The sequence below is a fragment of the Manis pentadactyla genome, chromosome X (genome assembly GCF_030020395.1).
Source record: "Manis pentadactyla isolate mManPen7 chromosome X, mManPen7.hap1, whole genome shotgun sequence".
Taxonomy (NCBI): Eukaryota; Metazoa; Chordata; class Mammalia; order Pholidota; family Manidae; genus Manis; species Manis pentadactyla.
Genome location: NC_080038.1, coordinates 64073056 through 64139114, shown reverse-complemented (window position 1 = coordinate 64139114; position 66059 = coordinate 64073056). Strand labels below are relative to the sequence as shown.

The 66059-nt window shown below is 43.6% G+C and overlaps 3 protein-coding genes across 4 annotated transcripts; 2 read left to right on the top strand and 1 right to left on the bottom strand.

The window, feature by feature from the left end:
- Positions 1 to 18192: 18192 nt before the first annotated feature.
- Positions 18193 to 21170, top strand: LOC118915319 (myotubularin-related protein 2-like). The gene is given in 3 exon segments (XM_057495437.1): positions 18193 to 18466; positions 18538 to 19966; positions 19968 to 21170. Coding segments are annotated over 3 exon segments (1932 nt in total). The 5' UTR covers positions 18193 to 18386; the 3' UTR covers positions 20391 to 21170.
- A 21079-nt stretch (positions 21171 to 42249) lies between these two features.
- CXCR3 (C-X-C motif chemokine receptor 3) lies at positions 42250 to 44448 on the top strand. 2 transcript variants are annotated; one of them, XM_036890985.2, is made up of 2 exons: positions 42250 to 42310; positions 43290 to 44448. In XM_036890985.2, the coding sequence occupies exons 1-2, from the start codon at positions 42299 to 42301 to the stop codon at positions 44382 to 44384; spliced, it is 1107 nt and encodes a 368-aa protein (XP_036746880.2). In that variant the 5' UTR covers positions 42250 to 42298; the 3' UTR covers positions 44385 to 44448. The 2 variants fall into 2 exon arrangements, with proteins under 2 accessions (XP_036746880.2, XP_057351419.1); XM_057495436.1 differs by lacking the exon at positions 42250 to 42310 and adding an exon at positions 42399 to 42507.
- Positions 44449 to 47684: 3236 nt separating this feature from the next.
- On the bottom strand, positions 47685 to 65535 carry GCNA (germ cell nuclear acidic peptidase). Its single transcript, XM_036890978.2, is given in 8 exon segments — positions 47685 to 47847; positions 48139 to 48245; positions 51026 to 51141; positions 52215 to 52350; positions 53532 to 53676; positions 56529 to 56601; positions 57598 to 57972; positions 65523 to 65535. Coding segments are annotated over 8 exon segments (1128 nt in total).
- Positions 65536 to 66059: the final 524 nt, after the last annotated feature.

Below are 66059 nucleotides of genomic sequence, written 5' to 3'. Positions count from 1 at the left end.
TCTGGTAGTGATCCCCTAACAGTATGAGTTCATAAAGACTCATAGACATTGTATGTAAATTACATCTCAATAATGCCACATCTTTAACATCTTTAAAAAAAGATGTAAAAAAGTCTGTCACAAGTGGATATTGATGCTATTAAGTGTTTTTCTCTGAATATGAGGATCATAATTTTCTCCTGTAATCAGTTAATGTGGAATATTATATTACCTTACCTTATTTTCTGAAGTTAACTCAGGGTTGTATTCCTGGGATGAATCAAATTTAGTCATGGCACATTATGTTTTTTCCTTCTTATATCCTATAAGATTCAGTTTGCTAAAATTCTGTTTCTGACCCTTGCTTCTATGTCAAGAGCATGTGACTGACCCACAATTTCCGTTTCCCAAACTGTCCTTGACAGGATATAGTGTCAAGTTATTCCATCCTCACAAAATGAGTAGGAGAGTGTCCCTCCTTTTCTGTTTTTCCTCAAAGTTCATGTCAAGTTAAAAATATTTTTGCCTAGGATGCTTGTCAGTATTCAGTAGAGAAGCCTGGGATTTTTTGTGAAAAGCGTTCTGAGTACTGATGTATTTCCTTGTGGGTATGGAACACCTCATGTTGGTTGTTCCTTCTTCAATCATTTATTGGAATTTTTTTTTTTTTACAGATGAGTTACCTTTCTCAAGTTTTCAAAGTGATTGGAGAAAAATGGTCCATAAAACCCTCTTTTCCCCCCAATTTTTTACTTATAAATGCTTGTGCCATGGATAGTTGCAAGGATCACCCACTTATCCTTCACCTGGATTTGCCCATTATTAACATTTTGCACATTTGCCATATTCTCTCCTTCTGCTTTTTAAAATTGTTTTGTTGAATCATTTGAGTTACTTGAAGACATTACAGATATATTTTGGCATGTATCTCTTAAGAAAAGAGATAGTCTGCTACAAAATCTTAATGCAATCATCACACTGAGAAAATTTAACTGTGGGAGCAAGGAAAAGATGGCAGAGTAAGAAGGCAAGGTGAAAATGTCCTCCCACATGCACACCAAGGACAGAGTTTTAAAGGCAGCTAGAGAGAAAAAGGTCACCTACAAAGGAAAACCCATCAGGCTATCATCAAATTCCTCAACAGAAATCTTACAGGCCAGAAGAGAATGGCATGATATATTTAATGCAATGAAACACAAGGGCCTTGAACCAAGTATACTGTATTCAGCACAATTATCATTTAAATGCGAAGGAGGGATTAAACAATTCCCAGACAAGCAAAAGTTGAGGGAATCTGCCTACCACAAACCATCTCTACAGGATACTTTAAAGGGACTGCTCTGGATGGGAGCACTCCTCAGGCTAAATAGATATCACCAGAGAAAATAAAATCACAGCAAAGAAAGCAGACCAACCAAATACTAACTAAAGGCAAAAAATAAAATAAACTACTAACAAAAGCAGTCAAAGAAAACACAAAAGAGTACAAAATAATACACCTAACATATAAAGAATGGAGGAGGAGGAACAAGAAGGTAGAGAAATAAAGAATCATCAGACTCTGTTTATAATAGCCTAATAAGCGAGTGACATTAGATAGTTAGATAGTAAAGAAGCTACCCTTGAACCTCTGGTAACCATGAATGTAAAGCCTGCAATGGTAATAAGTACATATCTTTCAATAATCACCCTAAATGTAAATGCACTGAATGCACCAATCAAAAGACACAGAGTAAGAGAATGGATAAAAAAGCAAGATCTGTCTATATGCTGCTGACAATAGACTCACCTCAAACCCAAAGACATACACAGACTAAAAGTCAAGGGGTGGAAAAAGATATTTCATGCAAGCAATAGGGAGAAAAAAGCAGGTGTTGCAGTACTAGTGTCAGACAAAATAGACATCAGAACAAGAAAGGAACAAGAGATAAAGAAGGCCTGGATAGCTAAATACTTTTCTCTTAGAACTGGCGTCTCTGCATCCCACAGAAGTTGGGGCTTTGTACTGTTGTTGTCATTTGACTCCATATATTGCTTGATCTCTGTTTTAATTTGGTCATTGGTCCACTGATTATTTAGGAGCATGTTGTTAAGCCTCTGTGTTGTGAGCCTTTTTGTTTTCTTTGTACAATTTATTTCTACATACATAATGATATTGGGTCATTACATAATGATAAAAGGGTCAGTCCAACAAGAGGATATAACCATTATAAATATATATGCACCCAATATAGGAGCACCAACATATGTGAAACAAATACTAAGAGAATTAAAGGAAGAGATAGAATGCAATGCATTCATTTTAGGAGACTTCAACACACCACTCACTCCAAAGGACAGATCCACCAGAAAGAAAATAATTAAGGAAATAGAGACACTGAACAACACAATAGAACAAATGGATCTAAGAGGAATCTCCAGAATTCCACACCCAAAGGCAGCATAATGTACGTTCTTCTCATGGAAATGTGCAGATGGAACATTTTCCAAAATAGACCATATACCAGGCCACAAAAAGAGCCTCACTAAATTAAAAAAGACAGAAATTTTACCAACCAACTTCTCAGACCACAGTGGTATAAAACTAGAAATAAACTGTACAATGACAACAAAAAGGCTCACAACACAGAGGCTTAACAACATGCTCCTAAATAATCAATGGACCAATGACCAAATTAAAACAGAGATCAAGCAATATATGGAGTCAAATGACAACAACAGTACAAAGCCCCAACTTCTGTGGGATGCAGATGCCAGTTCTAAGAGGAAAGTATATAGCTATCCAGGCCTTTTTAAAGAAGGAAGAAAAATCCCAAATGAATAGTCTAATGTCACAATTATTGAAACTGGAAAAAGAAGAACAAATGAGGCCCAAAGTCAGCAGAAGGAGGGACACAAAAAAGATCAGAGAAGAAATAAATAAAATTGAGAAGAATAAAACAATATAAAAAATCAATGATACCAATAGCTGGTTCTTTGAGAAAATAAACAAAATAGATAAACCCCTAACCAGGCTTATCAAGCAAAAAAAAGAGAGTCTACTCACATAAACAGAATCAGAAATGAGAAAGGAAAAATCACGACAGAAATCACAGAAATACAAAGACTTATTAGAGAATGTTATGAAAAATTATATGCTAACAAACTGGGAAACCTAGAAGAAATGGACAACTTTCTAGAAAAATACAACCTTCAAAGACTGACCCAGGAAGAAACAGAAAATCTAAACAGACCAATTACCAGCAACGAAATTGAAGCGGTAATCAAAAAACTACCCAAGAGCAAATTTCCCAGGCCAGATGGATTTACCAAGGAATTTTATCAGACATATAGAGAAGACATTCTCCTTAAAGTTTTCGGAAAAATAGAAGAGGAGGGAATACTTCCAAACTCATTCTATGAAGCCAACATCACCCTAATACCAAAACCAGGCAAAGACCCCACCAAAAAAGAAAACTACAGACCAATATCCCTGATGAAAGTAGATACAAAAATGCTCAACAAAATATTAGCAAAGTGAATTCAAAAATACATCAAGAGGATCATACACCATTACCAAGTGGGATTCATCCCAGGCATGCAAGGATGGTACAACAGTAAAAAATCCATCAACATCATCCACCACATCAACAAAAAGAAGAACAAAAACCACATGATCATCTCCATAGATGCTGAAAAAGCATTCAACAAAATTCAACATCCATTCATGATAAAAACTCTCAACAAAATGGGCATAGAGGGCAAGTACCTCAACATAATAAAGGCCATATATGACAAACCCACAGCCAACATCATACTTAACAGTGAGAAGCTGAAAGCTTTTCCTATAAAATCGGGAAAAAGACAGGGATGCCCACTCTCCCCTCTGTTATCCAACATAGTACTGGAGGACCTAGCCACGGCAGTCAGACAAAACAAAGAAATACAAAGCATCCAGATTGGTAAAGAAGAAGTCAAACTGTCTCTGTTTGCAGATGACATGATATTGTACAGAAAAAACCCTAAAAACTCCACTCCAAAACTACCAGAACAAATATCAGAATTCAGCAAAGTTTCCGCATACAAAATTAATACACAGAAATCTATTGCTTTCCTATACACTAATGATGAACTAGCAAAAAGAGAGATCAGGAAAACAATTCTGTTTGCAATTGCATCAAAAAGAATAAAATACCTAGGAATAAAGCTAAACAAGGAAGTGAAAGACCTATACCCTGAAAACTACAAGACACTCTTAAGAGAAATTAAAGAGGTCACTAACAAATGGAAACACATCCCATGCTCTGGGCTAGGAAGAATTAATATTGTCAAAATGGCCATCCTGCTTAAAGCAATCTACAAATTCAATGCAATCCCTATCAAAATAACAACAGCATTATTCAATGAACTGGAACAAATAGTTCTAAAATTCATATGGAACCACCAAAGATCCCGAATAGCCAAAGCAATCCTGAGAAGGAAGAATAAAATAGGGGGGATCTCGCTTCCCAACTTCAAGCTCTACTACAAAGCCACAGTAATCAAGACAATTGGTACTGGCACAAGAAAAGAGCCACAGACCAGTGGAACAGGATAGAGAGTCCAGATATTATCCCAAGCATATATGGTCAATTAATATACGATAAAGGAGCCATGGACATACAATGGGGAAATGACAGCCTCTTCAACAGCTGGTGTTTTCAAAACTGAACAGCTACATTTAAGAGAATGAAACTAGATCAATGTCTAATCCCACACACAAAAGTAAATTCGAAATGGGTCAAAGACCTGAATGTAAGTCATGAAACTATAAAACTGTTAGAAAAAAGCATAGGCAAAAATCTCTTGGACATAAACATGAGTGATCTCTTCATGAACATTTCTCCCCGGGCAAGGGAAACAAAAGCAAAAATGAACAAGTGGGATTATATCAAGCTGAAAAGCTTCTGTACAGCAAAGGACACCATCAATAGAACAAAAAGGCATCCTACAGTATGGGAGAATATATTCATAAATGACAGATCCAATAAAGGCTTGACATCCAAAATATATAAATAGCTCACACACCTCAACAAACAAAAAGCAAATAATCCAATTACAAAATGGGCAGAGGATCTGAACAGACAGTTCTCCAAAAAAGAAATTCAGATGGCCAACAGACACATGAAAAGATGCTCCACATTGCTAGTCATCAGAAAAATGCAAATTAAAACTGCAATGAGATATCACCTCACACCAGTAAGGATGGCCACCATCCAAAAGACAAGCGACAATGAATGTTGGCGAGGATGTGGAGAAAGGGTAACCCCCTTACACTGCTGGTGGGAATGTAAATTAGTTCAACCATTGTGGAAAGCAGTATGGAGGTTCCTCAAAAAACTAAAAGTAGAAATACCATTTCATCCAGGAATTCCACTTCTAGGAATTTACCCTACAAATGCAGCAGCCCAGTTTCAAAAAGACATATGCACCCCTATGTTTATCACAGCAGTATTTACAATAGGCAAGAAATGGAAGCAACCTAAGTATCCATCAGTAGATGAATGGATAAAGATGTAGGACAGATACACAATGGAATATCATTCAGCCATAAGAAGAAAACAAATCCTACCATTTGCAACAACATGGATGGAGCTAGAGGGTATTATGCTCAATGAAATAAGCCAGGTGGAGAAAGACAAGTATCAAATGATTTCACTCATATGTGGAGTATAAGAACAAAGAAAAAACTGAAGAAACCAAACAGCAGCAGACTTACAGAACCCAAGAACGGACTAACAGTTACCAAATGGAAAGGGACTAGGGAGGATGGGTGGGAAGGGAGCAATAAGGTGGGGGGGGGTAATGGGGGGCATTACAATTAGCAATGTATAATGTGTGATGGGGCACGGGGAGGGCTGTGCAACACAGAGAAGACAAGTAGAGATTCTACAAGATCTTACTATGCTGATGGACAGTGACTATAATGGGGTTTGGGGGGGGGCTTGGTTATGGGGGGAGTGTAGTAAACATAATGTTCCTCATGTAATTATAGATTAATGATACCAAAATAAAGAAAAAAAACAGCAGTAGACTCATAGACACTGAGAAAGTGATTAGTGGTTACCAAAGGGGAGGGGATGGGACAGATGTGGGGAAGGAGGATAAAGGGGCACAATAATTCACAATCACAATATGTTTGTCACTGAGATCGAAGTACAGCATAGAAAATATAGTTAATGATTCTGTAACATTTTTCTACATTGATAGATAGTAACCACACTATAGGGGATGAGGATTTAATAACATGGGTAGCGGTTGCTCCACTGTGTTGTACATTTGAAACCAATGTAAGATTATATATCAAAGATACCTTATTAAAAAAAGAACACACATAGGCTGAAAATGAAAGAATGGAAACAGATATTCCATGCAAATGGAACCAAGAGAGCACTATTCTAATATCAGATGAAATGGACTTTAAGTCAAAAACCATAAAAATAGACCAAAGACATTATATAATGCTAAAAGAGTCAATTCACCAAGAAGATACAACAATTATAAATATTTATGTACCAAATTTTGTACCTCTTAAATATAAGAAACAAACTCAGACATAACTGAAGGGAGAAATAAACTGCAACACAATAATAGTAGGAGACTTCGATATCTCACTTCCAATAATGGATCAAACAACCAACATAGTTCAACAAGAAAATAGAGGACCTGGCAATGTCATAGACCTACTGGTTTATATTGGTCTATAAACATATGTTGTTAAGTATAATAACATATTCAGAACCCTCCACCCAGCAACATCAGAATATATATTCTTGTATGTAAATAGAAGAGTCTCCAGGATAGACCACATGTCAGGCCACAAAACAAGTCTTAACAAATTCAAGAAAATTGAAATCACACAAAATATCTTTTCTGATCAGAGTGGAGTGAAGCCAGAAAATACAAGAAAAACTGGAAAATCTACAACCAATGGGTCAAAGGAGAAGTCACAAGGGAAATTAGAAAATACCTTAAGACAAAAGAAAATGAAAACATAACATACCAAAACTTATGAGATATAGTAAAAGCAATGCTAAGAGTTTATAATTGTAAATGTGTACATTTTAAAAAGAGAAAGATCTCAAATTGACAATGTAACTTTACACCTCAAGGAAATAGAAAAAGAAGAACAAAGTAAACCCAAAGCTACCAAAAATAAATAAATAATGAAGATTAAAGTAAAGATAGAAGAAATATAGAATAGAAAAAACAACAGAAAAAATCAAAACTAAGATTTGGTTTTTTAAAAGATTAACAAAATTGATAAATGCTTAGCTAGATTAACTAAGAAAAAAGAGAAAAGCCTCAAGTAGCTAAAGTCAGAAACAAAAGAGGGAATGTTACAACCAGTGCCACAGATATAAAAAAGATTATAAGAGAATACTATGAACAACTGTATGCCAAGAAATTGGATAACCTAAAAGAAATGGATAAATTCCTAGAAACACACAACCTAACAAGACTGAAACAAGAAGAAATAGAAAGGCTGACAGAGCAATAAAAATATAAAATTGATCAGTAATCAAAAACCTCCCCCCCAAAAAAATACAAGGAACAGATAACCCCACTAAAGAATTCTACCAAACATTTAAAGAAGAATTACTTCCAATCTTTCTCAAACTCTTCCAAAAAATTGAAATGAAGAGAGTACTTTCATAGTATGAGGCCAGCATTACCCTGATACCAAAGCCAGACAAAGACGCCATAAGAAAACCACAAGCTAGTTTCCCAGATGAATATAGATGCAAAAATCCTCCAAAACACTAGCAAAACAAATTCAATAGCACATTAAAAAGATTATATACCATGGCCAAGTGGGATTTATCCATTGGATGCAAGGATGGCTTAACACAAAAATCAATCAATGTGATAACAAATTGACAGAATGAAAGATAAAAATCACATGATCACCTCCGTAGAGGCACAAAAAACACTTGAAAAAAACACCCTTTCATGAAAAAACACTCAACAAGCTAGGAATAGAAGGAAATTACCTCAATACAATGAAGGCCATAAATGAAAAGCCAACAGCTAAAATAATACTCAATGGTAAAAACTGAAAGCTTTTCTTCTAAGATAATGAATAAAGCAAAGATGCCCACTCTTACCACTTCTATTCAACACAGTATTTGAAATCCTAGCCAGGGCAGTTAGGCAAGGAAAATAAATAAATGTCATCCAAATCTGAAAGAAGTAAAATTATCTCTGTTTTCAGATGGCATGCATGATCTTATATGTAGAAAACCTAAAGATTACACACACACACACACACACACACACACACACACACACACACACACATACTGTTAGAACTAACAAACCAATTCAGCAAAACTGTTTTGGTCACAAATCAACAAACAAATATCAGTTGTGCAAAAAAAAATCAGTTGCACTTCACAGAGAATAAAAGTAGTGATTCTACAGCATCTTACTATGCTGATGGACAGTGACTGTAATGGGGTGTGTGGGGGGGGACTTGATAATATGGGCAAATGTAGTAATCACAATGTTGCTCATGTGAAACCTTCATAAGATTGTATATCAATGATGCCTTAATAAAATATGTATATGTATGTATATATATATATATATATATATATATATATATATATATATATATATATATACAAATATATATACAAAGAAAGAAAGCCTGGGAGGAACTCTTTTCCGTAATTTACTTATAAAAAACAGTTGCATTTCTATATGCTAATGATGAACAATCTGAAAAGGAAATTAAGAGAACAGTTCCATTTTCAATAGCATCAAAAATAATAAAATACTTAGGAATAAACTTGTAAGTTGAAAGACTTGTACACTGAAAACTAAAAAACATTGCTAAAAGAAATTAAAGAAGATGCAAATAAATGGAAAGGCTTCTGTGTACATGGGTTAGAGGATTTAATATTGTTAAGAGGTCCATACTACCCATGATGGTTCATTTTATGTGTCAACTTGAATGGGACATGGGGTGCCTAGATATTTGGCCAAACATTATCTGTGTGTTTCTGTGAGGGTATTTTTTTTATGAGATTAACATTTTAATCAGTCAACTGAGTAAAGTAGGCTGCCCTCCCTAATGTGGGTGGGCCTCATTCAATCAGGTGAAGGCCTGAATAGAAAAATAAGGCTGAACTTTCCTTGAATAAGAGAAAATTCTTCCTGAATAAAAGCATTTAGACTGGGATATAAACTTCTTTTTTACAGTGTGGTACAGTAATCAAAACTGTGTGCCAAACAGACCAATGGAATAGAATAGAGAGCTCAGAAATAAACCCTCACCTATGGTTAAATGATCTTCAACAAGGGCACTAAGACCATTGAATGAGGGAAGGATAGTATTTTCAACAGTGTTGGAAAAATTAGATATCCACATGCAAAATAATTACATTGGACCCTTACTTTATACTGAATACAAAAAAATTAAAAAAGAATTAAAGTTATTCAACACAGTACTGTAGGTCCTAGCCACGGAAAGCATACAACACAAAGAAATAAAAGGCATCCAGACTGGTAAGGAAGAACTATCACTGTTTTCAGATGACATGATATTGTACATAAAAATCCTTAAAGAATCCACCTCAGAAAGATGGTGGTGTAAGAGGTGTGATAGGCCTCCACCCAAAACCACATATAATATGAAAATATAATTAATATAACTAATCCTGAAAGAGCAACAGGAAAGAAGGCTGCATGAAACCGCATACACCTGGAGAAAAGAACAGACCTCATGGAACAGGGTAACATACCAAAGCTGTGATCCAGCAGGACCCAAGCCCTTCCCACACCCCAACTCACCAGAAGGAGGAAGAGAAATGGAGTAGAGAGGGAATAGAGACCTGGGATTGCTGAACATCTAGCCCTGGAGATCAGCTACGGGAGCACGAACCTACATTGCATGGTGTTCTGGTGATTAGTGGGGTTGGAAAAAAAAGACAGGCAGAATACTTGGAGAGGCTGAGATTCCAGCTGCTTGTGGAAAACAGGGATCCACATTTGGCTGCTCTGGGACAAAAGAAAGGCAGGCAGTCTGAGAGACTTCTTAACATCGAGAGGGCTGCTAAGGTGGCAAGGACTGCACGGAGCTTGCTGCTCAGGAGAAAGGACAGGTAGACAAAATTGTCCAGGATCACTCTGCCCAGCAGGTTGGGAACTTTAAGGAGCTTCAGGTGCTCCATCCCCCTGGCTGGCAATGAAGCTCCAAGGACCGCCACAATGATACGCAGCCTGCTGTGCTTCCGTCCCAGCCAGCCTGCACCTGGCTCACAAACTGATAGCCCCTGCCCTGGTGTCAGGCCAGCCAGAGGGAAGCCCCACCTGCAGCAGCTACAAACGCAAAGAATAGAGGTTTATACCTGTGTGTTTGGCCTACTGCTTCTGGCAGCAGAGACAGGCATAGCAGCCAGAAAGCAAGAAACAGCTCTTTCCTCCCCCCAGGCACCAGCACCACTCCCCTGGGACCCCCAACATCACTGCAGGGGCTGAGTAGCTCCAGAGAGTAGAGCTTCTGGGCACTAGAGGGTGCCACATACAAATATGAAATGTCAAAGGAACCTGGTTCAAATAATAATCCCACAAACACCAGAAAAAGGGTCAAGTGAAACTGAACTCATCAGTCTTCCTGAAAGAGATTTCAAAATAAAAATCATAAACATGGTCATGGAGGTTCAGAAAAATATTCAAGAATTCAGGGACAAATTTAGGATGGAGATCCAATCATTATGGAATACAATGGAGGGTTTTTAAAGCAGATTAGATATGGTGGAGACGACAAATGAAATAGAAATTAGAGAAGACGAATACAAAGAAGCTGAGGCACAAAGAGAAAAAAGGATCTCTGAGAATGAAAGAATATTGAGAGAACTGTGTGACCAATCCAAACAGAACAATATTCACATTATAGGGGTACCAGAAGAAGAAGAAGAGATAACAAGGGATAGAAAGTGTCTTTGAGGAGGTAATTGCTGAAAATCCCCCAATCTGGGGAAGGAGATAGTCTGTCAGCCATGGAGGTGCACAGATCTCCCAACACAAGGAACCCAAGGAAGACAACACCAAGACATATAATAATCAAAATGGCAAAGATCAAGGATAAGGGCAGACTACTGAAAGCAGCCTGAGAGAAAAAAAAGATCACATACAAAGGAAAGCCCATCAAGCTATCATCAGACTTCTCAGCAGAAACCTTACAGGTGAGAAGGGAGTGGCATGATATATTTAATGCAATGAAACAGAAGGGCCCTGAATCAGGAATACTTTACCCAGCAAGGTTATCATTTAAATATGAAGGAGGACAAGGGTTTAACAGGTGGACAAAATCATCCTGGCACACTCAGCCCAGCAGGCTGGGAACTTTAAGGAACTACAGGCACTCTAACCCCCTGGGTGGCAATGCAGCTCCAAAGGTCCTTATGGTGATAGGCAGCCTGCTGTTCATTCCCACCCTGTTGGCACTGCAAGGAAACTGACGGACCTGCCATTGCTGCAGAGCAGCCGTGGAGCAACCCCACCCACAGCAACCACACAGCTTAGCAAAGATGCTTCCCACTGCACGTGGCTAACTGGCCCAGACCCAGAGGCTGCCCCCTGTACATGGTGGACTGGCACAGACAGCGGACACTGGTGCAGAGTCTGGGAGGCACAAAGGGGCTTTGTTCTCATGGCAAACACACGCTGCTCACCTGCAACCCCCGCCAGTGCCCTAGGCCATCCTGAGGGTCACCCCATCTACACCACAACAGGGGATTAACCCAGAGGCTGCCCCCTGTGAGCGGTTGACCGACACAGACAGAGGAGACCTGCACACAGTCCAGGAAGCACGAAAGGGCTCCGTTCTCATGGAAGAACTCACACCGCTCATCTGTGACCCCTGCCAATGTGCTAGGCCATCCTGAGGGCCTCCCCACCCATGGCAGCTCATAGGATTAACCCAGAGGCTACTCCCTGTATGTGGTTGCCCAGCACAGGCAGCGGAGACTGGCAGAGTGTATGGGAAGTATGAAGGGGCTCTGTTCTCACAGCAGAACACAAGTGGCTTGCTGTGACCTCCACCAGTGCTCTAGGCCATCCCAAGAACCACCCTGCACACAGCATCTCAGGGAATTAACCCAGAGGCTGCTCCCTGTGTGGGTTCACTGAGACAGACAGAGGAGATGGGCGAGGTGACCAGAAAGCAGGAAGGGACTTGATTCTCCCATATGACACATGTGCCATTCACCAGTGACCACTCCATTCACCATGAAAAGGCAGAAGAACCTTGTTCAGTCCAAAATCCCTCAAACACCAGAGACAGGGCCTGGTGAGACTGAAATCACCAATCTTCCTGAAAAAGAATTCAAAATAAAAGTCATAAGCATGCTGATGGAGCTACAGAGAAATGTTCAAGAACTAAGAAATGAATTCCTGACAGAGATAACAGAAATGAAGCAAACAGCGGAAGGATTTAAGAGCAGACTGGATGAGGTGGAAGAGAGTGTTAATGGAGTAGAATTCAGAGAACAGAAATACAGAGAAGCTGAGGCACAGAGAGAGATAAAAGGAATGAAAGAATATTAAGAGAACTGTGTGACCAATCCAAATGGAACAATATTTGCATTATAGGGGTACCAGAAAAAGAAAAGAGAAAAAAAGAAATAGAAAGTGTCTTTGAAGAAATAATTGCTGAAGACTTCTCCAATCTGGGGAAAGAAATAGTCTCTCAGACCATGGAAGTTCACACATCTCCCAACACAAGGGACCCAAAGAGGATAAAACCAAGACATACGATAAATAAAATGGCAAAGATCAAAGACAAGTACAGAATATTAAAAGCAGCCAGAAAAAGAAAAAATATCACCTATCAGGCAATCATCAGACTTCTCAACAGAAACCTTACAGGCCAGAAGGGAATGGCATGATATATTCAATGCAATGAAACAGAAGGGCCTTGAACCAAGAGTACTGTATCCAGCACGATTGTCATTTAAATTTGAAGAAGGGATTAAACAATTTCCAGACAAGCATTTTTTGAGGGAATTTACCTCCCACAAACCATCTCTACAGTGTATTTTAAAGGGACTGCTTTAAACGGAAGTACTCCTAAGGCTAAAAAGATATCACCAGAGAAGAAAAAACCACAGCAAAAAAAGTACACCAATGTAATACTAACTAAATGCAAAATAAAATCAGCTATCCACAAAATCAGTCAAGGGAAACACAAAGAGTACAGAATAAAACACCTAACATATAAAGAGAGGAGGAGGAAGAATTAGAAGGGAGAGAAATAAAGAATCATCAGACTGTGTTTATAATAGCATAATAAGTGAGTTAAGTTACATGTTGAATAGTAAAGAAACTACCCTTGAACCTTTGGTAACCAAGAATCCAAAGCTTGAAATGACAATGAGTACACATCCATCGATAATCACCTTAAATGTAAATTGACGGAATGCACCAATCAAAAGACACAGAGTAATAGAATGGATAAAAAAGCAAGACCCATCCATTATGATTAGCAGACATAATGTAGAGGATGGGGGCACGGGAAGGGCTGTACAACACAGAGAAGACAAGTAGTGATTCTACAGCATCTTACTGTACTGATGGACAGTGACTGTAATAGGGTATGTGGGGGGAACCTGATGATGGGGGGAGTCTAGTAACCATAATGTCACTCATGTAATTGTAGATTAATGATAACAAAATAAAAAAATACAATAAATTATAAAAAGAAGGACCCATGTATATGCTGCCTACAAAAGACTCGCTTCAAACCCAAAGACATACACAGCCTAAAACTGAAGGGATGGAAAAAGATATTTCATGCAAACAATAGGGAGAAAAATGCAGGTATTACACTACTTGTATCAGACAAAATAGACTTCAAAACAAAGAAAGTAACAAGAGATAAAGAAGGACACTACATAATGACAAAGGGAGCACTCCAACAAGAGAATATAATCATTATAAATATATATACACCCAATACAGGAGCACTGACATATGTGAAAAAAATACTAACAGAATTAAAGGAGGAAATAGAATGCAATGCATTCATTTTAGGAGACTTCAACACACCACTCACTCCAAAGGACAGATCCACCAGACAGAAAATAAGTAAGGACACAGAGGCACTGAACAACACATTAGAACAGATGGACCTAACAGACATATACAGAACATTACACCCAAAAGCAACAAGATACACATTCTTCTCAAGTGCACATGGAACATTTTCCAGAATAGACCACATACTAGGCCACAAAAAGAGCCCCAGTAAATTAAAAAAGATTGAAATTCTACCAACCAACTTTTCATATCACGAAGTTATAAAACTAGAAATAAATTGTACAAAGAAAACAAAAAGGCTCACAAACACATAGAGGCTTAACAACATGCTCTTAAATAATCAATGGATCAATGACAAAATTAAAATAGAGATCAAGCAATATATGGAGACAAATGAAAACAACAGCACAATGCCCCAACTTCTGTGGGACGCAGTGAAGCTATTTCTAAGAGGAAAGTACAGCAATCCAGGCCTATTTAAAGAAGGAAGAACAATCCCAAATGAATAGTCTAATGTCACAATTATTGAAACTGGAAAAAGAAGAACAAATGAGGCCCAAAGTCAGCAGAGGGGGGGACATAATAAAGATCACAGAAGAAATAAATAAAATTAAGAAGAATAAAACAATAGAAAGAATCAGTGAAAGCAAGAGCTGGTTCTTTGAGAAAATAAACAAAATAGATAAACCCCTAGCCAGACTTATTAAGAGGAGAATAGCATCTACACACATAAACAGATCAGAAATGAGAAAGGAAAAATCACAACAGTCACCACAGAAATACAAAAAACTATTAGAGAATGCTATGAAAAAGTATATGCTCACCTGATCATCTACATGTGCTCTCTTACAACACTAAACTATGTTTTCTACCTTTATCTTGTATCTACCTACCACTTCAGCATTTTATTAAAAATAATAATAATAAAGAGAGAAATGTGGTATCCACATATAAATCAAGTATAAAAACCAAATGAGTATTCATATTTGAACTGACTGTTTATAGTTCATAATGCATGAGCAAAACCGAAAGTTTCTGTGATGACTGCCCTTGTACTGTTCACTATGTAACTTATTCATTATGTAAGAATTTGTTCTACATGTAAAAACTTGTTTGTTATGCCTCAGAAGATTGGAGACTGACAAAAATTAGGCTTGGGGTGGAATAATGATTGTGCATTGAGCATTGACTCCCCTATACAGAATTTTATTGTCGTTAACAACCATTTGATCAATAAATATGAGAGATGCCCTCACAAAAAAAAAAAAAAAAAAAAAAAAAGGACAGACTTCCAATGGTAAAATAAATAAGTAACCGGGATGTAATGTATAGCATAAGGAATATAGTCAAGATATTGTAACAGCCTGGTAGGGTGATAGCTGGAACCTAGAATTATGTATATAAATGTTCTACCACTGTGTTGTACACTTGAAACTCATGTAATGTAATACTGTGTGTCAACTACCCTTCAATAAAAAATAATTATTAAAAAAAAAAAAAGTATATGCTAACAAACTGGATAACCCAGAAGAAATGGACAACTTTCTAGAAAAATACAACCCTCCAGGGCTGACCCAGAAAGAAAGAAAATCTGAAGAGAACAATTATCAACAATGAAATAGAATTGGTAATCAAAAAACTACCTAAGAACAAAACACCTGGACCAGATGGCTTCACTGCTGAATTTTATCAAGCATTTAGTAAAGACCTAACACCTACCCTCCTTAAAGTTCTCCAAAAAGTGGAATAGGAGGGAATACTTCCAAACTCATTCTATGAGGCCAGCATCACTCTAATACCAAAACCAGACAAAGAAACCATAAAAAAAGAAAACTATGGACAAATATCCCTGATGAACATAGATGCAAAAATACTCAACAAAATATTAGCAAACCAAATTCAAAAATACATCAAAAAGAATCATCCATCATGATCAAATAAGATTTAGTCCAGGGATGCATGGGCGGTACAATACTCAAAAATCCATCAACATCATCCACCACATCAACAAAAAGAAGGACAAAAACCACATGATCATCTCCATAGATGCTGAAAAAGCATTCGACAAAATTCAACATCTATTCATGATAAAAACCCTCAACAAAATGGGTACCGAGGGCAAGTACCTCAACATAATAAAGACCATATAAGACAAACTCACAGCCAACATCATAAGTAACAGCAAGAAGCTAAAAGCCTTTTCTTTAAGTTCAGGACAAGACAAGGATTCAACATACTTCTGGAGGTCCTAGTCACAGCAATCAGACAACACAAAGAAACAAAAGGCATCCAGATTAGTAAAGAAGTTAAACTGTCACTGTTTGCAGACAACATGATGTTATACATAAAAATCCCTATAGAGGATTAAAGATGGCAGCATGAGAGGTTAGACAGAGGCTTCCTCCTAAAACCACATACAATACGAAAATATAATTAATACAACTAAACCTGAAAGAGCAACAGGAATGAGGAATGCACCAGACTGCATACACCTGGAGAAAAGAGCAGACCTCACAGAACAGGCAGGTTGGGAACTTTCACGATATCCAGGTGCTCCATCCCCCTGACTGGCTACACAGCTCCAAGGACCCCCTCCGTGATAGGCAGCCTACTGTGCCTTTCTCCTGGACAGCCCCACCTGGCTTGCAAACCAGCAAAGCCTACCCTGGTGTTAGGCCAACCAGAGGGAAGATCTGTCTACAGCAACTACAAATGCAAAGCATAGAGGCTTATACCTGTTTGCTCGGCCCACTGGTTCAGGCAGTGGAGACAGGCATAGAAGCTGGGAAGGAGGAAACAACCCTTTCCTCCCCCCAGGCACCAATACCAGTCCCCTGCAACCCCAGACATTGCTTTAAGGGCTGAGCAGCTCCAGAGAGTAGAGCTTCTGGACACTAGAGGGTGCCATATACAAATGTGAAATGCCAAAGGAACCTGGCTCAAAGTAAAGTTATTAATACAACTCCTGAGAAAGATTTAAATGACATCAACCACATGAATCTTCCTGAAAGGGAGTTCAAAATAAAAATCATTAACATGCTCATGGAGGTACAGAAAGATATTAAAGAACTCAGGAATGAATTCTGGTCAGAGATCCAAACATTGAAGATCACAATGGAGGGTATTAAAAGCAGATTAGATATGGTGGAGGAGACGATAAATGAAATAGAAACTAGAGAACAGGAATAGAAAGCTGAGGCACAGAGAGAAAAAAGGATCTCTAAGAATGAAAGAATATTGAGAGAACTGTGTGACCAATCCAAATGGAACAATATTCACATTATAGGGATACCAGAAGAAGAAGAGAGAGAGAAAGGGGAAAAAATGTCTTTGAGGAGGTAGTTGCTGAAAACTTCCCGAATCTGGGGTAGGAGATAGTCTCTCAGGCCATGGAGATCCACAGATCTCCCAACACAAGGGACCCAAGGAAGACAACACCAAGACACATAGTAATTAAAATGGGAAAGATCAAGGATAAGGACAGACTGTTAAAAGCAGCCAGAGACAGAAATAAGATCACATACAAAGGAAAGCCCATGAAACTATCATCAGACTTCTCAGCAGAAACCTTACAGGTCAGAAGGGAGTCGCATGATGTATTTAATGCAATGAAGCAGAAGGGTCTCGAACCAAGAATACTCTATCAGGCAAGATTATTATTTAAATTTGAAGGAGGGATTAAACAATTTCCAGATAAGCAAAAGCTGAGAGAATTTACCTCCCACAAACCATGTCTACAGTGTATTTTGGAGGAACTGCTATAGATGGAAGTGTTCCTAATGTTTAATCATTGTCAGCAGAGGTAATAAAACCACAGTAAAGAAAGTAGAACAGCTAATTACTAAGCACATGCAAAATTAAATTAACTATCCCCAAAGTTAATCAAGGAATAGACAAAGAGTACAGAATATGAAACCTAATATATAAAGAATGGAGGAGGAAGAAAAAGGAGAAAAAAAACCTTTAGAGTGTTTGTAATAGCATATTAAGTGAGTTAATGTAGACTCATAGATAGTAAAGAAGTTAACCTTGAACCTTTGGTAACCACAAATCTAAAGCCTGCAATGGCAATAAGCACATACCTATCGATAATCACCTAAAATGTAAATGGACTGAATGCACCAATCAAAAGACAGAGAGTCGGGAGGGGCGCCCGGGGTCCTCCCGCCCCGCGGCAGCCCGGGCACGGTGCAGGCTGGGGGGACATGGCCGCTTCTGGTCGCCCTGCCAGGCCGGCGCGGGCTTGACCGGGGTCTCTGCCTGCGCGCTCCGCCCTCTGCTCCTCCCGCTCGGCTGCCGCGGAGGTCGCTTCAGCCTTTCCCCGCCGCCGCCCGCGCCGCACCATGGAGAAGAGCTCGAGCTGCGAGAGCCTGGGCTCCCTGCCGGCGGTGGCGTGGCCGCCCAGCGTGGACTCCCTGTCCAGTTAATGTGTTAAGAGCCATTGACATTTGAAGATCATCAGAAGTGAAGATAAAACATCTCAAAAATTATAATTGCTTCTACTTCTCATTCAGAGAATTCAGTGCATACAAAATCAGCATCTGTTGTATCATCAGACTCTATTTCAACTTCTGCAGACAACTTTTCTCCTGATCTGAGGGTCCTGAGGGAGTCTAGCAAATTAGCAGAAATGGAAGAACCACCCTTGCTTCCAGGAGAAAATATTAAAGACATGGCTAAAGATGTAACTTATATATGTCCATTCACTGGTGCTGTACGAGGAACTCTGACTGTCACAAATTACAGGTTATATTTCAAAAGCATGGAACGGGATCCCCCATTTGTTTTAGATGCTTCTCTTGGTGTGATAAGCAGAGTAGAAAAAATTGGTGGTGCTTCTAGTCGAGGTGAAAATTCTTATGGGTTAGAAACTGTGTGCAAGGATATTAGGAATTTACGGTTTGCTCATAAACCTGAGGGGCGAACAAGAAAATCCATATTTGAGAATTTAATGAAATATGCATTTCCAATCTCTAATAATCTGCCTCTTTTTGCTTTTGAATACAAAGAAGTATTCCCTGAAAATGGATGGAAGCTATATGACCCTCTTTTAGAGTATAGAAGGCAGGGAATTCCAAATGAAAGCTGGAGAATGACAAAGATAAATGACCAATATGAGCTTTGTGATACATACTCTGCCCTCTTGGTTGTGCCAGCAAATATCCCTGATGAAGAGTTAAAAAGAGTGGCGTCATTCAGGTCAAAGGGGCGTATCCCCGTTTTATCATGGATTCATCCTGAAAGTCAAGCCACAATCACTAGATGTAGCCAGCCCATGGTAGGTGTGAGCAGGAAGCGAAGCAAAGAAGATGAAAAATACCTTCAAGCCATCATGGACTCCAATGCCCAGTCTCATAAAATTTTTATATTTGATGCCCGGCCAAGTGTTAATGCTGTTGCCAATAAAGCAAAGGGTGGAGGTTATGAAAGTGAAGATGCCTATCAAAATGCAGAGCTAGTTTTTCTAGATATCCACAATATTCATGTTATGAGGGAATCATTACAGAAACTTAAGGAGATTGTGTACCCCAACATCGAGGAGACTCACTGGCTGTCTAACTTGGAATCTACTCACTGGCTAGAACATATTAAGCGTATTCTTGCAGGGGCTCTGAGAATTGCTGACAGAGTCGAGTCAGGGAAGACATCTGTGGTCGTCCACTGTAGCGATGGGTGGGATCACACAGCTCAACTCAGTTCCCTCGCCATGCTTATGTTGGATGGATACTATCGAACTATCCAGGGATTTGAAGTCCTTGTGGAAAAAGAATGGCTAAGCTTTGGACATCTATTTCAGCTTAGAGTGGGCCATGGAGATAAGAACCATGCAGATGCAGACAGATCACCCATTTTTCTTCAGTTCATTGACTGTGTCTGGCAAATGACAAGACAGTTTCCTACAGCATTTGAGTTCAATGAATATTTTTCTCATTACCATTTTGGACCACCTGTACAGCTGTTTATTTGGAACATTCCTCTGTAACAGCAAACAGCAGAGAGGAAAAGAGAGTCTTCCTAGAAGGACTGTGTCTCTGTGGTCTTACATAAACAGCCAGCTGGAAGACTTCACAAATCCTCTCTACAGGAGCTATTCCAATCATGTGCTTTATCCAGTAGCCAGCATGCGCCACCTAGAACTCTGGGTGGGATATTATGTGAGGTGGAATCCACGGATGAAACCACAGGAGCCCATTCACAACAGATACAAAGAACTTCTTGCTAAAAGAGCAGAGCTTCAGAAAAAAGTAGAGGAACTACAGAGAGAGATTTCCAACCGTTCAACCTCATCCTCGGAGAGAGCCAGTTCTCCCGCACAGTGTGTCGCTCCTGCCCAAATTGTTGTATGAAAGGGATATGAGGTGGGGGCCTTCCTTGCCATGAACTCCGTTACAAAGGCAGCTTGAGGAGGGGAAAGTCTTCTGAATTTAGAACTGAACCAATCTATGAAAGAAATTCAATGCTTATATTTATTTTAAATCTCTCTACGATGGGTTTAAAACTGCAGCAGTACAGGTGGTTTAAGTGAAATAACCCCCTGTGTCATCTTACAAGTCACCCAAGGAAGATACTTCAATCCTCGATCCACAGTGGGAAAAGGTTTCTGATTTTAAAAGGAAAATCTGTTAGAAATTTTGGTGCCTGGTAAAATCAAAATGTAAACCACTTCAGAACTATACCTCTTGAAGGAAGAGAGCTCACTGCACAGTGAGGAGCCTCAGTTTTCATTCCAGTACTAAATTTCCATGGCATTATGCATACTGGGCTTTTATGTCATGATAGATCAAATCTTCTGCTAGTCCTTTCCCATTCAGGGGTTTTTCTTTCCTGTAGTAATGTACTTTGAGCACCTTTCAAAACCCAGTCTTCATATATGATAAGGCAAAAAGTCTTGAGGAAATTACAGTGTCGTGGTTGAAAACTATTGCTGTCATTATTTATACACTAAGCTGCACTTGGTAACTATTCCAAAATGATGCCTTATAGATGTGCTTGTTGGGGGGAGGATAGAAAGTGGTAGCCATCCAGATTTCAAAGAATTCCAAATCCTTTTCCATTTGCACAATTACTAGAGACATCATGAAACATTTTAAAAACATTATCTACCCTACTTTGTGTATGTGCCTAAATACGGAAGTTAATTGATAAGTACTGATGTACTATTTAAGAAGTTTACTAGGATTGACTTTCTGAAGTATGTATAAATAGCTTATGGTGGAAGTACTATGTTCAATTTTACATATTTTATTACTTCCCTTAGCAAATTCTGTAATTCCACTGAATGAATAAATCTACAAAAGAACTTAAAAAAAAAAAAGACAGAGAGTCACTGAATGGATAAAAAAACAAGACCCATCTATATGCTGCCTACAAGAGACTCACTTTAAACCCAAAGAAATACACAGAATAAAAGTGAAGGAATGGAAAAAGATACTTCATGCAACTAATAGGGAGAAAAAAGCAGGAGTTGCAGTACTTGTATCAGACAAAACAGACTTCAAAACAAAGAAAGTAACAAGAGACAAAGAAGGACATTACATAATGAATGATAACAGGGTCAATCCAACAAGAAGATATAAGCGTTATAAATATCTATGCACCCAACACAGGAGCACTTACCTATGTGAAACAAATACTAACAGAATTAAAAGGGAAAATAGAATGCAATGCATTCATTCTAGGAGACTTCAACATGCTACTCACTCTGAAGAACAGATCAACCAGACAGAAAATAAGTAAGGAGACAGAGGCACTGAACAGCACATTAGAACAGATGGACCTAACAGACATCTACAGAACTCTACACTGAAAAGCAGCAGAATACAGATTCTTCTCAAGTGCACATGGAACATTTTCAAGAATAGATCATATACTAGGCCATAAAAAGAACCTCCAGAAATTCAAAAAGATTGAAATTGTACCAACCAGCTTCTCAGACCACAAAGGTATGAAACTACAAATAAATTAGGCAAAGAAAATGAAAAATCTCACAAACACAGAGAGGCTTCACAACATGCTCCTAAATAACCAATGGATCAATGACCAAATAAAAACAGAGATCAAGCAATATATGGAGACAAATGACAACAATAATTCAACACTGCAAAATCTGTGGGACGCAGCAAAGGCCATGCTAAGAAGGACGTATATTGCAATATAGGCCTACCTCAGGAAAGAAGAACAATCCCATATGAGCAGTCTAAACTCACAATTAATGAAACTAGAAAAAGAAGAGCAAATGAGGTCCAAAGTCAGTAGAAGAAGGGGCATAATAAAGATTAGAGCAGAAATAAATAAAATAGAGAAGAATGAAACAGTAGAAAGAATCAATGAAAGCAAGATCTGGTTCTTTGAGAAAACAAACAAAATAGATAAATCCCTAGCCAGATTTATCAAGAAAAAAAGAGAGTCTACTCATATAAACAGAATCAGAAATGAGAAAGGAAAAATCATGACAGACACCACAGAAATACAAATAATTATTAGAGAATGTTATGAAAAATAATATGCTAACAAACTGGATAACCTTGAAGAAATGGACAACTTTCTAGAAAAATACAACCTTCCAAGGCTGACCCAGAAAGAAAGAAAATCTGAACAGACCAATTACCAGCAACAAAATTGAATTGGTAAGCAAAAACCTACCTAAGAAAGAAAATGCCTGGACCAGATGGCTTCACTGCTGAATTTTATCAAACACTTAGTAAAGACCTAATACCCATCCTCCTTAAGGTTTTCCAAAGAGTAGAAGATGAGGGAATACTTCCAAACTCATTCTATGAGACCCACATCACTCTAATACTGAAACCAGGCAAGGACACCAAAAAAAAGAAAATTACAGACCAATATCCCTGATAAACATAGATGCAAAAATACTCAACAAAATATTAGCAAACCGAATTCAAACATACATCAGAAAGATCATCCATCATGATCAAGTAGGATTTATTCCAGGGATGCAAGGATGGTACAACATTCAAAAATCCATCAACATCATCCACCACATCAACAAAAAGGACAAAAAACATATGATCATCTCCATAGATGCTGAAAAAGCATATGACAAAATTCAACACCCATTCATGATAAAAACCCTTAACAAAATGGATGTAGAGGGCAAGTACTTCAACATAATAAAGGCCATATATGACAAACCCACAGCCAACATCATACTTAACAGCGAGAAGCTGAAAGCTTTTCCTCTAAGATTGGGAACAAGACAAAGATGCCCACTCTCCCCACTTCTATTCAACATAGTTTTGGAGGTCCTAGCCATGGCAATCAGACAACACAAAGTAATAAAAGGCATCCAGATTGGCAAGGAAGAAGTTAAACTGTCACTCTTTGCAGATGACATGATATTGTACATAAAAACCCTACAGAATCCACTCCAAAACTACTAGAACTAATATCTGAATTCAGCAAAGTTGCAGGATACAAAATTAATACACAGAAATCTGTGGCATTCCTATATACTAACAATGAACTAACAGAAAGAGAAATCAGGAAAACAATTCCATTCACAGTTGCATCAAAAAGAATAAAATACCTAGGAATAAACCTAACCAAGGAAGTGAAAGACCTATACCCTGAAAACTACAAGACACTCCTAAGACAAATTAAAGAGGACACTAACAACTGTAAATTAGCTCAACCATTGTGGAAAGCAATATGGAGGTTCTTCAAAAACTAAAAAAAATATACCATTTGACCCAGGAATCCCACTCCTTAGAATTTACCCAAAGAATACAACTTCTCAGATTCAAAAAGACATATGCACCCCTCTGTTTATCGCAGCACTATTTACAATAGCCAAGAAATGGGTGCAAGCTAAGTGTCCATCAGTAGATGAATGGATTAAGAAGATGTGGTACATATACACAATGGAATACTATTCAGCCATAAGAAAGTAACAAACCCTACCATTTGCAACAACATGGATGGAGCTAGAGGGTACTATGCTTGGTGAAATAAGCCATGTAGAGAAAGACAAGTACCAAATGATTTCACTCATCTCTGGAGCATAAGAACAAAGTAAAAACTGAAGGAACAAAACAACATCAGACTCACAGAGCCCAAGAATGGACTAACAGTTACCAAAGGGAAAGGGACTGGGGAGATTGGTTGGCAAGGGAGGTATAAGGGGATTAAGGGGCATTATGATTAACACACATTAGTAGGTGGCTCACAGGGAAGGCAGTATAGCACAGAGAAGACATGTACTGACTGTATAGCATCTTACTATGCTGATGGACAGTGACTGCAATGGGTTGTGGGGGGGACTTCATAATATGGGTGAATGTAGTAACCACAGTATTGCTCATGTGAAACCTTCATAAGATTGTATATCAATGATACCTTAATAAAAAAATCAATTTATAAAGAAGTGAATTAAGGACCTAAATATAAGATCTATGTTACGTTTTTATTTACCACAGTAAAAAGTGACTTTAAAAAGAACATCCCTGACTACAGTACAGAGCCTGGCTTTGATGGGGGCACAGACTGGAGACTCTTCCTTGGCTATGATAATGGTCCAGGGAAGAGATGCTAAGGCCTTGGGCCCACACAAGTTGAATGGAATGGAGAAAGGGTGAGGTTTTCAAGAAAGGTCAGGAAATAACACTGCCAGTATTTCAGAGAGGGGGGAGAAAGCTAAAACCATAATCAGAAAGTTATCCAGGCCCAAGAGTCATCCAGAGAAAGAGAATGTGGAAATGCAAGGTGGCAGTGAGAGCATGGTGACATAGCTAGCTATTGGGTTCTGGTTTGACAGAGATGACTAAGACCAGATCAAGGTGGGCTGGAAGAATGAGGTTGGTTTGAGGGGCTAGAAGCCAAGCTGAAGACAGAGTGACTTTGGTGGAGGGAAGAGAACTTGAAGAATGAGAGGTCATACTCAGAAAAGAGGATTTCCAAGTTTAAAATCTTGAAAATGAAACCTTTTGGTTGAGTGAAGAAGGCATCCTAGGTGTGATCAACGTGTAGGAGGCCGAGTAAGAGCAGAGATGGAAATTACTGAAATCAAACGGAACAGTTCTATGGTCTCATTCATTCCTCATTACATACCTAGTAGCTCAAAGATGAGGAAACTGGGTAAGCAAGCAGTCTGAAGTCATACAGCTAGGAAATTGCAGAGTTGAGAGCTGAACCCACATCTGTGACTCCAGTATCCAGTTGGCCATGGGTAGAGTTGATCATGGAAGTGATATGGTCCTTTTCTGTCAGTGGGGATGGAATAAAAAGAATGGCATGAAGACAAGAGGTGAATGTCCTGCAAGCAATGGCAGGTGAGGGCAGAATTAAGCATGAAGTCAGTTTGAACAGTGGGAAAGGCAGAAGGAGGCTTTTATCTGTATGAATCAAGTTCCTAAATTAGGGACTTGATTTTTTTTTATCTATTTTCCTGGGCCGCTTTTATCTAAAGTGGTTTTTGGGAGATTATTTAGTGGGTAGCACAGGACAATTCGCAGAATACTCTCACTTCATCTCTCAGTACCTACATGACAGTCTCCAAGGGTAGCTCAGTATTAGTATGCTCATCTTACTGGGCGGAAACAGAAGCTTGATTTGCCCCTGATCACACAGGAAGTGACAGATAAAGGCATGCAGTCTACATATTGTATTCTTTTGTTGAGCTATCTAAGTGAAAGTAGAATTTACTGCTCTCCATCATCCCCCTGGTGTTGAAGAAATCTCTAGCTCTAAGCACCTGCAGCCTGAGGTGACTGAGACCACAAGGAGGAGTCTAGGAGAATGAGAAGCCCCACATGCCTGAAACCATATCCTTGGAGGGAACTACTGAGAAGCTTACAAAATGGCAGAAGAACAGAAATAACAGTCAAAGCTGTACCTTCAAAGAACTCATCAGTGGAGGAGAAAAAATTGTTTCAAAAATCACAATCATCTAATATGTTAATTTCTATTCCATCTTGGTGCACGCTGCACTGTAGGAGCCCAAAGAAGAACCAACTACCACTGTACTGGGTGTTTAAGGCCAGCTTCTGAAAGGAAGGGCTTTCGATGGATAAGGAGTCAACTGAGTCAAGGCAGAGCAGATGGGAAACAGCATGCACAGAAGCACAGAGAGGAGTTCATTGACCCAAGTGGTGAAGGAACTTTGCAGTGTGCTTGGAAAGTAGGGTTGTTGTCAAAGAGCAGGTCCTGGGGCTTTGCATGGCAAGCTCAGAGGATCAGCTTATAGACAGAGGGCAGGGGAGAAGAGCACTGAAGTGGTTTGAGCCTGGAAGTGATGTTATTAGGTTTGTGTTCTGGGCAGTCTTTCCAGAGAGAGGCAAGACTGGGCACAGGAAAATCAGATGGGAGGCTGTCACAGTGGGCCAGGTGAGAATTGAGCCCCAAGAAGGTAAGAAAAAATGAAACCTTTGAAAACACCCTGGTACATATATTTGTGAGCATCTGTCCTGATGAAGTTGCTGAATCATAGAAGATGCACCTGTTTACTAGGTTTTGCCCATGCTTTCCAGGAAGGCTAGCCAACTGCTTTCTATTCTTTCTCAGTCCTCCTATAATGCTATTTCGTATAAACTGCTCCATGAAGGAGATCATATTCTCTGATTGAGGATAAAGAACAGAAGCTTCATGGTAAGCATATGTAGCCATGTGGCTCCCTTCTGCCTTCTCTCCCACTGTGCCCAAGCTTCTCAGCAGATCAAAAGGCATGTTTCTTGCTTGTTATTAGTCCCAGATTATGACTCGAGGTATGCAAGAAATACTGCCTCTCTTCATTTTTTTTCTCTATCATCCTGATTTCGATTCCACTCCCCATCTTGGCACAGTGTCAGGAAATTCTACCTGAGTCATTATTGCAGTACCTGCCTCCCTGCAATCAAAACTAGGTCTTGAAAACTCTCACGATACCAGACACCTGAGGGAGCCCCATCTGGTCATCAATTGTCTGTAATGTAAGTTGCTACTAAGCCATTCATTGTCCCCTATTCATTGCTTCTTCTGTGGGAAGCTAAGGAAATCAGCCAGATGGCTGGGAGCCCTGGTGTTACTGGATAAACAGGGGAGAGGAGGGCCACTCCATTTACCAGTTCCTCAGAGCACCACTAGGAAGCGGAGCCCAGAGGCCCATGGTCCTCTCTCTCTTCCCACTACCAGCCTGAGGTAGTGAAGTACAGAGCTGGCCTCATTTTGGTGGGGTGTGGGAGAAAAGGGGATAATACAAGAAGGAAAAAATATAGCCTTCAGCCTATGACACCTAAAGGGATGAGCTAATTTGCTGCTGGATGGGTTTATTAAAACTGATGTAATATCAGAGTAAAGCAGTATTAGTGCTTATGGTTAAAAACATTTGAAAATGCCAACATCCAATCCATTTTTTTCTTCATAGCAATTGACAGGTTTTAATATTCAAGAAGAATTAAGTCCATCATACACAGTAAAAATATAGGAAATTTCATGCAGACATGAAGCTTCCAATTCAGCCTTTGTCATCTGGCCTAATTTTAAAACACTTAAAAGGGGCTCTAGCCCCATACTATGGTGTTCCTGGGGCATCTCCCAGGTGATGTTGACACTTTTTCTTCTAAGATGGAGACTCTTTCTTTCTAGGCCTGTGTGGTGGGCAGAATAATTCCCCCACCACCAAAGATGTCCACATCCTAATTGTCAGAACATATGAATATGTTATATTACATGTGAAAGGGTAATCAAGGTTTGCAGATGGAATTAAGGTTGCTAATCAGCTGACTTTGAGATGAAGAGATTCTCTTGGGTTATCTGGTGGGCTAATGTGATAACAAGGGTTCTTATAAGTGGATAAGAGAGCCAGAGTGAAAGAACCAAAGATGGCAGCCTGAGAAGGACTTAGCCTGATGTTGTCAGCTTTGAAGATGGAGGAAGAGATCATGAGCCAAGGAATGTGGGCGCTGTGTAGAAGCTGAAAAAGGCAAGGAAACAGATTCTTCCCTATAGAGCCTGCAGGAGTGCAGTCCTGCCAACAGCTTGATTTTAGTCCAGTGGGACCCATTTCCAACTTGTCACGCCTAGAACCATAAGATAAACTTGTGTTGTTTTAAGTTTGTTATGATTTGTTACAGCAGCAATAGGGTGTGAAGATAGCCTGATGGAGGAAAAGAATGCTTTTTTATTTCCTGTCATCGTTTCCAGGGTAACTGTTTCCATCCCAGGACCCAAAGGTAGCACTGGGCATGACAGGTACCATGCTTGCTTCCATGCTTAGGGTGGTGGTGGGTGAGGTTAGAAGAGATGGCCCACCCCTGGCCCTGGCCACATGGGCTCTTAGCAGCTGATGTCCTCCCCTTGTTCTCCCATCAATCTAAAAATCATGTCTTGACTAGAGATGGGTGCTGACAGCTGCTAGATCTACAAGCAGGTCGTCCTCCCAAGCACATGACAGGACTGCACTTCCCATCCCTGTTGATGTTGGAGTGGCTTCCCTTGGCCAGTGAAGCTTTAGGAGATAATGTGCAAGGCATCTCATTCTCATACTATTCCTGCAGTGGCCATGTGAGTGTGTACTATGATAGGGCTGCCATCAGCCTGGGTCTTTGAGTGCCTACAGCAAGCCAAGCCCTCACTAACCTGTCTTGCACATCTAATGTGAGTGAGAAATAAAGTTCTGTTGGTTTAACCCTCAGAGGTTTGGGCAGGCGGGGGAGGGATTCTTTGTTTTTTTTAATCACAGCATAACCTAGGCTAGCCTAACCAACCCAGGTCTTCTCAGGAGCTCTCTCTCTCCTAGTCGACCTCTCTACTCATGTGGCCACAAGAGGTGGACCTGAGCCTTCTTACTTCAGGCACAAACTTGTGCAACATGGGCTATGGCGCCAGCCTTGTGCCCTTTGTCTCACTTGCCTCCACCTGACCTCTGCTTTCTCATGGCCTACTCGGGGATACTGTGTCAGTTAGAATGCTTTGAGCTGCAAGTAAAACAGGTGGGTGACAGGAACTTTTATTATCTCACTTCATAAACCCAGAGTGGCCCCAGGGTTTACTCAGGAACACGACGAGGTCAACAAGCATCCCAGGCTTTTTCTATCCTTTGGGTTTGCTAAGCATGTTGACATTTGTCCTCAGGTTTGTCACATGGATGTAAGATGGCTGCCTCACAGGGCCGTGTCCAAGGACAAGAAGCTGAGCCCAGGGCACTGGGGGGCACTCCTCACATATTTCTCTTTTTAAGACAGGGAACCCTTTCCCTGATGCACTCCAGCTGATTTCCCCTTACATATCATGGTCCAGAACTCAGCTGTATACATGCAAGGGAGGCGGTGCAAGTGAGTACCCACCTCTGTCGTAGGAGAAAGGCTCTTCCAGTGGGAAAGAAGAGGAGGGGCATGGCTATCAGGCAGATGACCAACAGAGCCTGCCACAACCACTGGCTGCCCAAGATCCAGCCTGCTTCTCCACAGGGAATCTTCACCTGCACATGCAGCTCCTCTGGCACCAGCAGGGATACTTGGACTCCCTCTGAGCCATGAGTTTGCAGCTTCTGCTCCTCCCCACACCCTTGACAAGACGACCACCTAGGTTAGGGCACAGCTGAAACAAAAAACGGAGTGTGACTTGGGGCTGAACTAACCACCTGAAGGTTTAATGCCAGTCCTCAGAATTTTTGATCCCTCTAACTGCTTGTTGGAGGGGCTGGCATTCTTTAGAGGCAGGAAAGAAAGACAGCATTACTTTCAGGAGTTTTCCCACACACTTAGATGCAAAGGAATTTTTTAAGTGTTGTGCGACGTCTTGGTGAGCTACTTGCTTTCTACGTGTCTGATAGCAGAAGGGGAATGGAAGAAGTGAGGGCCATGCAGTTTGTAGGAAACTTGTTTCTCAGACCCACCTGGGACAGAAAATTCCAGGCAGGAGCTTTCTGCCTACAGCTCCTCCTGGAGGCTGTAGTGGTGATGCTTATTCAAGAAGAAATGTGCCCTATTGGAGGTCAGGGTGTCAGGAAGCCCTAAGAGGCAGGACACAGACTAGGAAAAGAGAGAGACCCCAACATTTTCCTTTTGGTCAGAAACAGGCGTAAATATCACCCATGCAGAGAAGCCCAGCCATCTGGCCCTTGGGGCTTGTGCAAGATAAAGAGGAGACTTTCTCCATGACAGTCTCAGGAAGAGGGTCCATTCTAAGCTCCCAGGAAGTGTGAATGGCCAGCTCACAGGGTAGCTATAGGGCTGTTGGAAGTAGAAGGGTGGAGAGAAGGGTAACTGTTTCTTAGGAGGCCACATAGCCCAGCCAATAAGTAGGATTTGTGTCAAGCCAGCATTGCCAAACCTCACTTTGCTCTTCTGCAGAATAATAATCCCTGTTCACAGCAGCAGTATTCTCTGTAGCCAAAAGGCAGAAACAACCCAAATGTTCAGAGGACTAATGGATAAGTAAGATGTACTCTATCCATACAAGGGAATAGTATGGATAATCCATTCAGCCTTAAAAAGGAAGGAAATACTGACACATGCTACAACATGGATGAACCTTGAGAACATTAGACTAAGTGCAATCAGCCAGTCACAAAAGGACAAATACAAATACTGTATGATTCCACTTATATGAGGTCCCTAGAGTAGTCAAATGTGTAGAGACAGAAAATAGAATGGTGGTTGCCAGGGGCCCTGGGAGAAAGGGCAATGGGAGTAAGTGTGTAATGGATGCTGAGTTTCAGTGGAGAAAGATGAAAGGGACTCTAGAGATGGATGGTGGTGATGGATGCACAAAATTGTGAATATACTTAATGCCACTGAACTGTATGCTTAAAAATGGCTAAGATGGTAAACTGTTAATTTAGAAAATGCATGCCGGCTACCACACTTTAAAATAATGTGTATTAATTTAATGACTCAGTCTGATTCCATATTGACATATAGTTCTTACTCCACCCCATAACTGTGGGGAGAGAAGGCTGGAAGTCAAACATAAAATATAATAAATAGTGTTTTCTTCCTGATATTTATAATTATACAAAATAATCCAGAACTTTTAATTTTAAAAAAACCAGCTTGGAAGCCATCATCCCATTTTATCCTTTCAATATACCAAAATGATTTGGGATTTTGAGGTTAAATGTGATACTCTATATGTGAAGAATACATTGCCTATCATAAACAGGTATCTATGATCCCTTGTCCCCAAATATGGTTAAAACAGTAAGTTTTACGTAAAGTATATTTTATCACAATTTTTTAAATGAGAAAAAATAGCAATCATGCCTGCCTGGTTTTTCTCCCAGGATAAGCTTAGGGAGGTAGTATCTGGTAAAGCCTTGAATATGACCCTGTAGAGAAAGGAAGCATATTACTTTTTGGAAGTCCCAGCCTCAAAAGGGTTTAGTCCATCTTCTGTGAGGCCTCAAAAAAGCTAGCTCAAACCTCACATGTATATTTAATACTGCTACCGAACCCCAGACTCGTGGGCCCAATACACAGTAAACCAATCTCTGAGTCACCGGGGTTGAAAGTAGAGAAAACTATTATCAGAAGGGCAGCCCACAAGAAGGCCCAGGAGCATTTCCAAATCTGTCTTACTCGGTTGAGCTTAAGAGCAGTTTATATATGATCAACAAAGTAATGAGGGGGTTAGTGTACAGACTGGAGGGGCCTTGAAACATCTCGAAGTTATGTGCTGGTTTCGGCCTCTGGCATCATCTGGAGATCCTGGAGTGTTTCTCCTGGAGTATCTCCTGTTAAAAGTGGACTGTTACATGTTGATCTCACACCTGGTATCAGTTTTGCAACACAGTTTATGAACCAACATAGCCTCATTTACAGTAACCAGCTTCAGGGAAGAGGACAAAGGACATGCTTCCTGTGAGGTCACCATGGAGGCAGAGCCTAGTGAAGATTTAAGCAAATAAAGAAATACATGTCCAGGTTCAACACTTAGGCATGAAGAGCATTCGGCTCATCGTAAAGGCCAGTGTCTCTTCAGAAAATCAGTAGAATGGCAAAAGACCCCCTCTCCGGCCTTGGCACTCGTGGAGGGAATACTGGGCCCATACCAAGGGCTTTCCATTTTCTCTTTTTTTTTTAATTAAATAAAAAAACACCTTCTCTTTTTTTCTGGTGACTCTTGGCAACTCTCTGCTGGGTCCCTGTGTCCCCCAGCCCTGGCCCTGTCATCTCCTCCACGCACTAAGGCTCCAGGGGTGCTTCCTGCTCTCTCTCTGCACCACACACTTGAGGCGCACCCGCCCCTTTCCACAGGTGGCCAGTGTTCCTGGCACTTTCACATTCACTGTCATCTCACTGAGAAGGTCAAGAGGGTTAATTATTGATATCAACGCTATGAACCTTTTACCACTCTTAAAGATAATACTTATTAACAGCTATATTTTGAAATTCTCACTGCCTCAACACTACTATCTAGTGGCTTTCCACTCTTGGCACACATTATAATTACCTGGAGAGCTCTTGAAAACCACCCATACCCAGACACACTCCCCAGCCTCATGAAACAAGCAGCACAGTGCAGTCATTACTCTCCATCAGGCATAATTAGCTCTCCATGTCTTTGTGCATGTGGATCCCAGTCCCTGACACACAGCAAGTATCTGTAGGAGAGCTTGGTCAGCTCCCTCCCATCATGAGGCAGGCCTGACAATTGTAGTGTCCTTTTCAATTTCCCAGAAGTTGTTTCTTCCTGTACTCTATCCCTGTCTCCACCTCTGTTCTTTCTAAAAGCCCATTCTTCTCAAGTCAACGTTTCACACAGTATGCTGTATAGTGATAGTAACAGAGTTTGTGGAAAATAGGTGATTTCATGACTCTGGGTGGCTGATAACAGCTCCCAAAGATCTGTCAAGTTCTGGCCCTAGCCTAATTAAACAAGAAGAACCTGTGAACGTTACGGAATGGAACCTATGAATATTATCTTATTTGGAAATCAAGTCTTTACAGATGTAATTCAGTGAGAGATCTTGACATGAGGATTATCTGGGCAGGCATTAAAAGCCAGTGCAAGCATCCTTATAAGAGTGAGACAGAGGCAGGGGATCAGACAGCAAAGGATACTTTTAGCCAGAGACTTGCCCTGCAGAATTACATCAGCCTATTGCTATGCTTGGAAGGTAGGCATAGGGTACTGAAACTTCTTGCTTCCTTCCCTGGGTCTTCTCACCTCTCCTGTCTGTCCTGCCCTGTCACCCTGGGGCCCTCAGTGTAGAGTCACAGGGTCCACCTAAAGGGACTTTGTACACCTTCGTAGCTCTGAGCTGCACCTCTGGGTCTTGGATGGTGGAGGGACTTGGGCAGAGACCAGCCCCACAGTGGAAACTTGGGGTCTGCTTGCAACAGCATGGGGCCCAGTTTGGCTAGAAGATAGGATGCCCAAGGCAGAGTGGAGAATCAGGCTGGGCAGGAGGCTGGGGCATGAAAGGCCTTAAAGTCCAGGCCAGGACAGCCTCTGTTTTGTGGGCTAGTGTTTGACAAAGCATGTCCTGCAGGCAGCTTGTTTGAGGGGATAGTAATAGCAGTAACAGGAAGAGGTGTTATGTGAGAAAAGAAAGGCTCCTTGTCAGTGAGTTGGAGATCAAAGAGGCTAAATGGATCCCTCATACCCTGGACTTCCCAGACTTGACAGAAGAGCAGCAGGCAAGCCAAAGGGCCCCAGTGGATGCCATCCTCACACTGAAGATGGACAGAGACCCCCTTGGGGCAGGCTGGGCTGTGGACAGGCAGGCAGTGATGTGTGATCCAGCTTTACATCACTTTTTCTCTCCCTCCCCTGCCACCCCTGCTCCTGTTAACACTCTCCCTTCCCAAAACTTGTCTCCCTGCACCCCCTTACCCCCAAACTATCCAACTCTTCCCTTAATCCCACAGCCTCCATCCTCCTCAACCTCCCATCCCATGCCTCTTCATACACAAGTGTTTCTTCACCTACACTATAAGCTACAGTAATTTACAAATACTCTGAGCAGTTATGTGAAAGACCTCTATTCGCTAGCAAATATGCTAAAAATTCATTCGAGTTCCACAGAGGGTTTGTCGTAAGCAATTCCACAAAAAAAAATCTAGAATTTTTAAAATACTGTTTGTTGTTTTTTTCTTTTTGACCCAGACAGGCTCAGCTTTGAGCCTTACCACACTGTTGGTTTCCATAGTAATCACCCCTGGCTCCCGACTCCTATCCTCATCTTCTCTCCTGGCACCCAAACACAGAATGCCTGAGGCTCTCCCTTGCTTTCACTCAGCCCCTGCACTGGCTCAGCCAGTCTGGAACATTGGTTGGGGATTTGCATAATGAGCAGCACACCCCATTACTGGGCCCAGCCAGAGGTCAGCTTCAGGCTCCTCTTAAATTCACATAATGGACTTTTCAAACCCCAGACAGTAGACTAGGGTGGTTAAGAGGGTGGACTTTGAAGCCAGACTGCTTGGTTTGAAATCCAGGCTCTGTTACTTAGCTGTTTAACTGTGGGCAAAGTACTTCACCTATCTGAGGCTATTTCCTCATCTTGAAAAAAGGAATAAAAATAGAACCTATCTCAAAGACTTGTTATGAGGATATGTATGGGTAAAAGTGCTTCAAACAGCAGCTAGCACATGTAAGTGCTACGGAAATGATCCAGATTAGTTTGATTGTTGTTGCTGCCCAGCTGTCCGACTGTCAACAGATATTTGACTGAGTCATCAATTAATGTGCTATTCTGTGAGTGTGGAATTTGTGGGTATCACAGGGGAAAGCATGTTTTCAATTGGGTGTCTCCTGAAGCTCCTTTTATGTCCTGACCCCCAGATGCAAGGTTCGACTTGTAGGCCCAGGGCCTTCTGTACCAGCAGCTCAGGGGAGGCAACCCACCCAGCTGGGCTCTGCATCTGGAAGGGAACTGCCATCCCATTACCCATGAAGACTTGGGCACTGCACTCAAACTGGCATTCGGGCCCCACAGCCAAAGGCGTCGGCACTTTGACCAATTCTACAACTCATGTGGGGCCAAACATTACTCTCTCCAGTTTGGGGTGTGTGCTACCTCAATGCAAATGAAGCTGCCGCTGTGGGTGTGCCCGGTCCAGGGAGGACCCCAGTGACCACAGTGAGGAGGGGAGCTAATAATTCATACACAGCCCCAGCCACGTGCCAGCACTGTTTGAAGCACCTTTACATATACAGCAGAATGGCTCTTCCCGGCAGAGAGGGAAACCAAAGCACAAAGACGTGAAGCAACCTGCCAAGGTCGCACAGCTAGTGAACATCAGAGCCAGGAATCCAATCCACACAGCCTGCTCCAGAGTCCAGGTCTCACCTGCTCAGCCACACTGCCTCATCTGGGGCCATCTTGGCCCTGAGTGGACAGGCGCTAGTGCCCGTGCCTGCATGGATGACTTAGTGCCTTGTTGGAGAAATATGGGCTCAACACTCATAAGGCAGGGCCTGGGCCGTGGCAGCCCAGCACAGTGCATGTGGACAAAGCCCCCAAGGCCAACACCACACCCTTTTGGGATTTCAGGAAATGCATTTGCTTGTTGAGGAATCTTCCACAAGGCCAGAGAGTCCAGGCAGATAGAGTTCAGACCAGAGTCAGGCCCATCATCAAGGGGCCTTGTGCAGGGTCCCGGGAGGGTGGCTTAAAACACGACTGGGAGGGACACAACTCCTCAGATTTTGCTCAGTGGAGTACCTTTGGGATGGGTGCTGCGGCTCCACAGTGTGCCTTGTCCTCTTTGTGGGAGCCCAGCAGCAGCCAAGAGCCCCAGCCCAGACTCCCTGCTCCTCGGGGAGAGCAGCCTTCCTGGCAGGGGCCGCACCCAGCTTTGCAGGCCCACTTCCACTTGGGAAAAAGAACTCCAGGCTCTCAGCTGATGACACCCTCTGAAGGACCCAAGCCCCAGTCCCTTCTCTTCAGCCAGTGTGAGCTCTGGATGAGGTCACCCTGAGAGCCTCAGGCACAACCTATATTCTTTGAGGGGTCCTGAATGCCTTGGAGAAAGTGCTCTCAGGCTGCTAATGCCTTCCTTTCCTGATTCAAAAGGCTGCTGGGGAAGTTGGGAGGAACTCAAGACTGACAGGTTGGAGGTACCCAGACAGTGGGAAAAGGAAAGAAGTCCAGGATTCTGTAAGGAAAGTGAGGCTGGCCTGGAGGAGAAGTGGACACTGTGAGTGGGACAGCATGGTGCTTCCCAGGGATGAGAATGGAGGCCCCAACCAGGAGCACTTGTTCTCAGGCAGCCTTGGCCTCACCTTCTCGAGAACAAGGCCTGTGAGCTGGTCCTGGAAACAGCATCTGATGCCAAACCCATCCTGCATGGAAGAGATTCTTTCACTAACTTTCATTTTGATATAATATCAAACTTCTTACAGGAAAGTTGCAGCAATAGTACAAGGAACTCCCTTATGCCCTTCCCCCCCACATTATAAAATGTTAGCCTTTTGTTCCCTTTGCTTTATCCTTCGTGCATCCTCTTATTCTGCCTGTTTCCCAAGTCACATGAAAGCAAATTGCCAATGTGATAGCCCTTTACTCCGAAATACCTCAATGTGTATTTTTTGCAAAAATACTCTTCTACGTTGTCAGAATTAGCAAAATGGCATGGATATAACATTTTTATCTAATGCTCAGGTCACAGATTTCACCAATTGTCCTGGTTTTGGGGACTTAATTTTATTTTCCTTTTTGATGTTTTTTTTTAAATTTTTTTGTTGAGGTACATACAATAAAATGCCCATCTTAGTGTACAGCTGGATGAATTTTGACATGTGTATATACACTCATGTAACCATTGCCCAGATAAAGCTATCAAACATTCCCACTTGTTTTCTCCCCTGTCACCTATGTCACCCATTCCCCCATCCCCTCTGCTATGGCAGCCACTGGTCTGTTCTCTGTGTTTACAAGTCTCTTTCTCTTTTGTTTGTCCATCTGTTTTGTTTACTAGAGTCCACATATAAGTGGATTCATGCAGTATTTGTCCATGTCTGACTTATTTCACTTTAGCATAATGCCCTCTAGGTCCATCCCTGTTGATGCAAATGGCAAAATTTCATTGTTTTTTATGGCTGGAAGAATTCCATTATTTTTTATGGCTTTTTAATCACACAGCTAATACACGAAGACAGTCTCCATGAAAATATTGCAGATAAGGCCAAAGTAGTCCTTATTGAATACCACCCTCAATCACAGTCCCTCTAACCTTAAAAAGCATTATAGAGTAATGGGTAAAAGCCTATGAGCTCTCTGATACTTGCTGGCTGTGTGGCTTTGAGTAAGTTCCTTAAATTTTCTATTTCTGTCATCTGTAAAATGGAAATGAGGAGAGCAATGATGTCATCGTTACTCATAGTTGTGGGTACTAAAGGAGTTCATCCCAACAAAGCTCTCAGAATAGTGTCTTGCACAGTTAAGTCATCAATAAACGTCAGCTGTTTTTATTATCCTGTTTGATCTCATCCATGGGGCAGTCTGTGGAAATGACGAAGCAAACATCGGGCCTGCCAAATGCTTCATTCCAAGGGGTGGCCCACGAAAGTGGCATTGGGGAACAGCTTCTACCTGTTCACTGCAGGAGTGACTGGGACTCAAGAATCCATCTGGGCAGGCTTTGTGTGCATTTGCACTGTTGCCACCTGCACCTCTGGAGAGTCTGGACAGGCCCAAGCTGAGGCAGAGTCCCAGGTACAGGGCCAAATGGGAACCAATACACTCTGACTGCAGAGGTGAGGACTTTTCCAAACCAGGCCTTCAGGAGCAGCCTGTAGTGTGAGGGAGACTTCTGGAAGCACCACAGACTCTCCCAGGACATTGCAAAAGGGGCCTGGCACTTGGCATATTTTTGCTTGGTTCTCCAGGCCCCTTGTCCTGGAAGTTCTGACATTTCTATTCCCTGGTAAGAGGGGAAGAGCAGGGCAAGAAGAATGGGAACATGGGGAGGTTCACCAAAGCTCCCTCTCTGACACAAGCCCTGCTGGATGGGCATGTACCCTCACACCAGATGCCTCACTAGGGCTGTGTGGTGAGTAAGGTGTGGTGGGTCCTGAAAGACCCAGTCCTTGGGCAGCAGTACATTGGTGGGGAGTAAGGTTCTCTAGCCTCAGCGGTCAGAACAGCATATTAGAAAACAGCCTGGATGGGAATCTTGTCACACACCCTACTGGCTGACTAGCCTGGGATAAATCACTTCACCTCACATTTGTGAACCTCCACGTCCATTCTGAAAAAATGGGTAACTGTCACCTCTGCCTCCCCAGGAGGCTGTAAGGTTTGAGAGAGATCATGTGTGTGAAAGTAAGGGCATATTTTTATTTAACAGTTCCCAGGCACTGCTGAAGACAGAATGACAGAAAGGTCACTGTGCTGGGTGACAGGGTTTGATCCAGAACTACTCTCCAGCCCCCTCTACTCTCCTGCTCTCAAATGTACCTTCTTTTCCAAGCAGACTGACTGCCCTTGGGCTAAAGTATTCCTTACTTCCTTGCCATGGCATTTGCCGTTGCCACTGCCTGAATTGCCTTGTCTCCTGTGCCACTTGACAAATGGCAAGACCATCCTCTTTCCCTGGTCCCCAAAAGAATGAGCTCCCTGCCCCTCTAGCTTGGGCACTCACCCTCTGAGCCTGGACTGCCTAGGCCCCAGCCCATGGCACCAGCACTCAGGAAGGGCTTGCCTCCCAGGAGGGCTAAAGCTGCAGGAAGAGGGACAGAGGAGGGGGCAGTCCCCAGTCCCTGGGCCTCCCTATGACTTAAGCTCTCCTTGTCTTGGAAAATTCAGGGCCAGCAGAAGGAAGCTCAGAGTCCCAGCACTGTCTGAGGCAGACCTGCACCCTTTCTCAGGCCTAGGACTCTTCTTGATTTCATGTAAGAAAGGCTCTGCCCAGCCTAGGCCACGGCCAGAGCCCCATGGGAAGCTGGGACCTCACTGAGTCTGCTCCCGGACAGTCTGTGGCTGGTGGCCAAATCCAGGAGCTTTTGTAGCCTGGCTCCTAGAGGCATTCTGAGGACCTGTGAGAGAGGCTGTGTGGCAGCAGACACAGAGGGGGAGGAAGAGGAAATGGCCCCCTTCCCTGGCTGGCCTGACAGAGAGCTGTGGAGGACCTCCTTCCTGTGAGGGACTGGGCCCAGTGCTCAGACCTCTGAGCCTCCCATCTCCCCAAACCACAGCCCAAAGGTGTGAAAGAAAGAAAAAAACAGGGGGATGGGTGGCAGAGAAGAGACAGGTGCAGAGTTCACACCTTGACCACAGGTGGGGCCCAGAGCAGCTTCACTCTGACTAACTTCCTCCTCATGCTTCCCCACTGTCTGCTCAGGAAGGCAGAAGTGGGGGTGGAGGGGGGCGGGGAACACATCTACCAGAACTCGGAGGGCAGGACACCCCAAGGGCCAGCCTGCCTCTGACCTGGTCTGGAGGCTGCTTGGGCGAGGAGAGGACCAAATGAGAGGGCCAGAGGCTCCGCTCGGCACTGGTATAAAGGCACCTTCCAAGGTGATTGAGCCAAGAAAGACAGAAGTCCACCACAGACCCGCCTTTCTGAGGACTGGGAGGGGCTGGTTTGGGAAGTTACTAGAAGAAGAGGAAACTGCTGCTCACCGGGCACCTAGCCTGGGCCAGACACTTTCTGCATGTGTCATTTGCAGTGTGCAGAGCAAGCTCATCACTTGTATACTGCCTTTTTTTCATGGAAGTATAGTTGATGTACAATGCTATATTGGTTTCAGGGGTATAACACAGTGGTTCGACAGTTATCTAACATGCGTACTGCCTTTATCCTGACTTTTCAGGAGAGGAAACCAAGGCGGAGAGGTGAAATGATTTTCCTGAGCTTACACAGCTGGGCAGCCAGAAGATGAGGCCAGCTCACACCCACAGGCCCCACAAGGCAGCACCTCTACCCCCAGCTTCTCTGCCCCCAGACAGGAAGGGCTCCCAGGGACTCTAGGGTGGCCACCCATCTCCCCCTCACTCAGCACTAAGAGCAGGGGCCCATGCTAGAGGCCTTACGGCCTCGGTTATCTCAGTTCAGTTCATCTTATAATAACCCTCTCAAAACAGTTATGCCATTTGTCCAAGGTCACACAGCTGGACAGGGTAGAGTCAGAGCTGGAGCCAGACAAGTTCAACGCTCTTCCCACTGCATCACAGCCACATGGGGAACAGCGAGAGCAGCTCATTCTGCCGCTCAGGCTGGCCTGTCAGGGTACAGCCCCACTCAGAAAGAAGAGCTCTGCACCTTTGCAAACCTCTGGTCTAACCTCCTCTCATTTCTCCTGCCCAGGAACCCTGGGAAGGTAGGTATCATTGTCCCCATGTGGCAAATGAGGACACTGGGGCACAGGAAGGAGACTAGGGGGTCCCTAGACTTTGAAATTTCACAGGGACCCATAACATTCCAACATCTATTTGGAGGGCCCACATTGGGTGGTCAGCCTTTGCCAACACAAGGTATTTCCAAAACCCTCAGCTCTTTTCACTATCATTTCATATAGAAAAGATCTTTTTAAAACCAAAAAGGGGATGAAGGGCATAACTGCAGAATACAGACCCTCCTTTAATTGGAACAAATAGAGCTGTGGTCATATGTCCTCACTTCTTTGAGTATAGAAGCCCAGTGAATGGAAACTAGTCCGGACCAGCCTCAGGAAACCATGGACCCCCCTCCCGCCCCTATTGCTCACCCCACAGGCAGTCAGGTGCCAAGTCCCACCATCCTAACCACTTGGCTTCTGGAATCCCCCTGGGCCCCTCCACTCGCACTACTCCTGACCTCCTCCAGTTCCTTGGTTCCCTCTGGCCTGGACCCTGCAAGTGACAAGCTGTTGAGAACAAGGATAGTCACATCTTCTGACCAAAAAAGGTGGGGAAAGTCTCTGCTGGCTCACAAGTCTTGTCAAGAAGTTTAAACTGAATTCCAGGCCTCAGCCTGGAAGCTCTGTTGAAGCACTCTGGCAGCAAACTGGTCACCAAAGCCATGGGATAGCATGGTCTTTGTGTCCACCTCCCTCTCCTTTTCACCTCAGGGGTAGGGAAAGGAAAAGAGGAAATTGCTTGAGAGAGGCAAATTAGGAGGACAGAGCGATGGGAGGGAAGAAGGGTGTGGGGTGGGGAGCTAAGGGCTAAGTCAGGAGGAGAACTGTCATATTGGGCAGCCATAGAGGGGACTTTGCTCCACAAACAAGCTGTACAGATTTTCCTCGAAGTTCAGGAGGTGCTTTCTCTCAAAAGCACCCAACCCAAGTACTCTCCAAAAGTACTCGTCCCCAACCCAAGTCTCCTTCTTGCCCCAGAAGCGCACCTACTCTCATGAATTCGTGGTATCTCCAGTCCCTGTTTTGAACTTCCACAACAAATAGCTGTATCCAAAGCAATATGGTATTGTTTTTTGCATGTGGTTTTTAGAATTTACATAAGTGGTGTGAGACTCTACACATTATTCTGTAACTTTCCTCTTCCATCATGTGGTCATTGGCTTTTCTAGATGCATCCCTGTTCATTTGTTTATAACTGCATGAATATATCATAGTTTATCTGTTAAAAACCCCTGCAGACAGTGTGATGAGTGGTTAAAGGGGAGTGAGACAGTGGCAGGTTCACCCACTCTTACTTGCCATGCCTGGGGAAGGCCTTTCCCCTTTCTGGATTAGCCAGAGGGACAAACCCCACCCCACAAGGGATCTTTGTGATTGGAATGAGGCAGTGGCAGAGAAAGCACCTAACACAACATCTGGAACAGAGCTTGGCAAGCTCATTACTAGCAGTTCCCTTTACTTGCCACTCTTGGTTCACAGGGAGGGGCAAAAGGAGGGACTAGATTTAGTGTGATAGATTTCTTTAAAATATTTTCATTATTTTAAGAAGGTTAATCTCCTTTACAGACTTAATGCACTTAGTGACTCAGTCTACAATTATGCAAAGATGAACCCCAGCCCAAGAGAGAGGAGCACAAGTTCCAATTTATTGAGCACTGACTGCACCAGGGTGGGAGAAGCCGTTCTGCGCCCTGGCGGCAGGGCTGTCCTTTCCTTCCCAGCAGCTCTGCTTCACTTTCAAACCTCTCCCCTCCAGGGACCTGCCCCTGCCCTTCCCGAGGCTGCAGGTCTTTTGGTCCCAGGCTTGTGGCCAGCTCTTCCAGGGCAGCTTCCCCCAGCCAGGGGCCTGGCTGGGAAAGGAACTCCAATGGGTCTAGGGAGGTCTGCTATAGATAACCCCATGGAAGAGGCTGCTGTGAGAATCATGTGAAACCCTCACTTCCTCTGTGTAGTATAGGTTTCCAACCACAAGCAGCAGAGCAGAGGGGCAGGCAGCACGCAGCCAGGCAGCCGAGAACCCACCAGCCCAGCCATGGTCCCTGAGGTAAGTGCTGTTGCCCAGCCAGGTCAGACCACAGCTCAGAGTGCAGAGCCCAGGACACTGGGGGAACGTCGGGGCTGGAGTACAAGCCAGAGCCACCAGAGGTTTGGGTGAGGAAGTCGAGATTGTAGGGGTGTGGCAGGAGCCCCAGATGAGGAATTGGGAACCCAACTTGGCCACCAACTTGCAGATGACCACAGGTGGGTCCCCTCCCTCTCTGGCTCTGGTGCCTCAGGTGGTACTTACAGGAGGTAGAGGCTCACCCACAACCGCCTCCAAGGCTCCCTTCCCTTCTGACTTTAAACTTCGACTCTTCAGTGCTGGACTGAATTGGCATTGCGGGGGGCATGCAGCTCTGGGGTGGTTTGTGGAGGAACGGGGTAAGGAAAATTTCTGGGAGAGCTTGGTGGGGAAGTCCCCAGTGGGTAGCAGGCCTCAGTGTAGGGAGGGGAAGAATAGGAGCAGGAAGAATGTGTTGCGGGGGTGGAGGGAGCAGAGGTTTGCAAAGGGGCCCCCCAGCTGGGGGGGAGGGGAGGAGGTGCAGGAAGTTGGGGTCCCCAGACAAGGGCTGAGGAGGGAAAGGGAGGGCCAGTGACTGGGCGTGAGGACTGTGGCGAGGCACCCGGGAAAGAAGGGGGTGGAACTAGGTGTGGTCAGGACACTGAGGAGAGAGGAGAGAGGGCAAGGAGAGCCCCTGGGCAGCTTCTCCTCCAGCCCACAGTCCCAGGGTTAATGAGATGGTCCAGAGGGTAAGAGAGGCAGCCTTTGAGAAGGGAAGTTACCATCCGGGGGCCCAGGCTGGGCAGGTGGGGTTTAGGAGGTGTGGCCTTGGAAGAAAGGCGTGGAAAGTTACAGGGTGTGGCCAAGGCCCAGGGCAGGGGCAGGAGCCAGTCGCCCCCAGGAGCTGCTCTGGGAAAGGCTCCTCCCACTAAATCTCCACGGAGTGGTTGTCAATCCTTGACACAGCCCATTCCCTTAACAGATGAGCGAGCGCCAAGAGTTCCAAGCCTCAGATCTTGTCCTCTTCCTGGAAAACTGTAGCTCTTCCTATGACTACGGAGAGAATGAGAATGACTCCTGCTGTGCCTCCCCACCCTGCCCCCAGGACTTCAGCCTGAACTTTGACCGGGCTTTTCTGCCAGTGCTTTATGGCCTCCTCTTCGTGCTGGGGCTGCTGGGCAATGGCGCCGTGGTGGCGGTGCTACTGAGCCAGCGGGCAGCCCGCAGCAGCACCGACACCTTTCTGCTCCACCTGGCCGTGGCTGATGCCCTGCTGGTGCTGACCCTCCCACTCTGGGCAGTGGACACAGCCGTCCAGTGGGTCTTCGGCTCCGGCCTCTGCAAAGTGGCAGGTGCCCTTTTCAACATCAACTTCTACGCAGGGGCCCTCCTGCTGGCCTGCATCAGCTTTGACCGGTACCTGAGCATTGTACATGCCACCCAGCTCTACCGCCGGGGGCCCCCAACCCGCGTGGCCCTCACCTGCATGGTTGTCTGGGGCCTCTGTCTGCTCTTTGCCCTGCCAGACTTCATCTTCCTGTCAGCCCACCATGACGAGCGCCTCAACGCCACACACTGCCAGTACAACTTCCCGCAGGTGGGCCGCTCTGCTTTGCGCCTTCTGCAGCTGGTTGCTGGTTTCCTGCTGCCCCTGCTGGTCATGGCCTACTGCTATGCCCGCATCCTGGCTGTGCTGCTGGTCTCCAGGGGCCAGCGGCGGCTGCGAGCCATGCGGCTAGTGGTAGTGGTGGTGGTGGCCTTTGCCCTCTGCTGGACCCCCTACCACCTGGTAGCCCTGGTGGACACCCTCATGGACCTGGGGGCCCTGGCCCGCAACTGTGGCCGAGAAAGTCATGTGGATGTGGCCAAGTCTGTCACCTCAGGCCTGGGCTATATGCACTGCTGCCTCAACCCACTGCTCTATGCCTTTGTGGGGGTCAAGTTCCGCGAGCGTATGTGGATGGTACTTATGCGCCTGGGCTGCCCCGAGCAGAGAGGCCACCAGCGGCAGCCACCGTCTTCCCGCAAGGATTCTTCCTGGTCTGAGACCACAGAGGCCTCTTACTCAGGCTTGTGAGGCTGGATGGGGGTTCCCCTTTCACTATGCAGCCTGACTTGCCCCCCACAGCATGCTCCTCCCCCTTTCCCTGTAGCCTTCCCGTTCACACTGCTGGGATTGCCCTGCAGCCCCAGTTGGGCCTCCCAGGGAGCCTCGCTCTCCCGCCTCTGCGGGCTGTGCCATCGCTGCTCCTTAACTGCCAAGCCCACAGTGACAGCCTGTCCCTTCAGAGGTGACTGCCTTCAGGCCCTTCTTACCTTGGCTGCCTGGAGTGCCACCACCCTTCTAATTTGGTAACTAGACCTTGGCCTTCCCTGCATACAGGGAGCATGAGGCAAACAGCTTAGTGGAAGCTGCCCAGTGGCCCAAGCCTCCAGCTCAGCTGTGATTGTGGTCCACAAGACCTCTGCATTTGCTCATGTTTGTGTCTAAAATTCTGCTTAAAACTTTTCAATAAACAAGATAATCAGGACCAGGGTGTGTAAGTAGTGCATCATTACAACTGGCCCTGCCCAGGCTCCAGGGATGTACTTCCTGCTCCTCCTTGCCCAGCCCTGGGTCAGCCCCAGCCAGTGCTGCCTGTGTTCACATCTGTTTCTAGCCTCTTCTTTGCTCTCCTGGGCACTCTTGTCATCACAGGGAAGCACCCAGGTGTATGGGTGGGGGATGGGGGGGATGGGGGGGATAAGCAGTTAATTCCTGGCTGGACATGGTCTAGGCATAAAATTTGGGAAGAGGGCCTTCAGACATGAATAAGATACAGTCCATGCACTCCAGAAGCTCAGGCCAGCAGGGCAGATGTGGAGAGGAGCAATGATACCAAGCAGTCTATGGGATGAGGCAAATGTGGGACACATACAGTGAGCCTGGAGCCCAGAACCCTCTGGCTGGAGCCACTGGGAAGGCTTCATTATGACAGACATGAGCAGACCTTGAAGGACAAGAAGTATTTCCAAGGGCAAAGAGAAGGAAAGACAACAATTCCCAGGCAGAAGGGAGTATAGTAGCAAAGGTGGGAAGGCTGAAAAGAGTGATGCTTAGTGGAGGAATTATAAGTGATTCCCAACTAGCTAGAATTAAGGGTTCGGGTTAAAGAAGGGTTGAAAATAAGACTGAAAGTTAGTTTGGGGTCAGGTGATGGTATCAGACAGACTAGTTACAAGGCTGTTGTGGTTATTCAGGTGAGAGGGGAGGCAGGCTCTTCCTCAAGAAATGGCAGTGAGACTGAAGAAAAGCAACAAGATTGGATGACTTGCGGAGTCATTAGCACACAGGCCACCTGGAGGCATAGGCAGGCCATAGGGAGCATTTTCCCATGGCTACAGCTGGGGTGGAAGTTAGTGGAGGAAATAACGGGCTTCCCAGAGGGGCAGGTGACAGGGCTACTGAGTGAAGGCAGAGAACAGACCTGCCCTTCGCAGGAGTGGAACCACTGCAGTCAGTTCCCCCAGTAAAGTCACCAACATGCCATGACCCAGTTTCACAGGACAGCTGGGCCTTTACTGAGACTGTAGTTAAGGCTGGAATTGGGGCTGGTGAGGAGGGACCTCAGGGGTTTAGCTAGAGAAGTTCGTGTACTATCCTGTGCACATACCCAACCCCTTCGGTTTGTGATTAGGCTTCAGTTTGTGGCCACTAAAGAAACACTCGAGCATCTGCAAAATGAAGGACAGACAGAAGGAAAATGGCAGAATAACACATCCTGTTATAATAAAGTATCAGTGATGCTAGACTAGTACAGATGTTTGTGGCAGACTGAGTAACGGGTCCCCAAAGATGTCCACTCCCTAATCTTCCTTCAGGACTTGTGAATCTGTTATTTTATGTGGCGAAAGGGAACTGAGGTTGCCAATCTTATGATTTTAAAATAAGAATGTTCTCTTGGATTATCCAGGTGGGCCCAAAGTGTGATCACAAGGGTCCTTAGAAGTGCAAGAGGGAAGCAGAGGTAGAGAGTCAGAGAAACAGATGTTGCCAGCTGAGGATGGAAGACGGTGGCCTTTACAAGCTGCAAGACAAGGCAACAGATTCTCCCCAAGGGCCTGCAGAGAGGAACGCAGCCCTGCCCACACCTTCATTTCAGCCCAGTGAGGTCCATGCCAGACTTCTGACCTCCAGAGCTGTAAGAAAAGACCTTTGTACTGTTTTAAGTCACTAAGTTTCTGGTAATTTGTTATGGCAGCAATAGGCAATGAATACAAGAATCCCAGTAAACATCCTGGGTATCTCCCAGAAGTGGGGAGGCTGCTTAAGTGTTTATTGGGCAGTTACAAAAATCAGAAACTCAGAACAGAGAGTGCTCTTCCAGACACATCCTGGAGAGCTTCAGATGCCCGGGATCTTGGACAAAAGATCTGAGGATCTGTTCAGCTCTAGGTACAGGGTGTTGATGAAAAGACTTTGCTAACAAGTAAAATTGCAGAAAACATTTTTTTTCATGAACAATTACATTGGTTCAAATGGCTTCATTCAGTGTCTAGAGCAGTTAAATTCATGAAACATGTGTGCCTTTTATTTCTAAAAACAGACTTTGCTAACAAATGGATTGCAGGAAATACCTTCCTAAAATTTTTATTTCAACAGTTACGTTGCTCAGATGGCTTCGTTCAATGTCTAAAGCAAACACTTTATTTCATCCACATTGCTTAGATGGCTTCATTTTATGTCTAGAGCAAGTAAATTCATGAAACGTGCTTCTCCTATTTCTATGAACAGCCTTTGCTAACAAGTGAATTGTGGAAAATATCTTACTAAAATTTTTATTTCATGAAAAGTAACATTGCTCAGATAACTTCGTTTTATGTGTAGAGCAACTAAATTCATGAAACATGCTTATCTTTTATTTCTAGGTAGGTATGACAAGGTTGTATCTGCCAGTGGCCCTGGTTTTGAAGCATTGCCTTTAAAACTTGTTCTCTTTCCAACACTATTCTCATTCTTGCAAACTGCTACTCTCAAAAATGCATTTCTCTTTTGCATTCTTTTCTACATGTTAACAACCACAGCACCTAAATAAGACCCAAGGTGTATCCAAAGGGCCTCTGAGTACTATCAAGGGCAAACAATGGTTAGCAATAGGAAACTTGGGTTAAGAATAATCATTACTAACAACACGAAGCACCAAAAAAGAACTCAAATTCTAATATTTATCACTTCACAGAAACAAAGATATTTTTCTAAAACTTCTTAAACCAGTGAAGGACCCAGCTCACAGAAATGTCCTCTCAGATAACCTCAACGACCTTCCTTTTGTTTAAGGGCATAATCTTTGCTCAGAGTTCTCATCACATCCCCATGGCTCATCCCCTTGTTTCCCCACTAAATCAATCTGTAATTCTCCTTCACATACTTAGCAAATGGCCTCACATGGGGCACAATGAGGGTTCCATCTTTATGATATGATGGCAACAGAACCAGAGTGGCCTTGCATTTGGCACAGATAAAGCCGTTGTTGTCCAACGACTTAGTGTAGCGGCCAACCCTACGAAGGAAAGAGACACCAATCAGTCACCATACCCTGGCATCTTCTCTGAGCTGCTGGCCCTGGGCTCAGAGCATGACTTTTTCTGTGGGTTCTCAGAGTGGGGCACTGAGCAGCATCAAGCTGGGCCAACACAGAGGAGGAGAGAATGGAGAGAGAGGACTTGGACAGGAGTAGAGAGGTTTGACACTCGAAGTCAAAGAGCCATGGACTTACTAATAAAATCACAGAAGAGCCCCTTGGAAGCTGTGGTAAAAACATACTTGGGAAAAAGTCTAAGAAGTGTCTAACCTGCTTTTGCACTGAGTACATTCATACTGAATCTTGTAGTTAATCTTGTAGCTATGGCAACGGGTGATCCTGGCCAGCTCTGGGTACACCATATTAGATTTTCAGTGCTTCTGTGTCCTTACTTATTTTCTGTCTGGTGGATCTGTCCTTTGAAGTGAGTGGTGTTTTGAAGTCTCCTAAAATGAATGCATTGCATTCTGTTTCCTCCTTTAATTCTGTTAGTATTTGTTTCACATATGTTGGTGCTTCTGTGTTGGGTGCACATATATTTATAATGGTTATATCCTCTTGTTGGACTGACCCTTTTATCATTATGTAATGTCCTTCTTTATCTCTTGTTACTTTCTTTGTTTTTAAGTCTATTTTGTCTGATACTAGTACTGCAACACCTGCTTTTTCTCCCTACTGTTTGCATGAAATATCTTTTTCCATTGTTTGACTTTTAGTCTGTGTATGTCTTTGGGTTTGAGGTGAGTCTCTTGTAAACAGCATATAGATGGGTCTTGCTTTTTTTTCCACTCTATTACTCTGTGTCTTTTGATTGGTGCATTCAGTCCATTTACATTTAGGCTGATTATTGAAAGATATATACTTATTGCCATTGCAGCCTTTAGATTCATGGTTACCAAAAGTTCGAGGGTAGCTTCTTTACTATCTGTCTAACCTCACTCGCTTATTAAGCTATTATAAACACAGTTTGATGATTCTTTATTTCTTTCCCTTCTTATTCTTCCTCCTCCATTCTTTATATGTTAGGTATTTTATTCTGTGCTCTTTTGTGTTTCCTTTCACTGCTATTTGTGAGTAGTTGATTTTATTTTTTGCCTTTAGTTAGTATTTGGGTGGTCTTCTTTCTTTGGTGTGATTTTATTTTCTCTGGTGACATCTATTTTGCCTTAGGAATGCTTCCATCTAGAGCAGTCCCTTTAAAATATCCTGTAGAGGTGGTTTGTGGGAGGAAAATTCCCTCAAATTTTGCTTGTCTGGGAATTGTTTAAAGCCTACTTCATATTTAAACGCTAGTTGTGCTGGATACAGTATTCTTGTTTCAAGGCCCTTCTGTATCATTGCATTAAATATATCATGCCATTCTCTTCTGGCCTGTAAGGTTTCCATTGAGAAGTCTATGATAGCCTGATGGGTTTTCCTTAGTATGTGATCCTTTTTCTCTCTCTGGCTGCCTTTAATACTCTGTCCTTGTCTTTGATCTTTGCCATTTTAATTATTATATGTCTTGGTGTTGTCCTCTTTGGGTCCCTTAGTGTTGAGAGATGAGTGGACTTCCATGGTCTGAGAGACTATTTCCTCCCCCAGTTTGGGGAAGTTTTCAGCAATTATTTCTTCAAAGACACTTTCTATCCCTTTTACTCTCTCTTCTGCTTCTGGTACTCCTATAATGTGAATATTTTTCCATTTGGATTGGTCACACAATTCTCTTAATATTCTTTCCTTCCTGGAGATCCTTTTATCTCTCTCTGCCTCAGCTTCTCTGTGTTCCTGTTATCTGATTTCTATTCCATTAACAGCCTCTTGTACCTCATCCAGTCTGCTCTTAAGTCCTTCCAGAAATTGTTTTATTTCTATATTCTCCCTCCTAACTTGATCCTTTAGCTCTTGCATATTTCTCTGCAGGTCCATCAGTTTGGTTATGACCTTTATTTTGAATTATTTTTCAGGAAGATTGGTTAAATCTATCTCCCCAGACCCTCTCTTGGGGGTTGTCTGGGTAATTCTGGACTGGACCACATTCTTCTGCCTTTTCATGGTGATAGAGGTAGTTGTAGGCAGGTAGCGCATGTGTCAGCTGGGAGAACAAAGTCCTTTCCTGCTTGCTGGTCTCCTTGCCCTTCTCCGCTGCCTGTGTTGGTTACCTGCACCCCTGGAGCAGCCTCTGGATTAATTCCCTAAGCTGCCGTGGGCGGGGTCACCGTCAGGGTAGCCCAGAGCCCTGCGAGGAGTGTCAGGTGTCCCAGGTGTGCTCTCCTGCGAGAATGATGCCCCTTCGCACCTTGCCCCAGTTTCCTCTGCCTGTATCAGGCAGTAGCGTGGCAGCTGCATGCCAGGAGAAGATTCTGGTCGGTTGCTGTGGGCGTGGCCACTCCCCAGCTGCTCCGCCACTGCAAGTGGGCACGTGGCCACTCCCTGGCTGCTCTGCCACTGCATGCACCTGCGCAGCTGCTCCCCGACTGCTCTCCTGCTGCGGGCACACGTCTGTCCACTCCCCAGTTACTCCGGTGCTACGTGCATGCACACGCAGCCACTCCCTGGCTGCTCTGCCATTGTGGTGGGGCAGCACTGGAGAGGGAACGACTGGCAGGCTGTTTATCGCCACGAGTGGCCTCAAGGCTGCATTGCCTCCCAGGAGGCTGGGGCGCCCAAAGTTCCCCGGATTCCCAGCTGCTGGCCTGAGTGTGCCGGGATGCTTTCATCCAGCTGTGAGGCCCCTGTCCCTTTAAGACTTTCAAAAAGCACTTGCTTTTCTTTTGTCCCAGGATGCTGGCTGCGGGGACCCACTCACAGATTTTACTGTTCTGTTTCCCTAATATCCAGCACACCATGTACTGTGTGTCTGCACTCCCAGTGTGGATTACTAGAGCTGGTTATTTAGCAGTCCTGCACTTCCACTCCCTCCCCGCTCTGACTCCTTTCCTCTCGCCAGGGAGCTGGGGTGGGGGGAGCGCTCGGGTCCCGCCGGGACGCGGCTTGTATCTTACCCCCTTCGTGAGATGCTGAGTTCTCGCAGATGTAGATGTAGCCTGGCTGTTGTACTGTATCCTCTGATTTCTCTTTTAGGAATAGTTGTATTTGTTGTATTTTCAAAAATATATATGGTTTTGGGAGGAGATTTCCACTGCCCTACTCATGCCATCTTGGCTCCTTCTCCCACTGTATTAGATTTTCTGGCATGATACTTCCATGTGTCACCATGAGAATCATAGTCACCATCAAGCAGCCAGGCAGCCACATGGCATATTTCATGGATCAAAGTATCCCAGAGTCAGTCTTCTGAAGTATCCCAGAAATTATGTGTACTTAAATCAACCCCCTTCTGGTCTGCTACCCTACCAGCCCTGGATTCTCAACCCCACCAGATCCAAAGCCACATTATGTGAGGATATGCAGGCCGGTACTAGAGTTATCTTCCCAGGATTCAGAAACTGAAATTTCTACCTACTTTGACTCCATTTTGTTAGTGGCAGAGAGCCTTAGGTGAGCAAGTCTTTTTGGAGCAGCTCCAATGTGCTTAATTTTTTTTGTGGGATGCTGCTAGAACACATCCAGCCAAGCCTTGGTTTCCACCCTCCAGGAATATAAGTGGGCAGAGTGGGGAGCAATCACTATGGCCAGGGAACTTGGTCAGGAGAAGCTCCATGGAGAAACTTGGATCTGAGCTGGGCCCTTCGCAATTGACTGGATTTGCAATCTTAGGCCATTCTAGGTGTAGTGAAAAACGTTAGCCAATTTTGGGGTTGGGAAGGCATGTGGTATGTTTTGAAAGCCAGTGTGAAGGAAGCCTCATGGAGCACATGGGTAGTGAGAGACAAGACTAGCCAAGTGGGAGAGAGGCAGCCTATGACAGCCCGAAAGCCAGGCTCCAGGCACTGGCAAAGCCAAGGCCTCTTAGTCGGAGAACAATGCAGTGGTGTGCAGGAGACCAAGTAGAGCAGAGAGTAGAGGGAGGTGATGAGGGCCCAAACCTGGGCGGGGGCAAAGATGGAGAAAGAATAATGACTGGAGAGTCATTATGATGATTTGGTGACTGGCTAGGGTACCTATAGGGAACCTTGAACCTCACAGTTACTGGGAGAATGGAGATACTGCCCCTCACAACAGACAGCTAGTTGTGAAGAGAAGGTTAGCCTAGTAGAAGGAAGGACAAGTTGGATTCTCGGGGATGGGGAGACATCCGCTAATCACATCCTCTAAGCAACACACAGTAGGCCTGCCCACCCAAGAATAATGGGTAAAGCTGTGACCCAGGCCGTCAGAGAATACCAGCACCTAAAAATACCTCATCAGACACTGTGCCTGAGGAAAGAGCACAACAGGAAAGCTGCCATTGCTCCTGCCATCACCTGTAGAGTCGTAGACTTTCAGTGCAATCTGAACCTTAGCATAATGCCCCTTCATGTACCAATTATTGCGGGTGGTACATAAGCCAGCTGTTCTCAGCATTTTATTATTCCAGACAATATCTATTTTCTCTGGCAGCTAAAAATAAAGAAAAGCAAACGAGTGAATCAGAGAGCAGTTCTAAGCAGACCAGAAACTATTAACAGTTTTGCAAATCTAAACATTCGGGGGAAGATAAAAAGCCAAGCTGAAGCTCAGGTAAAGACAATTAACAGGCAACCAGGACACAAGTGAGACTGTTGAGAGCACATGAATGCAGGACTCATCCTTCCTTATATGCAGTCAAAAGTCAGGGACAGCCAAGGAAAGCAGTCCATGCTTGCTGAGGTAGGAGATGGAAACCTGTGAGTAAGCAGACTGAGGCAAAACTGAAATGCAATTCAGAACACTTAAGGCTCCCTTCATCCATCATCTGCTGTAACACCCCTGTCACTGGGGAGGGCACCAAAGGCTAGGGAACCTTTAGAAAGATCTAAAACCTTTCACTGTAGAAAGTTTTGTTACCAGAGACAATAAATTTTGAAAAACCTAATGACCAATGGGTCTCTGCTTCCAGATTCTGCCCAATCCAGTTCATGCCCTGGTGCTACTGACAGATTAATTGCTTTCAGCAGTCTTTGCTTCCTATCACATCACATCCCTGTGCCTATTGATTTCAAGTTCAGCTCCTTCAACCTGATTCCCAAAGCCTTCTGGTACCCAGTCCTATGCTCTCAAACATAATAATAGGTGACATGTATTGCTAACTATGTCCTAGGCCCTTGAGGTGGATTAACTTACCAAGGCCTAACACAATAACTCTATGAAATGGTAGGTAGTATTATTGTCCCCATTTTACAGATGAAGAAACTAAGGCAATGAGAGGTGAAATAACTTGCCCAAGGTCACAGACCTCCTTCCCGTTATTCTTCAGCTATGAACCTCTCTTTCAGCTAGTCAAAGCTCAACACATGCCCTCTCCAACACCACTGGTGTTTTCTCCACTGACCATCCTTCCAGAACCAGAACAAATCTCACTTCCTCCAGGCAATCCTATATCTGACTGCTTGGGTTCTTAGTGACTTCTGCCTCTGCCCATCTGTGGTCATAGCCATCTGGAGCATACATTACAACCCACAAGTATTCTCTAGTTATTTCATGTATGCATGTCCCCATCTGCACTGACACTTCTCCAGGCAGGAAATACATCACACCTTGCAGAACCAAAGAGTCCTGGGCATACAGCAGGAGCTCAGTAAGTGCTTATTCATTAGTTGTACCTTGTTATCAAAGACAGAGTTGTTAAGCAGGGTGTAGATTCTCTCATCCAGTTAATCCTTATTTTGCTTGTAATTCCTTCCAGAATACCATTTTGACTTTTCAAGGTCATGCAAGAAACACCCAGGTATTTTGCACATAACAACCCTGCAGAGGTAAATTCAACTGAGTTTTATACACCTAATAAACAGAAGAAATGCATACATAGAGCTTGTGGCCCAGGAGATTTGGCAACTTGCTGGTCCTTCTTCCTTCCAGCTCCTTCTATGAGGGCATTTCCCAAGGTTGCATTCATAGCCTTTTTCTCTTCACTATTGCACATTTTCAGAGATGTAAAGACCACAGTTTCAATCTCAACAGGAGTGTTCCTACACCTGTATCTGCAGTCTCAGTCTCTCCCCCAAGATCCAGTCGAGTTTACAATTGCCCAATGCAAATGCCCAACTGACTAACATGATTATGTCTCCAGCTCGATGTGCATAATTATCCAACTTCTGTTATCAGAAAGCTGAGGACATTTGAAAAGTCACCTTCTCCCTTGCCCCATATTCAGCTAGGCATGAAGACAGACCACTACACCTCCTCCACATCTTTCCATGCAGCCCCTCCTTCCCACCCCACCACCACCACCCTGGTTCAAGTTCAGGGCCTCCCCTTTAGGCCTTGCTCCCGCAGCACTGCTCTCATGGTGTTTCTTACCTCTAGGCTCTTTCTCTTCCAATCCAACCACGACACACCTCCAGATTAATTTCCTTAGGCCGTGTTCCAACTATGTCCCTCCCTGGCTTTTCACTGACTGTGTGGCCCAGGTCAACTGGGTCCCAACCTCAATTGCCAGCCACCATTTCCACTCTGTCCAAAGTGGGCAACTTGAACGTTCCCTGGACATGAACTGTGATTTCCCACAGTTCACTCATGCCTCAGCCCTACCTATTTGCCCAAGGCCTAGAATGACCACATCTCCACCTCTCCTGTGAGAGTGACCTTCTGTGTAGTGCTTTATCATTTGTAAAGAACTTCCTTTTGCATTATCATATTTAATCCTCACAACCACCCATCAAGGAAGCAATCACTATTCTTATAATCTCCACTTTGCAGATGAGAAAACTGAAGCTCAGACCTAAGTGACTGGCCCAAAGTCCACTGAGACACTGAATTTTCTGGCCCAAATCTCATGGTGTTCCCACTAGACCAGTATTGCTGCCCCATCTTTCAAAGCCCAGTTCAAATGCACAAAGAACAGTGCTCAGCACATAAAGGACTCACATTAAGAACAACTATTTATTTAAACTGAAGGATTTTTATCTTGCCTGGAGCAATCCACAAGTCCAAAGAAAGGAGCCCACAGAGCTGGAAAGATCAAACAGGAACAAACATAGCAGAGTGAGTTTCTGACAGACCAGAACTCCTGAGACTGAGGTTTTTGCCAGGATACTCATCAACCCTTAAGTCACAAAATACGCCCTCTGTGAGGTGGCTGGTGTGGGGGGGGGGGAGAAGAAACACCAGACAAAGCAAAGGCAGCTAAAGGGAGGGTCTTCACCCCAAAACTGGATATGATTGACTAACATTTCTACCTCAAATTACTTCTGAAAGCAAATTTGCATCAGAAAAGGTGGCAGATGAAAACCAGAATCATCTGCAGACCTCAGTAGTAAACAAGACCCATGTGTGTGTGTGTGCATGGGTGCGTGCTCACATCAAGTAGGCCATGTGGCTTAGCGCACCTTCACCCCAATACCTGAGCCACTTCACTGCAGGCTGAGCATATACACATCAGAAGAGCCAACGAGACTCCAAATGGGTACGTCAGACAGCATGACCAGCAAGCAGCCTACACATGAACAATGCCGAGCACAACAGGAAGCCAACTCACTGGGACAAGAAAGATGTGGCAACAGTGAGGAGTCCAAACAGACTCACCCCCTCCTTGGGATGATGCAGGCCAATGACACCAAAGGACAGCTTCTTACTTCTTTTGTCACATTCTCTAGGCAAAGCAACCTGAGAACTAAGCCAAGACACATGCCCCTATTGGCAGAGTGGCTTACATATGTATCTAGGAAGCCAAAGAAACTGTGCTGAAAAGGGATCCACCTAAGACAAAACATGTGGAATTGCTCCCAGCGACCTCTCCCAGAGAGGAGAGCAGAAACAGAGAGACAGCCTCTCTGCTCAGGTCCAAGTTGCTCTGTCACCACAATGCCTGACACATCATTTGGCCTCTCCCCTTAAGATGCATTTATTGCCCCAATATACAGGTGAAAAACAAATCAACAAACGTACAGTCCTTCAAATACATCCCTTCTCTTGCAGGATAACTCAGAGGTAAGTATGCATTATTCCTGAATGCAAGTGAAACCAGTCAAGAAAACCATGCTTACTACCTCATACTTCTAAGGGAAAAAAGCAAGAAGTTCCTAGAATCTAAATGAGGAAATATGTTCATTTTTTGCTCTAAGTGGCAACATGTCTTTGGTCTAAATAACCTGGTGTTTTCCATCAATTATGTACAACTTAAAAATAAAGGAATGGCAAGCAATGTAGTTCCTCCTAACGGCTAAGCTTTAGAAATTCGCCAGAATATATGTAAGTCCAGAGAGTAACTGGGTGCATCCAAACCACTGGGAAAACCTGGAAGGTGACTTGGACTGCCCTCCTTCAGCCCCAGCAGGGTGGAGCATGTTGGTTGGGCCTTCTTGCCACTGCCTCCCAGTCTGCTTTGGTTTAGTGCTAGCTGGTGGCCACCGGGCTGTACACACCTCACCTGAAAAACTGTAGCATTGCCTACCCAACATCCTTTATTCTGAGTTTAAGGACAAAGGAAACTCAGAGGACGGACACCTCTGCCTCCTCCCCATGCCCTCTCAACTCAGGGATGGGACCCCTATCTGCCTCCCATGCCAGCCTCCTTCACCCTCTGGAGACCCCCGAAGGCCCATGGACTCCTTAACGTGTGGCTTTGATGACACTCAGTGCCTGTCATGAGCTGTACATACCCAGGCTTACATTTTTCCAATTTTGCTGCGGCATGCTTCTCTGAAGGTGCATGCTCTTTTTGTACTCTCCTACCTGCAAACATAATAGTTCATTTATACCTGGCAAAGTGGTGCCATCAAGCAACTGGCAGAAAGGTAAACCCAGGAGAAGCCCCCAGAGCCCAGCCCAGGGCCATGTGTGTCAGTGAACACTTCCATCTGAAGCCCTGAAGCCTGCACACTGCTCCAGCAGCCAGTCAGCACAACAGGCTTTACCACTCTGCCCGCAGGCCTGGAGTCACCAGCAGAGTGAAAGGGCGGGATTCAGTCACAGGTACCAGCGGCTAAAGGAGCATGCTGTCAGAGGTTAGGCTGTGGGCAACTGAGGAAAATACAGCCTGAGGAATCATCTGGCATCATTCACATGCTTGCTCTGAGGAGAACGGCTCATATTCTAGATGACACGCAGGTCAAATCTTTTCACCTCTGTCTAGCACCCACACCACTGGTTGCTCTATGGTTGCTCTAGCCAAAGACTCATGTATCAGTAGTGTCATTCCCTCATTTATTTAAAAAAATTATTAAACATTCATTATGTGCCAAATAGCAGGCTCTACTCTGGGAGAGACTAAAAGAGGAGTTTACGAGTCCTCCTATCAAGAGATGCAGAAACCTAACACAGCTGTGCAAATGCATTAGTAGAGACAGGGTCTAAGAGCTTTGGGAACCCAGAAGGGAGCAGTAACTCTGGCTCATGGCTTCCTAAAGGAAGTGACAATGGGGCTGGGTGCTAAGGAAAATGGGATCTCCTCAGGATGAGAAGTGCAGGGAGAAAGCACTCCAGATGGATGGAATGGTGAGTACTAAGACATGGGTGTGCCTCTCCTGCTACCAGGAAGACCGTCCCAGGAAGATGGCTGCCTTCCTTGACCACTAGGAAGTTGCTGAAATGGCCCAGGGTTGGCAGGCAGGATAGGCAGACCCAACAAGGCAGACATATCCTAGGGAAAGGGCATGGCAGGTGTGGCTGGCACAAGTGGCAGGCTAGGCATAAGCAGAGGGACAGGCATTCTTGGTTTAATTTACTTACCAGTTGTCACAGCTATACTCTTGGTTTTGCATTTCCTCTTCCTTGGTTGGTCCTCTGCAGGTGCAGGCTCGGCATCAGTTGGTAACTTTTTATCCAAAACCTCTGGGTTGGCCTCAGGATCGTTTTCTGGTTGGCCAAAATTTTCACCAAGATCCTGCTCACCACCATCAGATGAACTGTGCTAGGAGGCAGCAGCCTCATCCACCTCTGTTTCATCTGAGGAAATTTGGACCCGACCAGTCAAATCCTCTTCTATTCTGATCACAGGCCTCACAAAACCATTGCTGTCATCATCATCATAGCTGTCAACAATTATGGGGAACTCCTGGGAGGGCAGCTCCTCGTCAGTGTCAGATAGTACTTCCACAATCTCATCTGGAATTCAACAGACAACACCACCTATAAATATTCTCCTTCCACCACAGCCCCTTATATACTCCACTTCCAATTACAGAGCAAAAATTAAATAAGCGAAGAACTGTGACAATACGATCACAGTTATGAATCGGTTATTTTAGATTGTTGTCCCGCTATAACTTTTTTTTCTGTACCATTAATGTACAATTACATGAGCAACATCATGGCTACTAGACTCCCCATTATCAAGTCCCCACCACATACACCATTACAGTCACAGTCCATCAGTGTAGTAAGATGCTATAGAATCACTACTTGTCTCCTCTGTGCTGTACTGTCTTCCCCGTGCCCCCCTACATTATATGTGCTTATCATAATGACCCCTTCCCCCTTCCCCCTCCCTTCCCACCCATCCTCCACAGTCTGTTTCCCTTTGGTAACTGTTAGTCCCTTCTAGGGTTCTGTGAGTCTGCTGCTGCTTTGTTCCTTCAGTTTTTTCTTTATTCTTATACTCCAGAGATGAGTGAAATCATTTGATACTTGTCTTTTTCCACCTGGCTTATTTCACTGAGCATAATACCCTTTACCTCCATCCATGTTGTTGCAAATAGGATTGTTTTCTTCTTATGGCTGAATAATATTCTACTGTGTATATGTACCACCTCTTCTTTATCCATTCATCTACTGATGGACACTTAGGTTGCTTCCATTTCTTCACTACTGTAAATAATGCTGAGATAAACATAAAGGTGTATATGTCTTTTTTTAACTGGGTTGCTGCATTCCTAGGGCAAATTTCTAGGAGTGGAATTCCTAGGTCAAATGGTATTTCTATTTTGAGTTTTTTGAGGAAACGCCATACTGCTTTCCACCATGGTTGAACAAATTTACATTTCCACCTGCAGTGTAGAAGGGTTCCCCTTTCTCCACATCCTCGCCAATATTTGTTGTTGTTTGTGTTTTGGACGGTGGGCATCCTAACTGGTGTGAGGTGATATCTCATTGTGATTTTAATTTGCATTTCTCTGATGATTAGCAATGTGGACCATCTTTTCATGTGCCTGTTGGCCATCTGAATTTCTTCTTTGGAGAAGTGTCTGTTCAGATCCTCTGCCCATTTTTTAATTAGATCATTTGCTTTTGTTTGTTGAGGTGCATGAGCTCTTTATATATTTTGGATATCAATCCCTTTATTGGATATGTCATTTATGAATATATTCTCCCATACTGCAGGATGCCTTTTTGTTCTATTGATGGTGTCCTATGCTGTGCAGAAGCTTTTCAGCTTGATATAGTCCCACTTGTTCATTTTTGCTTTTGTTTCCCTTGCCCAGGGAGATATGTTCATGAAGAAGTTGCTCATGTTTATGTCCAAGAGATTTTTGCCTATGTTTTTTTCTCAGAGTTTTATGGTTTCATGACTTACATTCAGGTCTTTGATCCATTTTGAATTTGCTTTTGTGTATGGGGTTAGACAAATATCCACTTTCATTCTCTTACATGTAGCTGTCCAGTTTTGCCACCACTAGCTGTTGAAGAGGCTGTCATTTTCCCATTGTATATCCATGGCTCCTTTATCATATATTAATTGACTATATATGTTTGGGTTAATATCTGGACTCTATTCTGTTCCACTGGTGTGTGGGTCTGTTCTTCTGCCAGTGCCAAATTGTCTTGATTACTGTGGCTTTGTAGTAGAGCTTGAAGTTGGGAAGTGAGATCCTCCTTCCTTTATTATTCCTTCTTAGGATTGCTTTAGCTATTTGGGGCCTTTGTGGTTCCATATGTATTTTAGGATGATTTCTTCAAGTTTGTTGAAGAATGCTGTTGGTATTTTGATAGGGATTACACTGAATCTGTAGATTGCTTTAGACAGGATGGCCACTTTGACAATATTAATTCTTCCTAGCCAAGAGCATGTGATGAGTTCCTATTCATTAGTGTCCTCTTTAATTTCTCTTAAGAGTGTCTTGTAGTTTTCAGGGTATAAGTCTTCTCTTCCTTGGTTAGGTTTATTCCTAGGTATTTTATTCTTTTTTATGCAATTGTGAATGGAATTGTTTTCCTGATTTCTCTTTCTGCTAGTTCACTGTTAAGGAAAGCAACAGATTTCTGTGTATTAATTTTGTATCCTGCAACTTTGCTGAATTCAGATATTTATTCCAGTAGTTTTGGAGTGGAGTCTTCAGGGTTTTTTATGTACAATATCATGTCATCTGCAAATAGTGACAGTTTGACTTCTTCCTCACCAATCATGATGCCCTTTATTTCTTTGTTTTGTCTGATTGCCATGGCTAGGACCTCCAGTACTATGTTGAATAAAAGTGGGGAGAGTGGGCATCCTTGTCTTGTTCCCTATCTTAGGGGAAAAGCTTTCAGCTTCTCGCTGTTAAGTATGATGTTGACTGTGGGTTTGTCATATATGGCCTTTATTATGTTGAGGTACTTGCCCTCCAGAACCATTTTGTTGAGAGTTTTTATCATGAATGGATGTTGAATTTTGTCAAATGCTTTTTTGGAATCTATGGAGATGATAGTGTGGTTTTTGTCCTTTTTGTTGATGTGGTGGATGATGTTGATGGGTATTCGAATGTTGTACCATCCTTGCATCCGAGATGAATCCCACTTGATCATGGTGTATGATCCTCTTGATGTATTTTTGAATTTGGTTTGCTAATATTTTGTTGAGTATTTTTGCATCTATGTTGATCAGGGATATTGGTCTGTTTTTTTCTTTTTTTGTTGGGTCTTTGCCTGGTTTTGGTATTAGAGTGATGCTGGCTTTACAGAATGAGTTTGGAAGTATTCCCTCCTCTTCTACTTTTTGGAAAACTTTAAGGAGAATGGGTGTTATGTCTTCTCTAAATGTCTGATGAAATTTAGCAGTGAATCCATCTTGCCCAGGGGTTTTATTCTTGGGTAGTTTTTTTGATTACCAATTCAATTTCATTGCTGGTACTTGGTTTGTTTAGATTTTCTGTTTGTTCCTGGGTCAGCCTTAGAAGGTTGTATTTTTCTAGAAAGTTGTCCATTTCTTCTAGGATATCCAGCTTGTTAGCATATAGATTTTCATAGTATTCTCTAATAGTTCTTTGTATTTCTGTGGGGTCTGTCATGATTTTCCTTTCTCATTTCTAATTCTGTTTATGTGTGTAGATTCTCTTTTCCTCTTAATAAGTCTTGCTAGGGATTTAACTATTTTGTTTATTTTCTTGAAAAAAACCAGCTCTTGCTTTCATTCATTCTTTCTATTGTTTCATTCTTCTCAATTTTATTTATTTCTGCTCTAATCTTTATTATGTCCATCCTTCTAGTGACTTTGGGCCTCATTTGTTCTTCTTTTTCTAGTTTCATTAATTGTGAGTTTAGACTGTTCATTTGGAATTGTTCTTTCCTGAGGTAGGCCTGTATTGCAATATACTTCCCTCTTAGCATGGCCTTCGCTGCGTCCCACAGATTTTGCGGTGTTGAATTATTGTTGTCATTTGTCTCCATACATTGCTTATTGCTTGTTCTCTGTTTTTATTTGGTCATTGATCCATTGATTATTTAAAATCATGTTATTAAGCCTCAATGTATTTATGGGCTTTTCTGATTTGTGTATTTCTAGTTTCACACCTTTATGATCTGAGAAGCTGGTTGGTACAATTTCAATTTCAATCTTTTTGAATTTACTGATGCTCTTTTTGTGGCCTAGTATATGATCTATTCTTGAAAATGTTCCATGTGCACCTGAGAAGAACATATATCCTGCTGCTTTGGGATGAAGTATTCTGTAGATGTCTGTAAGGGCCATCTGTTCTAATATGTTTTTCAGTGCCTCTGTCTCCTTACTTATTTTCTGTCTGGTTGATCTGACCTTTGAAGTGAGTGGTGTGTTGAAGTCTCCTAAAATGTATGCATTGCATTCTGTTTCCCCTTTTAACTCTGTTAGTATTTGTTTCACATACAGAGGTGCTCCTGTGTTGGATGCATAGATATTTATAATGATTATATCCTCCTGTTGGACTGACCCCTTTATCATTATGTAGTGTCCTTCTTTGTCTTTTGTGACTTTCTTTATTCTGAAATCTATTTTTTCTGATACAAGTACTGCAACTCCTGCTTTTTTCCCCCTTTTAGTTGCGTGAAATATCCTCTTTCATCCCTTCACTTTCAGTCTGTGTATGTCTTTGGGTTTAATGTGAGTCTCTCGTAGGCAGCATATAGACAGGTCTTTTTTTTATCCATTCAGTGACTCTATGTCTTTTGATTGGTGCATTCAGACCATTTACATTTAGGGTAATTATCAATAGGTATGTACTTATTGCCACTGCAGGCTTTAGATTCTTGGTTACCAAAGATTCAAGGGTAATTCCCTATGTAACAGTCTAATTTAACTCACTTTGTATGCTATTACAAACACAACCTAAAGGTTCTTTTTTTTGCTCCTTTTTCTTCCTCCTCCATTCTTTATATGTGAAGTATCATGTTCTGTACTCTTTGTCTATCCCTTGGGTAACATTTATTTAGCCTTAGGAATACTTCCATATATAGCAGTCCCTCCAAAATGCACTGTAGAAGTGGTTTGTGGGAGGTAAATTCTCTCAGCTTTTGCTTATCTGAAAATTGTTTATCCCTCCTTCAAATTTAAATGATAACCTTGCTGGGTAGTGTATTCTTGGTTCAAGGTCCTTCTGCTTCATTGCATTACATATATCATGCCACTCCTTTCTGGCCTGTAAGGTTTCTGTTGGAAGTCTGATGATAGCCTGATGGATTTTCCTTTGTATGTGATCTTTTTTCTCTCTCTAGCTGCTTTTAAAAGTCTGTCTTTATCCTTGATCTTTGACATTTTAATTATTATATGTCTTGGTGTCATCTTCCTTGGGTCCCTTGTGTTGGGAGATCTGTGCACCTCCATAGTTCAAGAGACTATCTCCTTCCCTAGATTGGGGACGTTTTCAGCAATTATCTCCTCAATAACACTTTATATCCCTTTTTCTCTATTCCTCTTCTGGTACCCCTATAATGCAGATATTGTTCCATTTGGATTGGTCACACAGTTCTCTCAATATTCTTTCATTCTTAGAGATCCATTTTTCTCTCTGTGCCTCAGCTTCTTTGTATTCCTCTTCTCTAATTTCTATTCCATTTACCATCTCTTCTACTATATCTAATCTGCTTTTAAATCACTCCATTCTATGCTTCATTTCAGATATGTAATTTCTTAAGGATTGATTCTCCATCTTAAATTCATCCCTCAGTTCTTAAATATTTTTCTTTACCTCTATGAACATGTTTATGATTTTTATTTTAAACTCTCTTTCAGGAAGATTGGTGAGTTCAGTTTTGTTTGGCCCTTTTTCTGGGGTTTGTGAGATTTTGGTCTGAACCAGGTTCCTTCGATGTTTCATAATTCTATGTAGTGCCCTGTAGTGCCCAGAAGCTCGAGTCTCTGGAACTGCTCAGCCTCTACCGTGAGGTTGGGGGTTGTAGGGGAGTGGTGCTGGTGTATGGGGGAAGGGATGAGCTTTTTCCTGATTCCTGGCTACAATACCTGTCTCCAGTATCAGAGCCAGTGGGCCGAGCACACAGGTATAAGCCTCTGTGCTTGTCATCTCTAGGTGTTGTAGGCAGGGCCTCCCTCTGGCTGGCCTGATGCCAGCACAGAGCCTGGCAGTTTGTGAGCAGGTGCCGGCAGGCCAAGAGGCAGGTGCAGCAGGCTGTGTGTCACAGTGGGGGGCCTCAGAGCTGAGTAGGCAGCCAGGGCGATGGAGCACCTGACGCTCCACAAAGTTCCCAACCTGCTCGGCGGAGTGGACCCAGACAACCTTGTCCATCTATTCCTTCTCCTGCATGGCAAGCTCCATGCAAACTCCACCCCTTCAGCAGCCCTCTTGCTGCTAGGAAGCCTCTCAGACTGTCCGCCTTTCCTTTGTCCCAGAGTGGCTGGATGTGGATCCCTGTCCTCCACAAATGACCAGAATCTCAGTCTCTCAAGCACTCCACCTGTCTCAGCTCTCCAAACCCATCAACCTCCAGAGCACCACACAATGTAGGTTTTTGCTCCAAAGCTGACCTCCAGGGCTAGGTGTTCAGCAGTCTTAGGCTTCCAATCCCTTGCTGCTCTGTTTCTCTTCCTCCTGCCAGTGAGCTGAGGTGGGGGAAGGGCTTGGGTCCCGCCAGATCAAGGCTTTGGTACGTTACCCTGTTTCATGAGGTCTTCTCTGTTCATGAGGTCTGCTCTGTTCATGAGGTCTGTATGCAGTCTGGTGCAGCCTTCTTTCCTGTTGTTGTTTTAGGGCTACTTGTATTAACTATATTTTCACACTGTATGTGGTTTTGGGAGGAATTCTCTGTCTCACCTCTCACACCACCATCTTGAATCTCTCTGGATATTTGCCATTGTGATTCTTATATGTCTTTGTGTTGTCCTCCTTGGGTCCCTTGTGTTGGGAGATCTGTGGGCTTCCATTGTCTGAGAGACTATTTCCTTTCCCAGCTTGGGGAATTTTTCAGAATTATTTCTTCAAAGACACTTTCTATCCCTTTTTCTCTCTCTTCCTCTGGTACCCCTATAATGCAAATATTGTTCCGTTTGGATTGGTCATACAGTTCTCTTAATATTCTTTCATTCCTGGAGATCCTTTTATCTCTCTCTGCCTCATCTTCTCTGTATTCCTGTTCTCAGATTTCTATTCCATTAACAATCTCTTTCACCTCCTCCAATCTGCTCAAGTCCTTCTACTGATTGTTTCATTTCTGTTATCTCCCTCTGGACTTCATCCCTTAGCTCTTGCATATTTCTCTGCAGCTCCATCAGCATGGTTATGACATTTATTTTGAATTATTTTTCAGGAAGATTGGTTATATCTATCTCACCAGGCCCTCTCTCTGGCTTTGAGCGATTTTGTACTGGACCAGGTTCTTCTGGCTTTTCATAGTGATAGAAGTGATCACCGGTAAGTGGCATGTGTGTCAGCTGGGAGAACAAAGTCCCTTCCTGCATGCTGGTTGCCTTGCCCTTCTCCGCTGCCTGTGCCAGTTACCCACACACAGGGAGCAGTCTCTGGCTTAATCCCCTGAGTTGCTGTGGGTTGAGTGGCCCTCAGGATAGCCTAGGGCACTGCCAGGTGTTACAGACACATCAGGTGTGTTCTCCTGTGAGAACAGCACCCCTTCGTGCCTTCCAGACATTGCGCCAGCTTCCTCTGCCTGTGCCAGGCAGCTGCGCATAGGCAGCAGCCTCTGGGTTTGTCCAGGTTAGCTACACACTGGGAGAAGACTCTGTGTGGTTTCTGTGGGCATGGCTGCTCCCTGGCTGCTCTGCAGCAGTGGCAGGTCAGCCAGTTTGCTTGCAACACCGACAGGGGGGAATGAATGGCAGGCTGCTTATCACCATGAGGGGCTTCAGAGCTGCACTGCCACCCAGGGGGTTAAGGCACCTGAAGTTCCTTAAGATTCCCAGCCTGCTGGGCTGAGTGTGCTGTGACGATTTTGTTCACCTGTTAAACCCTTGTCTTCTCTAAGACTTTTAAAGTGCCAGCTTTTATTTTGTCTCAGGGGAGCCAGCTATGGGGACCTACTCACAGTCTCCATCTCGGATTTTACTTTTCCATTTCTCTAATATCCAGTACACCATGCAATGTGTATCTGTTCCCAGTGCAGATTACTAAGACTGGTTATTTAGCAGTCCTGTGCTTCCACTCCATCCCCACTCTGATTCTTCTCCTCCTGCCAGTGAGGTGGGGTGAGGGGAGTGTTCAGGTCCTGCCAGGTCACGGCTTTGTATCTTACCCTTTTTGTGAGATGGTGAGTTCTCACAGATGTATGTAGATATAGCCTGGCTGTTGTACTAAACCTTCTGGTCTCTCTTTTAGGAATAGTTTTATTTGCTGTATTTTCAAAATATATATGGTTTTGGGAGATTTCCGCCGCCCTACTCATGCCGCCATCTTGAGCGCCCCCTCTCTCCCATTATTACTTTTTTATTTTACAGAGAGTAGTGACAAATAAACCAGTCACCCAAGCCCAGTGGAAATTTTCAAACCACATTCTCTAAGTAGCATTGTGTAGGGGCTCTGTGGTTCCCAAACACACGTCTGCAGACTCATGTATTTTCA